Here is a 53,663-nt window from a genome sequence, read left to right on the forward strand (position 1 = left end):
ATTTTCAGATATAGGGTTACAGGTTGGCTTAATTGGATAAATGTCCAACTCTTGATCCCAGCTAAGGTATTAATCTCAGGAAGATGAGCTCAAGACCTATATTGGGCTCCATGTTGGGCACAATGCCTAGGATAAAAAAAAAAAAAAAAAGAGAGAACGAAAGAAACTAAATACCCAGATAAAACCAAGGTGGTCACATCAGGAGCAACACTTTTGCTACAATAAATTAACCGTGTGATATTGTTCCTACTGGCCTGGGGTGTGGTTGGTAGGTGAGGTCAACAGATATCCCCAGGTTGCTCCATAGGTTGAACACAGATTGGGATGTTCCTGAAATGAGGGACATGATGTTGATATGTTCACAGTAATGAATTATAATCATGAATGAGACTAAGTCTGTTTCCTCCCAAAAGCCTGATTCAACACTTTCACAGTCATCTGTCTCTTGTACGACCCTAGTCCATCTTGGTATCCCATTTCAATGAAACACATGAGTGGAGGATGTCTGACAACATCTATTCCAAATGTGAAAGCAGAATCAAAGAGGAATATAGAAGCCACAGAGTACACTGAGACTAAGAAAACATCAATAAATATACTTCCTGGATAACCAGTGCTCCTGATTTATGAAGAACTGACAAATTGCCTTATGGGAGGGAAGAGAAATAGGTTTGGCAGAAAATCACAAGATGCCATTTTACTATATACCATTAGGTCCTGGGGACAAGGAGGCCAAACAAGAATGTGATTTCCACGACCCAAACACAAGCGTGTTCAGCTGCCTCTGTTGCTCACGAGGACACCGCAGGCTCACCTGTATGTGAGGCAGAAGAGTGCTGAGGGCCTGGATGCCACGCAAGGCAACAGGAGCATCCTGGGTTCCCCAGGGCTCTAAAGGGCGGGTCCCGCTGTCCTCACATATGGCTGCTGTGGCTGAGTTGTACGACACTGATGTCTACAACTTAGTGCCAGTGATGGCCCGCCTGTCCAGGAGAATAACACTTCTGTGGTCAATGAAGGCCTCGGATGGACATCTTGCTGGTGCTGAGACTAAGGGTGTTTGCTACCACGTCTGGAGATCTGAACGTAAGTGCGCTTCAGCAAGCGCCCGAACCACAGTCTTGGATCCGAGTGTGTCCATGTCAGCTGTGGGACATTCCACTGTGAAATCTCCTCAGCTGAAAATGCGCATAATGACTTGTGGAGGACTGTGTATGGCTCCACACGGACACTGCATGTGATGTAAAACGTACGTGCATAAAACCACAAAGACAATACGGGATTCCAAATGATTAGGGTTTATTAAGAGATACAGGCGAGACTCCCCGCGTCTAGGGAGACATTGAAAGGGAACATGACAGGCAGCAAGAGGCGTACAAGCTTCATGAGTACACCGAGAAAGAAAACATACCCGTGTGGGCTTTCAGCAGTTTCCACGAGTTATAGGTCATTCCTGAGGAGGTGTTTCGCTGACGTGTTTAGAGGGACAGGATAAAGTTCTTGACTACGGAGAGCAAACAGAGATCCTAACTCTGTATCAGGTTGGGGGAAGCTGGCACATGAGCCAGAGGAAGGAAAGAAGAAGCGAATCAGGGAGAAGCGGTCCACACTTCATCAGGCTGATTCACAAGATGGTAGACAGGCGGACGAATAACCGAGATGTTGGGGGTTGCGGGCTGGCTTTCCGCAACGCGTGGCAGTGACCGATTCCCAAGTGGCAAGTCCGATGGTGGTTCTTGGCGAGGCAATCAGCAGCAGGAAGGCTGGCAGCAGGATCCAGAGCCCTGGGCTAGGCACCCAGGCAGGCAGCAGCAGGTGGGGTGGTAGCAGGTTCTCGTGCAGTACACGGGGGTTCAGCAACCTGGCTGGCAGCAGCGGGACCCACAGCAGTTTTGTCCACAGCCGCTGGACCCACAGCCGCTGGACCCACAACAGCTGGGCTGGCAGCAGGTGGTCCGGCAGCAGGTGGTGTGACAGCAAGTTGGGCAGCAGCAAGGCTGGCAGCAGCTCGACCCACAGCCGCTAGACCCACCGCCGTTGTGTCCACAGCCGCTGGACCCACAGCAGCTGGGCTGGCAGCAGGTGGTCCGGCAGCAGGTGGTGTGACAGCAAGCTGGGCAGCAGCAAGGCTGGCAGCAGCCTGAACCACAGCCGCTAGACCCACCGCCGTTGTGTCCACAGCCGCTACACCCACAGCAGCTGGGCTGGCAGCAGGTGGTCCGGCAGCAGGTGGTGTGACAGCAAGCTCGGCAGCAGCAAGGATGGCAGCAGCCTGAACCACAGCCGCTAGACCCACCGCTGTTGTGTCCACAGCCGCTACACCCACAGCAGCTGGGCTGGCAGCAGGTGGTCCGGCAGCAGGTGGTCCTGCAGCACGTAGGCTGGCAGCAAGAGGAGCAGCACGAGTGGGTCATGGTGTCAGGGGTGGAGGGTGGGCAGGTCCTGTCCGGAGGTGAGGTTGTCAGATTCTGGTGCCTCCTCCGGTTCTGGGGCTTTTATGCGCTGGACCCCCGAAGGTTAGGCCAATGGGCAGGACTTTCCTTGTTGGTGTTTACATCGTTTTCCATAGTCACTGGGGGAATCATAAACGAGGAAGCTGTTTCCTAAACGCTAGGAATCGTTACAAAATAAGTGTCTAATGGTTTCCTATTTGAGAATAACTCACAGAAACATTTTCCAACGAGAGGAAGGTGGGCACATCAGCAGCATCGTTCCTGTTTCAGTGATCATGGCATCCATCGTGTGATCACGTTCTGCTGGGGTGGCTAGGGTCACAGCAGTGTTCCCTCCCCAGTCTTTGCCCTTAGACTGAATGTGGATTGCGAGTATCTCTGAGGTGAGGGGCATGATGCTGATATGTTCACTGGGACAAATGTGGTAGATCCCTGAGGCCAGTTCCGTTTCCCCACAGAAGCCGGATTCAAGACTCCCACAGGCCTATCTGTCTCCTGTAGCACCCAACCCCACCTGCGTATCTCAGTTCAATCAAAGCCCCTTGCGAAGCCGATGTCTGGTGTTTTCTCTGCCACATGGCAAGGCAGAAGCAAAGCAGGTGGGGAGAAGCAGCAGCAGTAGTCTGGGACTAAGCAAGCATCAGTCAATAGACGTCCTTGTTGAACAGGACCCCTGATTTTCCTAGGGTCGGATGCTTTCACCGGAGGTGGGGCTTTCAGGGGCATAAAGGCGGGGGCAGGATGGGCAAAACCAGGTGAGTTGGGGACTCTAGCCCTAACCTTGTTAGCTAGCCTCGTCAGTGTCCTCACGTCGCTCATTACATCTTTATTTATGGTTGCTCTTTCTTTTTTCTGTCAGGCTGTCTTTCTTTTTCTGCCTTTCTCCCTTCCTCCCTGCATGCCTGTCCATGCAGGTCCCTTCTTCGCACCGTGCCTTCTTTCCTTCCTTCCTTCTTTCCCTTCATTCTTTAGTTTCTTTCTTTCTTTCTTCTCTTCCCTTTCTCCCTCTCTTCCTCCCTCCCCCCTTCCTTCTAGGCTTCCTTTCTTCCTCCCTCCCTTCTCCTTTTCCCCCTACTCCTCTCCTCATCCCCCCCATTCATATTGCACCCTCTTCTTCTGTTTCTTCCAATGATTTTCTCCATCCGCCCGGCTAATTAAGAACATAGTGGAATGAATGGTGACAACCATAGTCTGCCAAAGACGTCTGAAGCCACCAAACCTATCTCTTGGGTATTGGTGTGTTTGGGACAACTTCTGCCTACCAGCTCTGCACCTCAATGCCTAAGTGCCCTTTTCACACGCAGCAGAATGTCAGGCTGCCTGAGCATGCCACACGGAGAAAACACACTCAACCCTTGCTTCTGGAGAGTGGGTTTATAAAGACTCCAGCTCCCTCGTGGCTGAAATAAGAGAATCTCAACCTGTGTGTGTGTGTGCGTGTGTGTGTGTGTGTGTGTGTGTGTGCGTGTGTGTGTGTATGTGTGTATGCGCGCGCGTGTGTGTGTGTGCGCGCGCGCGAGTGTGCCTCTTTGGAGTTGTACCGTGTCTGAGATACCTTTCAGGGTAAAGCTTTGGTTGCAAACTGTGATGCTGGCCTCAAAGTGTTACTTCCCTGGGACACCTCCCTACACTCGGACCAGTGTGATATGACCTCCCCAAAGAAGCCACATTCCTGGACTCTTTACTGAAGAGGAGCTTCTGGAAAACCAAACTCTGACATTCCTTTACCACACTCAGTCTCAATTTCCTCACGTCTACAATGGGAACCTTAATACCTACTTTGCCAATCCCTCCAAGAATTAAAGGGAATGCTCATGAAGGATTTAGTCAACAGCCAGCAAATACGCGGAAACATGGGTCGTGTCAGGTTTTCATCTCATTTTGCCAACATCGCGCTCTTGAGAACCAGCAGCGGTAGGCACGTTTGGCCTTGGCAGTCTCTCCAGAGCATCCTGGGTACCTAGTCTCCAATGGTGGCATGTGTCCTGGATAGGGGCCTTCGAAGCTCATCAGAGGTCCCTCCACTGCTCCCAGGAAGGGACCCGGGGACCTGTCTCCTATTCCTCTCAGAGCTTGAATCGGCCTCACAGCCCTGAGTGCTGAGTTGGCACCAGTAGTTCAGGACCAGAAGCAGCAGACTTCGTTCCTGACTCCTAGGAATGCCCACGTGGTTGTCTCTCTTTTCTTCCTCACATTCTCCTCACCCCCACGGAGCAGGCATCATTTTTTCCCCCTCGGTTGCTCACACTTCCTCCACAATACACCAGAGCTTATTCTGTTTCCTTAGATGGTTCAGAGCTCATGGATTACTCAAAGTCCTACATGCCCATTGCACGATCTCTCTGGCCCTGACACCATGCTTCATCAACTCTCTGGGCAGCATTTTGATCACGATGACAAACTGCCTTACAGGAGGGGAGAGACACAGGTTTGGCAGAAAATCACAAGATGCCATTTTACTATATACCATTAGGTCCTGGGGACAAGGAGGCCAAACAAGAATGTGATTTCCACGACCCAAACACAAGCGTGTTCAGCTGCCTCTGTTGCTCACGAGGACACCGCAGGCTCACCTGTATGTGAGGCAGAAGAGTGCTGAGGGCCTGGATGCCACGCAAGGCAACAGGAGCATCCTGGGTTCCCCAGGGCTCTAAAGGGCGGGTCCCGCTGTCCTCACATATGGCTGCTGTGGCTGAGTTGTACGACACTGATGTCTACAACTTAGTGCCAGTGATGGCCCGCCTGTCCAGGAGAATAACACTTCTGTGGTCAATGAAGGCCTCGGATGGACATCTTGCTGGTGCTGAGACTAAGGGTGTTTGCTACCACGTCTGGAGATCTGAACGTAAGTGCGCTTCAGCAAGCGCCCGAACCACAGTCTTGGATCCGAGTGTGTCCATGTCAGCTGTGGGACATTCCACTGTGAAATCTCCTCAGCTGAAAATGCGCATAATGACTTGTGGAGGACTGTGTATGGCTCCACACGGACACTGCATGTGATGTAAAACGTACGTGCATAAAACCACAAAGACAATACGGGATTCCAAATGATTAGGGTTTATTAAGAGATACAGGCGAGACTCCCCGCGTCTAGGGAGACATTGAAAGGGAACATGACAGGCAGCAAGAGGCGTACAAGCTTCATGAGTACACCGAGAAAGAAAACATACCCGTGTGGGCTTTCAGCAGTTTCCACGAGTTATAGGTCATTCCTGAGGAGGTGTTTCGCTGACGTGTTTAGAGGGACAGGATAAAGTTCTTGACTACGGAGAGCAAACAGAGATCCTAACTCTGTATCAGGTTGGGGGAAGCTGGCACATGAGCCAGAGGAAGGAAAGAAGAAGCGAATCAGGGAGAAGCGGTCCACACTTCATCAGGCTGATTCACAAGATGGTAGACAGGCGGACGAATAACCGAGATGTTGGGGGTTGCGGGCTGGCTTTCCGCAACGCGTGGCAGTGACCGATTCCCAAGTGGCAAGTCCGATGGTGGTTCTTGGCGAGGCAATCAGCAGCAGGAAGGCTGGCAGCAGGATCCAGAGCCCTGGGCTAGGCACCCAGGCAGGCAGCAGCAGGTGGGGTGGTAGCAGGTTCTCGTGCAGTACACGGGGGTTCAGCAACCTGGCTGGCAGCAGCGGGACCCACAGCAGTTTTGTCCACAGCCGCTGGACCCACAGCCGCTGGACCCACAACAGCTGGGCTGGCAGCAGGTGGTCCGGCAGCAGGTGGTGTGACAGCAAGTTGGGCAGCAGCAAGGCTGGCAGCAGCTCGACCCACAGCCGCTAGACCCACCGCCGTTGTGTCCACAGCCGCTGGACCCACAGCAGCTGGGCTGGCAGCAGGTGGTCCGGCAGCAGGTGGTGTGACAGCAAGCTGGGCAGCAGCAAGGCTGGCAGCAGCCTGAACCACAGCCGCTAGACCCACCGCCGTTGTGTCCACAGCCGCTACACCCACAGCAGCTGGGCTGGCAGCAGGTGGTCCGGCAGCAGGTGGTGTGACAGCAAGCTCGGCAGCAGCAAGGATGGCAGCAGCCTGAACCACAGCCGCTAGACCCACCGCTGTTGTGTCCACAGCCGCTACACCCACAGCAGCTGGGCTGGCAGCAGGTGGTCCGGCAGCAGGTGGTCCTGCAGCACGTAGGCTGGCAGCAAGAGGAGCAGCACGAGTGGGTCATGGTGTCAGGGGTGGAGGGTGGGCAGGTCCTGTCCGGAGGTGAGGTTGTCAGATTCTGGTGCCTCCTCCGGTTCTGGGGCTTTTATGCGCTGGACCCCCGAAGGTTAGGCCAATGGGCAGGACTTTCCTTGTTGGTGTTTACATCGTTTTCCATAGTCACTGGGGGAATCATAAACGAGGAAGCTGTTTCCTAAACGCTAGGAATCGTTACAAAATAAGTGTCTAATGGTTTCCTATTTGAGAATAACTCACAGAAACATTTTCCAACGAGAGGAAGGTGGGCACATCAGCAGCATCGTTCCTGTTTCAGTGATCATGGCATCCATCGTGTGATCACGTTCTGCTGGGGTGGCTAGGGTCACAGCAGTGTTCCCTCCCCAGTCTTTGCCCTTAGACTGAATGTGGATTGCGAGTATCTCTGAGGTGAGGGGCATGATGCTGATATGTTCACTGGGACAAATGTGGTAGATCCCTGAGGCCAGTTCCGTTTCCCCACAGAAGCCGGATTCAAGACTCCCACAGGCCTATCTGTCTCCTGTAGCACCCAACCCCACCTGCGTATCTCAGTTCAATCAAAGCCCCTTGCGAAGCCGATGTCTGGTGTTTTCTCTGCCACATGGCAAGGCAGAAGCAAAGCAGGTGGGGAGAAGCAGCAGCAGTAGTCTGGGACTAAGCAAGCATCAGTCAATAGACGTCCTTGTTGAACAGGACCCCTGATTTTCCTAGGGTCGGATGCTTTCACCGGAGGTGGGGCTTTCAGGGGCATAAAGGCGGGGGCAGGATGGGCAAAACCAGGTGAGTTGGGGACTCTAGCCCTAACCTTGTTAGCTAGCCTCGTCAGTGTCCTCACGTCGCTCATTACATCTTTATTTATGGTTGCTCTTTCTTTTTTCTGTCAGGCTGTCTTTCTTTTTCTGCCTTTCTCCCTTCCTCCCTGCATGCCTGTCCATGCAGGTCCCTTCTTCGCACCGTGCCTTCTTTCCTTCCTTCCTTCTTTCCCTTCATTCTTTAGTTTCTTTCTTTCTTTCTTCTCTTCCCTTTCTCCCTCTCTTCCTCCCTCCCCCCTTCCTTCTAGGCTTCCTTTCTTCCTCCCTCCCTTCTCCTTTTCCCCCTACTCCTCTCCTCATCCCCCCCATTCATATTGCACCCTCTTCTTCTGTTTCTTCCAATGATTTTCTCCATCCGCCCGGCTAATTAAGAACATAGTGGAATGAATGGTGACAACCATAGTCTGCCAAAGACGTCTGAAGCCACCAAACCTATCTCTTGGGTATTGGTGTGTTTGGGACAACTTCTGCCTACCAGCTCTGCACCTCAATGCCTAAGTGCCCTTTTCACACGCAGCAGAATGTCAGGCTGCCTGAGCATGCCACACGGAGAAAACACACTCAACCCTTGCTTCTGGAGAGTGGGTTTATAAAGACTCCAGCTCCCTCGTGGCTGAAATAAGAGAATCTCAACCTGTGTGTGTGTGTGCGTGTGTGTGTGTGTGTGTGTGTGTGTGCGTGTGTGTGTGTATGTGTGTATGCGCGCGCGTGTGTGTGTGTGCGCGCGCGCGAGTGTGCCTCTTTGGAGTTGTACCGTGTCTGAGATACCTTTCAGGGTAAAGCTTTGGTTGCAAACTGTGATGCTGGCCTCAAAGTGTTACTTCCCTGGGACACCTCCCTACACTCGGACCAGTGTGATATGACCTCCCCAAAGAAGCCACATTCCTGGACTCTTTACTGAAGAGGAGCTTCTGGAAAACCAAACTCTGACATTCCTTTACCACACTCAGTCTCAATTTCCTCACGTCTACAATGGGAACCTTAATACCTACTTTGCCAATCCCTCCAAGAATTAAAGGGAATGCTCATGAAGGATTTAGTCAACAGCCAGCAAATACGCGGAAACATGGGTCGTGTCAGGTTTTCATCTCATTTTGCCAACATCGCGCTCTTGAGAACCAGCAGCGGTAGGCACGTTTGGCCTTGGCAGTCTCTCCAGAGCATCCTGGGTACCTAGTCTCCAATGGTGGCATGTGTCCTGGATAGGGGCCTTCGAAGCTCATCAGAGGTCCCTCCACTGCTCCCAGGAAGGGACCCGGGGACCTGTCTCCTATTCCTCTCAGAGCTTGAATCGGCCTCACAGCCCTGAGTGCTGAGTTGGCACCAGTAGTTCAGGACCAGAAGCAGCAGACTTCGTTCCTGACTCCTAGGAATGCCCACGTGGTTGTCTCTCTTTTCTTCCTCACATTCTCCTCACCCCCACGGAGCAGGCATCATTTTTTCCCCCTCGGTTGCTCACACTTCCTCCACAATACACCAGAGCTTATTCTGTTTCCTTAGATGGTTCAGAGCTCATGGATTACTCAAAGTCCTACATGCCCATTGCACGATCTCTCTGGCCCTGACACCATGCTTCATCAACTCTCTGGGCAGCATTTTGATCACGATGACAAACTGCCTTACAGGAGGGGAGAGACACAGGTTTGGCAGAAAATCACAAGATGCCATTTTACTATATACCATTAGGTCCTGGGGACAAGGAGGCCAAACAAGAATGTGATTTCCACGACCCAAACACAAGCGTGTTCAGCTGCCTCTGTTGCTCACGAGGACACCGCAGGCTCACCTGTATGTGAGGCAGAAGAGTGCTGAGGGCCTGGATGCCACGCAAGGCAACAGGAGCATCCTGGGTTCCCCAGGGCTCTAAAGGGCGGGTCCCGCTGTCCTCACATATGGCTGCTGTGGCTGAGTTGTACGACACTGATGTCTACAACTTAGTGCCAGTGATGGCCCGCCTGTCCAGGAGAATAACACTTCTGTGGTCAATGAAGGCCTCGGATGGACATCTTGCTGGTGCTGAGACTAAGGGTGTTTGCTACCACGTCTGGAGATCTGAACGTAAGTGCGCTTCAGCAAGCGCCCGAACCACAGTCTTGGATCCGAGTGTGTCCATGTCAGCTGTGGGACATTCCACTGTGAAATCTCCTCAGCTGAAAATGCGCATAATGACTTGTGGAGGACTGTGTATGGCTCCACACGGACACTGCATGTGATGTAAAACGTACGTGCATAAAACCACAAAGACAATACGGGATTCCAAATGATTAGGGTTTATTAAGAGATACAGGCGAGACTCCCCGCGTCTAGGGAGACATTGAAAGGGAACATGACAGGCAGCAAGAGGCGTACAAGCTTCATGAGTACACCGAGAAAGAAAACATACCCGTGTGGGCTTTCAGCAGTTTCCACGAGTTATAGGTCATTCCTGAGGAGGTGTTTCGCTGACGTGTTTAGAGGGACAGGATAAAGTTCTTGACTACGGAGAGCAAACAGAGATCCTAACTCTGTATCAGGTTGGGGGAAGCTGGCACATGAGCCAGAGGAAGGAAAGAAGAAGCGAATCAGGGAGAAGCGGTCCACACTTCATCAGGCTGATTCACAAGATGGTAGACAGGCGGACGAATAACCGAGATGTTGGGGGTTGCGGGCTGGCTTTCCGCAACGCGTGGCAGTGACCGATTCCCAAGTGGCAAGTCCGATGGTGGTTCTTGGCGAGGCAATCAGCAGCAGGAAGGCTGGCAGCAGGATCCAGAGCCCTGGGCTAGGCACCCAGGCAGGCAGCAGCAGGTGGGGTGGTAGCAGGTTCTCGTGCAGTACACGGGGGTTCAGCAACCTGGCTGGCAGCAGCGGGACCCACAGCAGTTTTGTCCACAGCCGCTGGACCCACAGCCGCTGGACCCACAACAGCTGGGCTGGCAGCAGGTGGTCCGGCAGCAGGTGGTGTGACAGCAAGTTGGGCAGCAGCAAGGCTGGCAGCAGCTCGACCCACAGCCGCTAGACCCACCGCCGTTGTGTCCACAGCCGCTGGACCCACAGCAGCTGGGCTGGCAGCAGGTGGTCCGGCAGCAGGTGGTGTGACAGCAAGCTGGGCAGCAGCAAGGCTGGCAGCAGCCTGAACCACAGCCGCTAGACCCACCGCCGTTGTGTCCACAGCCGCTACACCCACAGCAGCTGGGCTGGCAGCAGGTGGTCCGGCAGCAGGTGGTGTGACAGCAAGCTCGGCAGCAGCAAGGATGGCAGCAGCCTGAACCACAGCCGCTAGACCCACCGCTGTTGTGTCCACAGCCGCTACACCCACAGCAGCTGGGCTGGCAGCAGGTGGTCCGGCAGCAGGTGGTCCTGCAGCACGTAGGCTGGCAGCAAGAGGAGCAGCACGAGTGGGTCATGGTGTCAGGGGTGGAGGGTGGGCAGGTCCTGTCCGGAGGTGAGGTTGTCAGATTCTGGTGCCTCCTCCGGTTCTGGGGCTTTTATGCGCTGGACCCCCGAAGGTTAGGCCAATGGGCAGGACTTTCCTTGTTGGTGTTTACATCGTTTTCCATAGTCACTGGGGGAATCATAAACGAGGAAGCTGTTTCCTAAACGCTAGGAATCGTTACAAAATAAGTGTCTAATGGTTTCCTATTTGAGAATAACTCACAGAAACATTTTCCAACGAGAGGAAGGTGGGCACATCAGCAGCATCGTTCCTGTTTCAGTGATCATGGCATCCATCGTGTGATCACGTTCTGCTGGGGTGGCTAGGGTCACAGCAGTGTTCCCTCCCCAGTCTTTGCCCTTAGACTGAATGTGGATTGCGAGTATCTCTGAGGTGAGGGGCATGATGCTGATATGTTCACTGGGACAAATGTGGTAGATCCCTGAGGCCAGTTCCGTTTCCCCACAGAAGCCGGATTCAAGACTCCCACAGGCCTATCTGTCTCCTGTAGCACCCAACCCCACCTGCGTATCTCAGTTCAATCAAAGCCCCTTGCGAAGCCGATGTCTGGTGTTTTCTCTGCCACATGGCAAGGCAGAAGCAAAGCAGGTGGGGAGAAGCAGCAGCAGTAGTCTGGGACTAAGCAAGCATCAGTCAATAGACGTCCTTGTTGAACAGGACCCCTGATTTTCCTAGGGTCGGATGCTTTCACCGGAGGTGGGGCTTTCAGGGGCATAAAGGCGGGGGCAGGATGGGCAAAACCAGGTGAGTTGGGGACTCTAGCCCTAACCTTGTTAGCTAGCCTCGTCAGTGTCCTCACGTCGCTCATTACATCTTTATTTATGGTTGCTCTTTCTTTTTTCTGTCAGGCTGTCTTTCTTTTTCTGCCTTTCTCCCTTCCTCCCTGCATGCCTGTCCATGCAGGTCCCTTCTTCGCACCGTGCCTTCTTTCCTTCCTTCCTTCTTTCCCTTCATTCTTTAGTTTCTTTCTTTCTTTCTTCTCTTCCCTTTCTCCCTCTCTTCCTCCCTCCCCCCTTCCTTCTAGGCTTCCTTTCTTCCTCCCTCCCTTCTCCTTTTCCCCCTACTCCTCTCCTCATCCCCCCCATTCATATTGCACCCTCTTCTTCTGTTTCTTCCAATGATTTTCTCCATCCGCCCGGCTAATTAAGAACATAGTGGAATGAATGGTGACAACCATAGTCTGCCAAAGACGTCTGAAGCCACCAAACCTATCTCTTGGGTATTGGTGTGTTTGGGACAACTTCTGCCTACCAGCTCTGCACCTCAATGCCTAAGTGCCCTTTTCACACGCAGCAGAATGTCAGGCTGCCTGAGCATGCCACACGGAGAAAACACACTCAACCCTTGCTTCTGGAGAGTGGGTTTATAAAGACTCCAGCTCCCTCGTGGCTGAAATAAGAGAATCTCAACCTGTGTGTGTGTGTGCGTGTGTGTGTGTATGTGTGTGTGTGCGTGTGTGTGTGTATGTGTGTATGCGCGCGCGTGTGTGTGTGTGCGCGCGCGCGAGTGTGCCTCTTTGGAGTTGTACCGTGTCTGAGATACCTTTCAGGGTAAAGCTTTGGTTGCAAACTGTGATGCTGGCCTCAAAGTGTTACTTCCCTGGGACACCTCCCTACACTCGGACCAGTGTGATATGACCTCCCCAAAGAAGCCACATTCCTGGACTCTTTACTGAAGAGGAGCTTCTGGAAAACCAAACTCTGACATTCCTTTACCACACTCAGTCTCAATTTCCTCACGTCTACAATGGGAACCTTAATACCTACTTTGCCAATCCCTCCAAGAATTAAAGGGAATGCTCATGAAGGATTTAGTCAACAGCCAGCAAATACGCGGAAACATGGGTCGTGTCAGGTTTTCATCTCATTTTGCCAACATCGCGCTCTTGAGAACCAGCAGCGGTAGGCACGTTTGGCCTTGGCAGTCTCTCCAGAGCATCCTGGGTACCTAGTCTCCAATGGTGGCATGTGTCCTGGATAGGGGCCTTCGAAGCTCATCAGAGGTCCCTCCACTGCTCCCAGGAAGGGACCCGGGGACCTGTCTCCTATTCCTCTCAGAGCTTGAATCGGCCTCACAGCCCTGAGTGCTGAGTTGGCACCAGTAGTTCAGGACCAGAAGCAGCAGACTTCGTTCCTGACTCCTAGGAATGCCCACGTGGTTGTCTCTCTTTTCTTCCTCACATTCTCCTCACCCCCACGGAGCAGGCATCATTTTTTCCCCCTCGGTTGCTCACACTTCCTCCACAATACACCAGAGCTTATTCTGTTTCCTTAGATGGTTCAGAGCTCATGGATTACTCAAAGTCCTACATGCCCATTGCACGATCTCTCTGGCCCTGACACCATGCTTCATCAACTCTCTGGGCAGCATTTTGATCACGATGACAAACTGCCTTACAGGAGGGGAGAGACACAGGTTTGGCAGAAAATCACAAGATGCCATTTTACTATATACCATTAGGTCCTGGGGACAAGGAGGCCAAACAAGAATGTGATTTCCACGACCCAAACACAAGCGTGTTCAGCTGCCTCTGTTGCTCACGAGGACACCGCAGGCTCACCTGTATGTGAGGCAGAAGAGTGCTGAGGGCCTGGATGCCACGCAAGGCAACAGGAGCATCCTGGGTTCCCCAGGGCTCTAAAGGGCGGGTCCCGCTGTCCTCACATATGGCTGCTGTGGCTGAGTTGTACGACACTGATGTCTACAACTTAGTGCCAGTGATGGCCCGCCTGTCCAGGAGAATAACACTTCTGTGGTCAATGAAGGCCTCGGATGGACATCTTGCTGGTGCTGAGACTAAGGGTGTTTGCTACCACGTCTGGAGATCTGAACGTAAGTGCGCTTCAGCAAGCGCCCGAACCACAGTCTTGGATCCGAGTGTGTCCATGTCAGCTGTGGGACATTCCACTGTGAAATCTCCTCAGCTGAAAATGCGCATAATGACTTGTGGAGGACTGTGTATGGCTCCACACGGACACTGCATGTGATGTAAAACGTACGTGCATAAAACCACAAAGACAATACGGGATTCCAAATGATTAGGGTTTATTAAGAGATACAGGCGAGACTCCCCGCGTCTAGGGAGACATTGAAAGGGAACATGACAGGCAGCAAGAGGCGTACAAGCTTCATGAGTACACCGAGAAAGAAAACATACCCGTGTGGGCTTTCAGCAGTTTCCACGAGTTATAGGTCATTCCTGAGGAGGTGTTTCGCTGACGTGTTTAGAGGGACAGGATAAAGTTCTTGACTACGGAGAGCAAACAGAGATCCTAACTCTGTATCAGGTTGGGGGAAGCTGGCACATGAGCCAGAGGAAGGAAAGAAGAAGCGAATCAGGGAGAAGCGGTCCACACTTCATCAGGCTGATTCACAAGATGGTAGACAGGCGGACGAATAACCGAGATGTTGGGGGTTGCGGGCTGGCTTTCCGCAACGCGTGGCAGTGACCGATTCCCAAGTGGCAAGTCCGATGGTGGTTCTTGGCGAGGCAATCAGCAGCAGGAAGGCTGGCAGCAGGATCCAGAGCCCTGGGCTAGGCACCCAGGCAGGCAGCAGCAGGTGGGGTGGTAGCAGGTTCTCGTGCAGTACACGGGGGTTCAGCAACCTGGCTGGCAGCAGCGGGACCCACAGCAGTTTTGTCCACAGCCGCTGGACCCACAGCCGCTGGACCCACAACAGCTGGGCTGGCAGCAGGTGGTCCGGCAGCAGGTGGTGTGACAGCAAGTTGGGCAGCAGCAAGGCTGGCAGCAGCTCGACCCACAGCCGCTAGACCCACCGCCGTTGTGTCCACAGCCGCTGGACCCACAGCAGCTGGGCTGGCAGCAGGTGGTCCGGCAGCAGGTGGTGTGACAGCAAGCTGGGCAGCAGCAAGGCTGGCAGCAGCCTGAACCACAGCCGCTAGACCCACCGCCGTTGTGTCCACAGCCGCTACACCCACAGCAGCTGGGCTGGCAGCAGGTGGTCCGGCAGCAGGTGGTGTGACAGCAAGCTCGGCAGCAGCAAGGATGGCAGCAGCCTGAACCACAGCCGCTAGACCCACCGCTGTTGTGTCCACAGCCGCTACACCCACAGCAGCTGGGCTGGCAGCAGGTGGTCCGGCAGCAGGTGGTCCTGCAGCACGTAGGCTGGCAGCAAGAGGAGCAGCACGAGTGGGTCATGGTGTCAGGGGTGGAGGGTGGGCAGGTCCTGTCCGGAGGTGAGGTTGTCAGATTCTGGTGCCTCCTCCGGTTCTGGGGCTTTTATGCGCTGGACCCCCGAAGGTTAGGCCAATGGGCAGGACTTTCCTTGTTGGTGTTTACATCGTTTTCCATAGTCACTGGGGGAATCATAAACGAGGAAGCTGTTTCCTAAACGCTAGGAATCGTTACAAAATAAGTGTCTAATGGTTTCCTATTTGAGAATAACTCACAGAAACATTTTCCAACGAGAGGAAGGTGGGCACATCAGCAGCATCGTTCCTGTTTCAGTGATCATGGCATCCATCGTGTGATCACGTTCTGCTGGGGTGGCTAGGGTCACAGCAGTGTTCCCTCCCCAGTCTTTGCCCTTAGACTGAATGTGGATTGCGAGTATCTCTGAGGTGAGGGGCATGATGCTGATATGTTCACTGGGACAAATGTGGTAGATCCCTGAGGCCAGTTCCGTTTCCCCACAGAAGCCGGATTCAAGACTCCCACAGGCCTATCTGTCTCCTGTAGCACCCAACCCCACCTGCGTATCTCAGTTCAATCAAAGCCCCTTGCGAAGCCGATGTCTGGTGTTTTCTCTGCCACATGGCAAGGCAGAAGCAAAGCAGGTGGGGAGAAGCAGCAGCAGTAGTCTGGGACTAAGCAAGCATCAGTCAATAGACGTCCTTGTTGAACAGGACCCCTGATTTTCCTAGGGTCGGATGCTTTCACCGGAGGTGGGGCTTTCAGGGGCATAAAGGCGGGGGCAGGATGGGCAAAACCAGGTGAGTTGGGGACTCTAGCCCTAACCTTGTTAGCTAGCCTCGTCAGTGTCCTCACGTCGCTCATTACATCTTTATTTATGGTTGCTCTTTCTTTTTTCTGTCAGGCTGTCTTTCTTTTTCTGCCTTTCTCCCTTCCTCCCTGCATGCCTGTCCATGCAGGTCCCTTCTTCGCACCGTGCCTTCTTTCCTTCCTTCCTTCTTTCCCTTCATTCTTTAGTTTCTTTCTTTCTTTCTTCTCTTCCCTTTCTCCCTCTCTTCCTCCCTCCCCCCTTCCTTCTAGGCTTCCTTTCTTCCTCCCTCCCTTCTCCTTTTCCCCCTACTCCTCTCCTCATCCCCCCCATTCATATTGCACCCTCTTCTTCTGTTTCTTCCAATGATTTTCTCCATCCGCCCGGCTAATTAAGAACATAGTGGAATGAATGGTGACAACCATAGTCTGCCAAAGACGTCTGAAGCCACCAAACCTATCTCTTGGGTATTGGTGTGTTTGGGACAACTTCTGCCTACCAGCTCTGCACCTCAATGCCTAAGTGCCCTTTTCACACGCAGCAGAATGTCAGGCTGCCTGAGCATGCCACACGGAGAAAACACACTCAACCCTTGCTTCTGGAGAGTGGGTTTATAAAGACTCCAGCTCCCTCGTGGCTGAAATAAGAGAATCTCAACCTGTGTGTGTGTGTGCGTGTGTGTGTGTGTGTGTGTGTGTGTGCGTGTGTGTGTGTATGTGTGTATGCGCGCGCGTGTGTGTGTGTGCGCGCGCGCGAGTGTGCCTCTTTGGAGTTGTACCGTGTCTGAGATACCTTTCAGGGTAAAGCTTTGGTTGCAAACTGTGATGCTGGCCTCAAAGTGTTACTTCCCTGGGACACCTCCCTACACTCGGACCAGTGTGATATGACCTCCCCAAAGAAGCCACATTCCTGGACTCTTTACTGAAGAGGAGCTTCTGGAAAACCAAACTCTGACATTCCTTTACCACACTCAGTCTCAATTTCCTCACGTCTACAATGGGAACCTTAATACCTACTTTGCCAATCCCTCCAAGAATTAAAGGGAATGCTCATGAAGGATTTAGTCAACAGCCAGCAAATACGCGGAAACATGGGTCGTGTCAGGTTTTCATCTCATTTTGCCAACATCGCGCTCTTGAGAACCAGCAGCGGTAGGCACGTTTGGCCTTGGCAGTCTCTCCAGAGCATCCTGGGTACCTAGTCTCCAATGGTGGCATGTGTCCTGGATAGGGGCCTTCGAAGCTCATCAGAGGTCCCTCCACTGCTCCCAGGAAGGGACCCGGGGACCTGTCTCCTATTCCTCTCAGAGCTTGAATCGGCCTCACAGCCCTGAGTGCTGAGTTGGCACCAGTAGTTCAGGACCAGAAGCAGCAGACTTCGTTCCTGACTCCTAGGAATGCCCACGTGGTTGTCTCTCTTTTCTTCCTCACATTCTCCTCACCCCCACGGAGCAGGCATCATTTTTTCCCCCTCGGTTGCTCACACTTCCTCCACAATACACCAGAGCTTATTCTGTTTCCTTAGATGGTTCAGAGCTCATGGATTACTCAAAGTCCTACATGCCCATTGCACGATCTCTCTGGCCCTGACACCATGCTTCATCAACTCTCTGGGCAGCATTTTGATCACGATGACAAACTGCCTTACAGGAGGGGAGAGACACAGGTTTGGCAGAAAATCACAAGATGCCATTTTACTATATACCATTAGGTCCTGGGGACAAGGAGGCCAAACAAGAATGTGATTTCCACGACCCAAACACAAGCGTGTTCAGCTGCCTCTGTTGCTCACGAGGACACCGCAGGCTCACCTGTATGTGAGGCAGAAGAGTGCTGAGGGCCTGGATGCCACGCAAGGCAACAGGAGCATCCTGGGTTCCCCAGGGCTCTAAAGGGCGGGTCCCGCTGTCCTCACATATGGCTGCTGTGGCTGAGTTGTACGACACTGATGTCTACAACTTAGTGCCAGTGATGGCCCGCCTGTCCAGGAGAATAACACTTCTGTGGTCAATGAAGGCCTCGGATGGACATCTTGCTGGTGCTGAGACTAAGGGTGTTTGCTACCACGTCTGGAGATCTGAACGTAAGTGCGCTTCAGCAAGCGCCCGAACCACAGTCTTGGATCCGAGTGTGTCCATGTCAGCTGTGGGACATTCCACTGTGAAATCTCCTCAGCTGAAAATGCGCATAATGACTTGTGGAGGACTGTGTATGGCTCCACACGGACACTGCATGTGATGTAAAACGTACGTGCATAAAACCACAAAGACAATACGGGATTCCAAATGATTAGGGTTTATTAAGAGATACAGGCGAGACTCCCCGCGTCTAGGGAGACATTGAAAGGGAACATGACAGGCAGCAAGAGGCGTACAAGCTTCATGAGTACACCGAGAAAGAAAACATACCCGTGTGGGCTTTCAGCAGTTTCCACGAGTTATAGGTCATTCCTGAGGAGGTGTTTCGCTGACGTGTTTAGAGGGACAGGATAAAGTTCTTGACTACGGAGAGCAAACAGAGATCCTAACTCTGTATCAGGTTGGGGGAAGCTGGCACATGAGCCAGAGGAAGGAAAGAAGAAGCGAATCAGGGAGAAGCGGTCCACACTTCATCAGGCTGATTCACAAGATGGTAGACAGGCGGACGAATAACCGAGATGTTGGGGGTTGCGGGCTGGCTTTCCGCAACGCGTGGCAGTGACCGATTCCCAAGTGGCAAGTCCGATGGTGGTTCTTGGCGAGGCAATCAGCAGCAGGAAGGCTGGCAGCAGGATCCAGAGCCCTGGGCTAGGCACCCAGGCAGGCAGCAGCAGGTGGGGTGGTAGCAGGTTCTCGTGCAGTACACGGGGGTTCAGCAACCTGGCTGGCAGCAGCGGGACCCACAGCAGTTTTGTCCACAGCCGCTGGACCCACAGCAGCTGGGCTGGCAGCAGGTGGTCCGGCAGCAGGTGGTGTGACAGCAAGCTGGGCAGCAGCAAGGCTGGCAGCAGCCTGAACCACAGCCGCTAGACCCACCGCCGTTGTGTCCACAGCCGCTACACCCACAGCAGCTGGGCTGGCAGCAGGTGGTCCGGCAGCAGGTGGTGTGACAGCAAGCTCGGCAGCAGCAAGGATGGCAGCAGCCTGAACCACAGCCGCTAGACCCACCGCTGTTGTGTCCACAGCCGCTACACCCACAGCAGCTGGGCTGGCAGCAGGTGGTCCGGCAGCAGGTGGTCCTGCAGCACGTAGGCTGGCAGCAAGAGGAGCAGCACGAGTGGGTCATGGTGTCAGGGGTGGAGGGTGGGCAGGTCCTGTCCGGAGGTGAGGTTGTCAGATTCTGGTGCCTCCTCCGGTTCTGGGGCTTTTATGCGCTGGACCCCCGAAGGTTAGGCCAATGGGCAGGACTTTCCTTGTTGGTGTTTACATCGTTTTCCATAGTCACTGGGGGAATCATAAACGAGGAAGCTGTTTCCTAAACGCTAGGAATCGTTACAAAATAAGTGTCTAATGGTTTCCTATTTGAGAATAACTCACAGAAACATTTTCCAACGAGAGGAAGGTGGGCACATCAGCAGCATCGTTCCTGTTTCAGTGATCATGGCATCCATCGTGTGATCACGTTCTGCTGGGGTGGCTAGGGTCACAGCAGTGTTCCCTCCCCAGTCTTTGCCCTTAGACTGAATGTGGATTGCGAGTATCTCTGAGGTGAGGGGCATGATGCTGATATGTTCACTGGGACAAATGTGGTAGATCCCTGAGGCCAGTTCCGTTTCCCCACAGAAGCCGGATTCAAGACTCCCACAGGCCTATCTGTCTCCTGTAGCACCCAACCCCACCTGCGTATCTCAGTTCAATCAAAGCCCCTTGCGAAGCCGATGTCTGGTGTTTTCTCTGCCACATGGCAAGGCAGAAGCAAAGCAGGTGGGGAGAAGCAGCAGCAGTAGTCTGGGACTAAGCAAGCATCAGTCAATAGACGTCCTTGTTGAACAGGACCCCTGATTTTCCTAGGGTCGGATGCTTTCACCGGAGGTGGGGCTTTCAGGGGCATAAAGGCGGGGGCAGGATGGGCAAAACCAGGTGAGTTGGGGACTCTAGCCCTAACCTTGTTAGCTAGCCTCATCAGTGTCCTCACGTCGCTCATTACATCTTTATTTATGGTTGCTCTTTCTTTTTTCTGTCAGGCTGTCTTTCTTTTTCTGCCTTTCTCCCTTCCTCCCTGCATGCCTGTCCATGCAGGTCCCTTCTTCGCACCGTGCCTTCTTTCCTTCCTTCCTTCTTTCCCTTCATTCTTTAGTTTCTTTCTTTCTTTCTTCTCTTCCCTTTCTCCCTCTCTTCCTCCCTCCCCCCTTCCTTCTAGGCTTCCTTTCTTCCTCCCTCCCTTCTCCTTTTCCCCCTACTCCTCTCCTCATCCCCCCCATTCATATTGCACCCTCTTCTTCTGTTTCTTCCAATGATTTTCTCCATCCGCCCGGCTAATTAAGAACATAGTGGAATGAATGGTGACAACCATAGTCTGCCAAAGACGTCTGAAGCCACCAAACCTATCTCTTGGGTATTGGTGTGTTTGGGACAACTTCTGCCTACCAGCTCTGCACCTCAATGCCTAAGTGCCCTTTTCACACGCAGCAGAATGTCAGGCTGCCTGAGCATGCCACACGGAGAAAACACACTCAACCCTTGCTTCTGGAGAGTGGGTTTATAAAGACTCCAGCTCCCTCGTGGCTGAAATAAGAGAATCTCAACCTGTGTGTGTGTGTGCGTGTGTGTGTGTGTGTGTGTGTGTGCGTGTGTGTGTGTATGTGTGTATGCGCGCGCGTGTGTGTGTGTGCGCGCGCGCGAGTGTGCCTCTTTGGAGTTGTACCGTGTCTGAGATACCTTTCAGGGTAAAGCTTTGGTTGCAAACTGTGATGCTGGCCTCAAAGTGTTACTTCCCTGGGACACCTCCCTACACTCGGACCAGTGTGATATGACCTCCCCAAAGAAGCCACATTCCTGGACTCTTTACTGAAGAGGAGCTTCTGGAAAACCAAACTCTGACATTCCTTTACCACACTCAGTCTCAATTTCCTCACGTCTACAATGGGAACCTTAATACCTACTTTGCCAATCCCTCCAAGAATTAAAGGGAATGCTCATGAAGGATTTAGTCAACAGCCAGCAAATACGCGGAAACATGGGTCGTGTCAGGTTTTCATCTCATTTTGCCAACATCGCGCTCTTGAGAACCAGCAGCGGTAGGCACGTTTGGCCTTGGCAGTCTCTCCAGAGCATCCTGGGTACCTAGTCTCCAATGGTGGCATGTGTCCTGGATAGGGGCCTTCGAAGCTCATCAGAGGTCCCTCCACTGCTCCCAGGAAGGGACCCGGGGACCTGTCTCCTATTCCTCTCAGAGCTTGAATCGGCCTCACAGCCCTGAGTGCTGAGTTGGCACCAGTAGTTCAGGACCAGAAGCAGCAGACTTCGTTCCTGACTCCTAGGAATGCCCACGTGGTTGTCTCTCTTTTCTTCCTCACATTCTCCTCACCCCCACGGAGCAGGCATCATTTTTTCCCCCTCGGTTGCTCACACTTCCTCCACAATACACCAGAGCTTATTCTGTTTCCTTAGATGGTTCAGAGCTCATGGATTACTCAAAGTCCTACATGCCCATTGCACGATCTCTCTGGCCCTGACACCATGCTTCATCAACTCTCTGGGCAGCATTTTGATCACGATGACAAACTGCCTTACAGGAGGGGAGAGACACAGGTTTGGCAGAAAATCACAAGATGCCATTTTACTATATACCATTAGGTCCTGGGGACAAGGAGGCCAAACAAGAATGTGATTTCCACGACCCAAACACAAGCGTGTTCAGCTGCCTCTGTTGCTCACGAGGACACCGCAGGCTCACCTGTATGTGAGGCAGAAGAGTGCTGAGGGCCTGGATGCCACGCAAGGCAACAGGAGCATCCTGGGTTCCCCAGGGCTCTAAAGGGCGGGTCCCGCTGTCCTCACATATGGCTGCTGTGGCTGAGTTGTACGACACTGATGTCTACAACTTAGTGCCAGTGATGGCCCGCCTGTCCAGGAGAATAACACTTCTGTGGTCAATGAAGGCCTCGGATGGACATCTTGCTGGTGCTGAGACTAAGGGTGTTTGCTACCACGTCTGGAGATCTGAACGTAAGTGCGCTTCAGCAAGCGCCCGAACCACAGTCTTGGATCCGAGTGTGTCCATGTCAGCTGTGGGACATTCCACTGTGAAATCTCCTCAGCTGAAAATGCGCATAATGACTTGTGGAGGACTGTGTATGGCTCCACACGGACACTGCATGTGATGTAAAACGTACGTGCATAAAACCACAAAGACAATACGGGATTCCAAATGATTAGGGTTTATTAAGAGATACAGGCGAGACTCCCCGCGTCTAGGGAGACATTGAAAGGGAACATGACAGGCAGCAAGAGGCGTACAAGCTTCATGAGTACACCGAGAAAGAAAACATACCCGTGTGGGCTTTCAGCAGTTTCCACGAGTTATAGGTCATTCCTGAGGAGGTGTTTCGCTGACGTGTTTAGAGGGACAGGATAAAGTTCTTGACTACGGAGAGCAAACAGAGATCCTAACTCTGTATCAGGTTGGGGGAAGCTGGCACATGAGCCAGAGGAAGGAAAGAAGAAGCGAATCAGGGAGAAGCGGTCCACACTTCATCAGGCTGATTCACAAGATGGTAGACAGGCGGACGAATAACCGAGATGTTGGGGGTTGCGGGCTGGCTTTCCGCAACGCGTGGCAGTGACCGATTCCCAAGTGGCAAGTCCGATGGTGGTTCTTGGCGAGGCAATCAGCAGCAGGAAGGCTGGCAGCAGGATCCAGAGCCCTGGGCTAGGCACCCAGGCAGGCAGCAGCAGGTGGGGTGGTAGCAGGTTCTCGTGCAGTACACGGGGGTTCAGCAACCTGGCTGGCAGCAGCGGGACCCACAGCAGTTTTGTCCACAGCCGCTGGACCCACAGCCGCTGGACCCACAACAGCTGGGCTGGCAGCAGGTGGTCCGGCAGCAGGTGGTGTGACAGCAAGTTGGGCAGCAGCAAGGCTGGCAGCAGCTCGACCCACAGCCGCTAGACCCACCGCCGTTGTGTCCACAGCCGCTGGACCCACAGCAGCTGGGCTGGCAGCAGGTGGTCCGGCAGCAGGTGGTGTGACAGCAAGCTGGGCAGCAGCAAGGCTGGCAGCAGCCTGAACCACAGCCGCTAGACCCACCGCCGTTGTGTCCACAGCCGCTACACCCACAGCAGCTGGGCTGGCAGCAGGTGGTCCGGCAGCAGGTGGTGTGACAGCAAGCTCGGCAGCAGCAAGGATGGCAGCAGCCTGAACCACAGCCGCTAGACCCACCGCTGTTGTGTCCACAGCCGCTACACCCACAGCAGCTGGGCTGGCAGCAGGTGGTCCGGCAGCAGGTGGTCCTGCAGCACGTAGGCTGGCAGCAAGAGGAGCAGCACGAGTGGGTCATGGTGTCAGGGGTGGAGGGTGGGCAGGTCCTGTCCGGAGGTGAGGTTGTCAGATTCTGGTGCCTCCTCCGGTTCTGGGGCTTTTATGCGCTGGACCCCCGAAGGTTAGGCCAATGGGCAGGACTTTCCTTGTTGGTGTTTACATCGTTTTCCATAGTCACTGGGGGAATCATAAACGAGGAAGCTGTTTCCTAAACGCTAGGAATCGTTACAAAATAAGTGTCTAATGGTTTCCTATTTGAGAATAACTCACAGAAACATTTTCCAACGAGAGGAAGGTGGGCACATCAGCAGCATCGTTCCTGTTTCAGTGATCATGGCATCCATCGTGTGATCACGTTCTGCTGGGGTGGCTAGGGTCACAGCAGTGTTCCCTCCCCAGTCTTTGCCCTTAGACTGAATGTGGATTGCGAGTATCTCTGAGGTGAGGGGCATGATGCTGATATGTTCACTGGGACAAATGTGGTAGATCCCTGAGGCCAGTTCCGTTTCCCCACAGAAGCCGGATTCAAGACTCCCACAGGCCTATCTGTCTCCTGTAGCACCCAACCCCACCTGCGTATCTCAGTTCAATCAAAGCCCCTTGCGAAGCCGATGTCTGGTGTTTTCTCTGCCACATGGCAAGGCAGAAGCAAAGCAGGTGGGGAGAAGCAGCAGCAGTAGTCTGGGACTAAGCAAGCATCAGTCAATAGACGTCCTTGTTGAACAGGACCCCTGATTTTCCTAGGGTCGGATGCTTTCACCGGAGGTGGGGCTTTCAGGGGCATAAAGGCGGGGGCAGGATGGGCAAAACCAGGTGAGTTGGGGACTCTAGCCCTAACCTTGTTAGCTAGCCTCGTCAGTGTCCTCACGTCGCTCATTACATCTTTATTTATGGTTGCTCTTTCTTTTTTCTGTCAGGCTGTCTTTCTTTTTCTGCCTTTCTCCCTTCCTCCCTGCATGCCTGTCCATGCAGGTCCCTTCTTCGCACCGTGCCTTCTTTCCTTCCTTCCTTCTTTCCCTTCATTCTTTAGTTTCTTTCTTTCTTTCTTCTCTTCCCTTTCTCCCTCTCTTCCTCCCTCCCCCCTTCCTTCTAGGCTTCCTTTCTTCCTCCCTCCCTTCTCCTTTTCCCCCTACTCCTCTCCTCATCCCCCCCATTCATATTGCACCCTCTTCTTCTGTTTCTTCCAATGATTTTCTCCATCCGCCCGGCTAATTAAGAACATAGTGGAATGAATGGTGACAACCATAGTCTGCCAAAGACGTCTGAAGCCACCAAACCTATCTCTTGGGTATTGGTGTGTTTGGGACAACTTCTGCCTACCAGCTCTGCACCTCAATGCCTAAGTGCCCTTTTCACACGCAGCAGAATGTCAGGCTGCCTGAGCATGCCACACGGAGAAAACACACTCAACCCTTGCTTCTGGAGAGTGGGTTTATAAAGACTCCAGCTCCCTCGTGGCTGAAATAAGAGAATCTCAACCTGTGTGTGTGTGTGCGTGTGTGTGTGTGTGTGTGTGTGTGCGTGTGTGTGTGTATGTGTGTATGCGCGCGCGTGTGTGTGTGTGCGCGCGCGCGAGTGTGCCTCTTTGGAGTTGTACCGTGTCTGAGATACCTTTCAGGGTAAAGCTTTGGTTGCAAACTGTGATGCTGGCCTCAAAGTGTTACTTCCCTGGGACACCTCCCTACACTCGGACCAGTGTGATATGACCTCCCCAAAGAAGCCACATTCCTGGACTCTTTACTGAAGAGGAGCTTCTGGAAAACCAAACTCTGACATTCCTTTACCACACTCAGTCTCAATTTCCTCACGTCTACAATGGGAACCTTAATACCTACTTTGCCAATCCCTCCAAGAATTAAAGGGAATGCTCATGAAGGATTTAGTCAACAGCCAGCAAATACGCGGAAACATGGGTCGTGTCAGGTTTTCATCTCATTTTGCCAACATCGCGCTCTTGAGAACCAGCAGCGGTAGGCACGTTTGGCCTTGGCAGTCTCTCCAGAGCATCCTGGGTACCTAGTCTCCAATGGTGGCATGTGTCCTGGATAGGGGCCTTCGAAGCTCATCAGAGGTCCCTCCACTGCTCCCAGGAAGGGACCCGGGGACCTGTCTCCTATTCCTCTCAGAGCTTGAATCGGCCTCACAGCCCTGAGTGCTGAGTTGGCACCAGTAGTTCAGGACCAGAAGCAGCAGACTTCGTTCCTGACTCCTAGGAATGCCCACGTGGTTGTCTCTCTTTTCTTCCTCACATTCTCCTCACCCCCACGGAGCAGGCATCATTTTTTCCCCCTCGGTTGCTCACACTTCCTCCACAATACACCAGAGCTTATTCTGTTTCCTTAGATGGTTCAGAGCTCATGGATTACTCAAAGTCCTACATGCCCATTGCACGATCTCTCTGGCCCTGACACCATGCTTCATCAACTCTCTGGGCAGCATTTTGATCACGATGACAAACTGCCTTACAGGAGGGGAGAGACACAGGTTTGGCAGAAAATCACAAGATGCCATTTTACTATATACCATTAGGTCCTGGGGACAAGGAGGCCAAACAAGAATGTGATTTCCACGACCCAAACACAAGCGTGTTCAGCTGCCTCTGTTGCTCACGAGGACACCGCAGGCTCACCTGTATGTGAGGCAGAAGAGTGCTGAGGGCCTGGATGCCACGCAAGGCAACAGGAGCATCCTGGGTTCCCCAGGGCTCTAAAGGGCGGGTCCCGCTGTCCTCACATATGGCTGCTGTGGCTGAGTTGTACGACACTGATGTCTACAACTTAGTGCCAGTGATGGCCCGCCTGTCCAGGAGAATAACACTTCTGTGGTCAATGAAGGCCTCGGATGGACATCTTGCTGGTGCTGAGACTAAGGGTGTTTGCTACCACGTCTGGAGATCTGAACGTAAGTGCGCTTCAGCAAGCGCCCGAACCACAGTCTTGGATCCGAGTGTGTCCATGTCAGCTGTGGGACATTCCACTGTGAAATCTCCTCAGCTGAAAATGCGCATAATGACTTGTGGAGGACTGTGTATGGCTCCACACGGACACTGCATGTGATGTAAAACGTACGTGCATAAAACCACAAAGACAATACGGGATTCCAAATGATTAGGGTTTATTAAGAGATACAGGCGAGACTCCCCGCGTCTAGGGAGACATTGAAAGGGAACATGACAGGCAGCAAGAGGCGTACAAGCTTCATGAGTACACCGAGAAAGAAAACATACCCGTGTGGGCTTTCAGCAGTTTCCACGAGTTATAGGTCATTCCTGAGGAGGTGTTTCGCTGACGTGTTTAGAGGGACAGGATAAAGTTCTTGACTACGGAGAGCAAACAGAGATCCTAACTCTGTATCAGGTTGGGGGAAGCTGGCACATGAGCCAGAGGAAGGAAAGAAGAAGCGAATCAGGGAGAAGCGGTCCACACTTCATCAGGCTGATTCACAAGATGGTAGACAGGCGGACGAATAACCGAGATGTTGGGGGTTGCGGGCTGGCTTTCCGCAACGCGTGGCAGTGACCGATTCCCAAGTGGCAAGTCCGATGGTGGTTCTTGGCGAGGCAATCAGCAGCAGGAAGGCTGGCAGCAGGATCCAGAGCCCTGGGCTAGGCACCCAGGCAGGCAGCAGCAGGTGGGGTGGTAGCAGGTTCTCGTGCAGTACACGGGGGTTCAGCAACCTGGCTGGCAGCAGCGGGACCCACAGCAGTTTTGTCCACAGCCGCTGGACCCACAGCCGCTGGACCCACAACAGCTGGGCTGGCAGCAGGTGGTCCGGCAGCAGGTGGTGTGACAGCAAGTTGGGCAGCAGCAAGGCTGGCAGCAGCTCGACCCACAGCCGCTAGACCCACCGCCGTTGTGTCCACAGCCGCTGGACCCACAGCAGCTGGGCTGGCAGCAGGTGGTCCGGCAGCAGGTGGTGTGACAGCAAGCTGGGCAGCAGCAAGGCTGGCAGCAGCCTGAACCACAGCCGCTAGACCCACCGCCGTTGTGTCCACAGCCGCTACACCCACAGCAGCTGGGCTGGCAGCAGGTGGTCCGGCAGCAGGTGGTGTGACAGCAAGCTCGGCAGCAGCAAGGATGGCAGCAGCCTGAACCACAGCCGCTAGACCCACCGCTGTTGTGTCCACAGCCGCTACACCCACAGCAGCTGGGCTGGCAGCAGGTGGTCCGGCAGCAGGTGGTCCTGCAGCACGTAGGCTGGCAGCAAGAGGAGCAGCACGAGTGGGTCATGGTGTCAGGGGTGGAGGGTGGGCAGGTCCTGTCCGGAGGTGAGGTTGTCAGATTCTGGTGCCTCCTCCGGTTCTGGGGCTTTTATGCGCTGGACCCCCGAAGGTTAGGCCAATGGGCAGGACTTTCCTTGTTGGTGTTTACATCGTTTTCCATAGTCACTGGGGGAATCATAAACGAGGAAGCTGTTTCCTAAACGCTAGGAATCGTTACAAAATAAGTGTCTAATGGTTTCCTATTTGAGAATAACTCACAGAAACATTTTCCAACGAGAGGAAGGTGGGCACATCAGCAGCATCGTTCCTGTTTCAGTGATCATGGCATCCATCGTGTGATCACGTTCTGCTGGGGTGGCTAGGGTCACAGCAGTGTTCCCTCCCCAGTCTTTGCCCTTAGACTGAATGTGGATTGCGAGTATCTCTGAGGTGAGGGGCATGATGCTGATATGTTCACTGGGACAAATGTGGTAGATCCCTGAGGCCAGTTCCGTTTCCCCACAGAAGCCGGATTCAAGACTCCCACAGGCCTATCTGTCTCCTGTAGCACCCAACCCCACCTGCGTATCTCAGTTCAATCAAAGCCCCTTGCGAAGCCGATGTCTGGTGTTTTCTCTGCCACATGGCAAGGCAGAAGCAAAGCAGGTGGGGAGAAGCAGCAGCAGTAGTCTGGGACTAAGCAAGCATCAGTCAATAGACGTCCTTGTTGAACAGGACCCCTGATTTTCCTAGGGTCGGATGCTTTCACCGGAGGTGGGGCTTTCAGGGGCATAAAGGCGGGGGCAGGATGGGCAAAACCAGGTGAGTTGGGGACTCTAGCCCTAACCTTGTTAGCTAGCCTCGTCAGTGTCCTCACGTCGCTCATTACATCTTTATTTATGGTTGCTCTTTCTTTTTTCTGTCAGGCTGTCTTTCTTTTTCTGCCTTTCTCCCTTCCTCCCTGCATGCCTGTCCATGCAGGTCCCTTCTTCGCACCGTGCCTTCTTTCCTTCCTTCCTTCTTTCCCTTCATTCTTTAGTTTCTTTCTTTCTTTCTTCTCTTCCCTTTCTCCCTCTCTTCCTCCCTCCCCCCTTCCTTCTAGGCTTCCTTTCTTCCTCCCTCCCTTCTCCTTTTCCCCCTACTCCTCTCCTCATCCCCCCCATTCATATTGCACCCTCTTCTTCTGTTTCTTCCAATGATTTTCTCCATCCGCCCGGCTAATTAAGAACATAGTGGAATGAATGGTGACAACCATAGTCTGCCAAAGACGTCTGAAGCCACCAAACCTATCTCTTGGGTATTGGTGTGTTTGGGACAACTTCTGCCTACCAGCTCTGCACCTCAATGCCTAAGTGCCCTTTTCACACGCAGCAGAATGTCAGGCTGCCTGAGCATGCCACACGGAGAAAACACACTCAACCCTTGCTTCTGGAGAGTGGGTTTATAAAGACTCCAGCTCCCTCGTGGCTGAAATAAGAGAATCTCAACCTGTGTGTGTGTGTGCGTGTGTGTGTGTGTGTGTGTGTGTGCGTGTGTGTGTGTATGTGTGTATGCGCGCGCGTGTGTGTGTGTGCGCGCGCGCGAGTGTGCCTCTTTGGAGTTGTACCGTGTCTGAGATACCTTTCAGGGTAAAGCTTTGGTTGCAAACTGTGATGCTGGCCTCAAAGTGTTACTTCCCTGGGACACCTCCCTACACTCGGACCAGTGTGATATGACCTCCCCAAAGAAGCCACATTCCTGGACTCTTTACTGAAGAGGAGCTTCTGGAAAACCAAACTCTGACATTCCTTTACCACACTCAGTCTCAATTTCCTCACGTCTACAATGGGAACCTTAATACCTACTTTGCCAATCCCTCCAAGAATTAAAGGGAATGCTCATGAAGGATTTAGTCAACAGCCAGCAAATACGCGGAAACATGGGTCGTGTCAGGTTTTCATCTCATTTTGCCAACATCGCGCTCTTGAGAACCAGCAGCGGTAGGCACGTTTGGCCTTGGCAGTCTCTCCAGAGCATCCTGGGTACCTAGTCTCCAATGGTGGCATGTGTCCTGGATAGGGGCCTTCGAAGCTCATCAGAGGTCCCTCCACTGCTCCCAGGAAGGGACCCGGGGACCTGTCTCCTATTCCTCTCAGAGCTTGAATCGGCCTCACAGCCCTGAGTGCTGAGTTGGCACCAGTAGTTCAGGACCAGAAGCAGCAGACTTCGTTCCTGACTCCTAGGAATGCCCACGTGGTTGTCTCTCTTTTCTTCCTCACATTCTCCTCACCCCCACGGAGCAGGCATCATTTTTTCCCCCTCGGTTGCTCACACTTCCTCCACAATACACCAGAGCTTATTCTGTTTCCTTAGATGGTTCAGAGCTCATGGATTACTCAAAGTCCTACATGCCCATTGCACGATCTCTCTGGCCCTGACACCATGCTTCATCAACTCTCTGGGCAGCATTTTGATCACGATGACAAACTGCCTTACAGGAGGGGAGAGACACAGGTTTGGCAGAAAATCACAAGATGCCATTTTACTATATACCATTAGGTCCTGGGGACAAGGAGGCCAAACAAGAATGTGATTTCCACGACCCAAACACAAGCGTGTTCAGCTGCCTCTGTTGCTCACGAGGACACCGCAGGCTCACCTGTATGTGAGGCAGAAGAGTGCTGAGGGCCTGGATGCCACGCAAGGCAACAGGAGCATCCTGGGTTCCCCAGGGCTCTAAAGGGCGGGTCCCGCTGTCCTCACATATGGCTGCTGTGGCTGAGTTGTACGACACTGATGTCTACAACTTAGTGCCAGTGATGGCCCGCCTGTCCAGGAGAATAACACTTCTGTGGTCAATGAAGGCCTCGGATGGACATCTTGCTGGTGCTGAGACTAAGGGTGTTTGCTACCACGTCTGGAGATCTGAACGTAAGTGCGCTTCAGCAAGCGCCCGAACCACAGTCTTGGATCCGAGTGTGTCCATGTCAGCTGTGGGACATTCCACTGTGAAATCTCCTCAGCTGAAAATGCGCATAATGACTTGTGGAGGACTGTGTATGGCTCCACACGGACACTGCATGTGATGTAAAACGTACGTGCATAAAACCACAAAGACAATACGGGATTCCAAATGATTAGGGTTTATTAAGAGATACAGGCGAGACTCCCCGCGTCTAGGGAGACATTGAAAGGGAACATGACAGGCAGCAAGAGGCGTACAAGCTTCATGAGTACACCGAGAAAGAAAACATACCCGTGTGGGCTTTCAGCAGTTTCCACGAGTTATAGGTCATTCCTGAGGAGGTGTTTCGCTGACGTGTTTAGAGGGACAGGATAAAGTTCTTGACTACGGAGAGCAAACAGAGATCCTAACTCTGTATCAGGTTGGGGGAAGCTGGCACATGAGCCAGAGGAAGGAAAGAAGAAGCGAATCAGGGAGAAGCGGTCCACACTTCATCAGGCTGATTCACAAGATGGTAGACAGGCGGACGAATAACCGAGATGTTGGGGGTTGCGGGCTGGCTTTCCGCAACGCGTGGCAGTGACCGATTCCCAAGTGGCAAGTCCGATGGTGGTTCTTGGCGAGGCAATCAGCAGCAGGAAGGCTGGCAGCAGGATCCAGAGCCCTGGGCTAGGCACCCAGGCAGGCAGCAGCAGGTGGGGTGGTAGCAGGTTCTCGTGCAGTACACGGGGGTTCAGCAACCTGGCTGGCAGCAGCGGGACCCACAGCAGTTTTGTCCACAGCCGCTGGACCCACAGCCGCTGGACCCACAACAGCTGGGCTGGCAGCAGGTGGTCCGGCAGCAGGTGGTGTGACAGCAAGTTGGGCAGCAGCAAGGCTGGCAGCAGCTCGACCCACAGCCGCTAGACCCACCGCCGTTGTGTCCACAGCCGCTGGACCCACAGCAGCTGGGCTGGCAGCAGGTGGTCCGGCAGCAGGTGGTGTGACAGCAAGCTGGGCAGCAGCAAGGCTGGCAGCAGCCTGAACCACAGCCGCTAGACCCACCGCCGTTGTGTCCACAGCCGCTACACCCACAGCAGCTGGGCTGGCAGCAGGTGGTCCGGCAGCAGGTGGTGTGACAGCAAGCTCGGCAGCAGCAAGGATGGCAGCAGCCTGAACCACAGCCGCTAGACCCACCGCTGTTGTGTCCACAGCCGCTACACCCACAGCAGCTGGGCTGGCAGCAGGTGGTCCGGCAGCAGGTGGTCCTGCAGCACGTAGGCTGGCAGCAAGAGGAGCAGCACGAGTGGGTCATGGTGTCAGGGGTGGAGGGTGGGCAGGTCCTGTCCGGAGGTGAGGTTGTCAGATTCTGGTGCCTCCTCCGGTTCTGGGGCTTTTATGCGCTGGACCCCCGAAGGTTAGGCCAATGGGCAGGACTTTCCTTGTTGGTGTTTACATCGTTTTCCATAGTCACTGGGGGAATCATAAACGAGGAAGCTGTTTCCTAAACGCTAGGAATCGTTACAAAATAAGTGTCTAATGGTTTCCTATTTGAGAATAACTCACAGAAACATTTTCCAACGAGAGGAAGGTGGGCACATCAGCAGCATCGTTCCTGTTTCAGTGATCATGGCATCCATCGTGTGATCACGTTCTGCTGGGGTGGCTAGGGTCACAGCAGTGTTCCCTCCCCAGTCTTTGCCCTTAGACTGAATGTGGATTGCGAGTATCTCTGAGGTGAGGGGCATGATGCTGATATGTTCACTGGGACAAATGTGGTAGATCCCTGAGGCCAGTTCCGTTTCCCCACAGAAGCCGGATTCAAGACTCCCACAGGCCTATCTGTCTCCTGTAGCACCCAACCCCACCTGCGTATCTCAGTTCAATCAAAGCCCCTTGCGAAGCCGATGTCTGGTGTTTTCTCTGCCACATGGCAAGGCAGAAGCAAAGCAGGTGGGGAGAAGCAGCAGCAGTAGTCTGGGACTAAGCAAGCATCAGTCAATAGACGTCCTTGTTGAACAGGACCCCTGATTTTCCTAGGGTCGGATGCTTTCACCGGAGGTGGGGCTTTCAGGGGCATAAAGGCGGGGGCAGGATGGGCAAAACCAGGTGAGTTGGGGACTCTAGCCCTAACCTTGTTAGCTAGCCTCGTCAGTGTCCTCACGTCGCTCATTACATCTTTATTTATGGTTGCTCTTTCTTTTTTCTGTCAGGCTGTCTTTCTTTTTCTGCCTTTCTCCCTTCCTCCCTGCATGCCTGTCCATGCAGGTCCCTTCTTCGCACCGTGCCTTCTTTCCTTCCTTCCTTCTTTCCCTTCATTCTTTAGTTTCTTTCTTTCTTTCTTCTCTTCCCTTTCTCCCTCTCTTCCTCCCTCCCCCCTTCCTTCTAGGCTTCCTTTCTTCCTCCCTCCCTTCTCCTTTTCCCCCTACTCCTCTCCTCATCCCCCCCATTCATATTGCACCCTCTTCTTCTGTTTCTTCCAATGATTTTCTCCATCCGCCCGGCTAATTAAGAACATAGTGGAATGAATGGTGACAACCATAGTCTGCCAAAGACGTCTGAAGCCACCAAACCTATCTCTTGGGTATTGGTGTGTTTGGGACAACTTCTGCCTACCAGCTCTGCACCTCAATGCCTAAGTGCCCTTTTCACACGCAGCAGAATGTCAGGCTGCCTGAGCATGCCACACGGAGAAAACACACTCAACCCTTGCTTCTGGAGAGTGGGTTTATAAAGACTCCAGCTCCCTCGTGGCTGAAATAAGAGAATCTCAACCTGTGTGTGTGTGTGCGTGTGTGTGTGTGTGTGTGTGTGTGCGTGTGTGTGTGTATGTGTGTATGCGCGCGCGTGTGTGTGTGTGCGCGCGCGCGAGTGTGCCTCTTTGGAGTTGTACCGTGTCTGAGATACCTTTCAGGGTAAAGCTTTGGTTGCAAACTGTGATGCTGGCCTCAAAGTGTTACTTCCCTGGGACACCTCCCTACACTCGGACCAGTGTGATATGACCTCCCCAAAGAAGCCACATTCCTGGACTCTTTACTGAAGAGGAGCTTCTGGAAAACCAAACTCTGACATTCCTTTACCACACTCAGTCTCAATTTCCTCACGTCTACAATGGGAACCTTAATACCTACTTTGCCAATCCCTCCAAGAATTAAAGGGAATGCTCATGAAGGATTTAGTCAACAGCCAGCAAATACGCGGAAACATGGGTCGTGTCAGGTTTTCATCTCATTTTGCCAACATCGCGCTCTTGAGAACCAGCAGCGGTAGGCACGTTTGGCCTTGGCAGTCTCTCCAGAGCATCCTGGGTACCTAGTCTCCAATGGTGGCATGTGTCCTGGATAGGGGCCTTCGAAGCTCATCAGAGGTCCCTCCACTGCTCCCAGGAAGGGACCCGGGGACCTGTCTCCTATTCCTCTCAGAGCTTGAATCGGCCTCACAGCCCTGAGTGCTGAGTTGGCACCAGTAGTTCAGGACCAGAAGCAGCAGACTTCGTTCCTGACTCCTAGGAATGCCCACGTGGTTGTCTCTCTTTTCTTCCTCACATTCTCCTCACCCCCACGGAGCAGGCATCATTTTTTCCCCCTCGGTTGCTCACACTTCCTCCACAATACACCAGAGCTTATTCTGTTTCCTTAGATGGTTCAGAGCTCATGGATTACTCAAAGTCCTACATGCCCATTGCACGATCTCTCTGGCCCTGACACCATGCTTCATCAACTCTCTGGGCAGCATTTTGATCACGATGACAAACTGCCTTACAGGAGGGGAGAGACACAGGTTTGGCAGAAAATCACAAGATGCCATTTTACTATATACCATTAGGTCCTGGGGACAAGGAGGCCAAACAAGAATGTGATTTCCACGACCCAAACACAAGCGTGTTCAGCTGCCTCTGTTGCTCACGAGGACACCGCAGGCTCACCTGTATGTGAGGCAGAAGAGTGCTGAGGGCCTGGATGCCACGCAAGGCAACAGGAGCATCCTGGGTTCCCCAGGGCTCTAAAGGGCGGGTCCCGCTGTCCTCACATATGGCTGCTGTGGCTGAGTTGTACGACACTGATGTCTACAACTTAGTGCCAGTGATGGCCCGCCTGTCCAGGAGAATAACACTTCTGTGGTCAATGAAGGCCTCGGATGGACATCTTGCTGGTGCTGAGACTAAGGGTGTTTGCTACCACGTCTGGAGATCTGAACGTAAGTGCGCTTCAGCAAGCGCCCGAACCACAGTCTTGGATCCGAGTGTGTCCATGTCAGCTGTGGGACATTCCACTGTGAAATCTCCTCAGCTGAAAATGCGCATAATGACTTGTGGAGGACTGTGTATGGCTCCACACGGACACTGCATGTGATGTAAAACGTACGTGCATAAAACCACAAAGACAATACGGGATTCCAAATGATTAGGGTTTATTAAGAGATACAGGCGAGACTCCCCGCGTCTAGGGAGACATTGAAAGGGAACATGACAGGCAGCAAGAGGCGTACAAGCTTCATGAGTACACCGAGAAAGAAAACATACCCGTGTGGGCTTTCAGCAGTTTCCACGAGTTATAGGTCATTCCTGAGGAGGTGTTTCGCTGACGTGTTTAGAGGGACAGGATAAAGTTCTTGACTACGGAGAGCAAACAGAGATCCTAACTCTGTATCAGGTTGGGGGAAGCTGGCACATGAGCCAGAGGAAGGAAAGAAGAAGCGAATCAGGGAGAAGCGGTCCACACTTCATCAGGCTGATTCACAAGATGGTAGACAGGCGGACGAATAACCGAGATGTTGGGGGTTGCGGGCTGGCTTTCCGCAACGCGTGGCAGTGACCGATTCCCAAGTGGCAAGTCCGATGGTGGTTCTTGGCGAGGCAATCAGCAGCAGGAAGGCTGGCAGCAGGATCCAGAGCCCTGGGCTAGGCACCCAGGCAGGCAGCAGCAGGTGGGGTGGTAGCAGGTTCTCGTGCAGTACACGGGGGTTCAGCAACCTGGCTGGCAGCAGCGGGACCCACAGCAGTTTTGTCCACAGCCGCTGGACCCACAGCCGCTGGACCCACAACAGCTGGGCTGGCAGCAGGTGGTCCGGCAGCAGGTGGTGTGACAGCAAGTTGGGCAGCAGCAAGGCTGGCAGCAGCTCGACCCACAGCCGCTAGACCCACCGCCGTTGTGTCCACAGCCGCTGGACCCACAGCAGCTGGGCTGGCAGCAGGTGGTCCGGCAGCAGGTGGTGTGACAGCAAGCTGGGCAGCAGCAAGGCTGGCAGCAGCCTGAACCACAGCCGCTAGACCCACCGCCGTTGTGTCCACAGCCGCTACACCCACAGCAGCTGGGCTGGCAGCAGGTGGTCCGGCAGCAGGTGGTGTGACAGCAAGCTCGGCAGCAGCAAGGATGGCAGCAGCCTGAACCACAGCCGCTAGACCCACCGCTGTTGTGTCCACAGCCGCTACACCCACAGCAGCTGGGCTGGCAGCAGGTGGTCCGGCAGCAGGTGGTCCTGCAGCACGTAGGCTGGCAGCAAGAGGAGCAGCACGAGTGGGTCATGGTGTCAGGGGTGGAGGGTGGGCAGGTCCTGTCCGGAGGTGAGGTTGTCAGATTCTGGTGCCTCCTCCGGTTCTGGGGCTTTTATGCGCTGGACCCCCGAAGGTTAGGCCAATGGGCAGGACTTTCCTTGTTGGTGTTTACATCGTTTTCCATAGTCACTGGGGGAATCATAAACGAGGAAGCTGTTTCCTAAACGCTAGGAATCGTTACAAAATAAGTGTCTAATGGTTTCCTATTTGAGAATAACTCACAGAAACATTTTCCAACGAGAGGAAGGTGGGCACATCAGCAGCATCGTTCCTGTTTCAGTGATCATGGCATCCATCGTGTGATCACGTTCTGCTGGGGTGGCTAGGGTCACAGCAGTGTTCCCTCCCCAGTCTTTGCCCTTAGACTGAATGTGGATTGCGAGTATCTCTGAGGTGAGGGGCATGATGCTGATATGTTCACTGGGACAAATGTGGTAGATCCCTGAGGCCAGTTCCGTTTCCCCACAGAAGCCGGATTCAAGACTCCCACAGGCCTATCTGTCTCCTGTAGCACCCAACCCCACCTGCGTATCTCAGTTCAATCAAAGCCCCTTGCGAAGCCGATGTCTGGTGTTTTCTCTGCCACATGGCAAGGCAGAAGCAAAGCAGGTGGGGAGAAGCAGCAGCAGTAGTCTGGGACTAAGCAAGCATCAGTCAATAGACGTCCTTGTTGAACAGGACCCCTGATTTTCCTAGGGTCGGATGCTTTCACCGGAGGTGGGGCTTTCAGGGGCATAAAGGCGGGGGCAGGATGGGCAAAACCAGGTGAGTTGGGGACTCTAGCCCTAACCTTGTTAGCTAGCCTCGTCAGTGTCCTCACGTCGCTCATTACATCTTTATTTATGGTTGCTCTTTCTTTTTTCTGTCAGGCTGTCTTTCTTTTTCTGCCTTTCTCCCTTCCTCCCTGCATGCCTGTCCATGCAGGTCCCTTCTTCGCACCGTGCCTTCTTTCCTTCCTTCCTTCTTTCCCTTCATTCTTTAGTTTCTTTCTTTCTTTCTTCTCTTCCCTTTCTCCCTCTCTTCCTCCCTCCCCCCTTCCTTCTAGGCTTCCTTTCTTCCTCCCTCCCTTCTCCTTTTCCCCCTACTCCTCTCCTCATCCCCCCCATTCATATTGCACCCTCTTCTTCTGTTTCTTCCAATGATTTTCTCCATCCGCCCGGCTAATTAAGAACATAGTGGAATGAATGGTGACAACCATAGTCTGCCAAAGACGTCTGAAGCCACCAAACCTATCTCTTGGGTATTGGTGTGTTTGGGACAACTTCTGCCTACCAGCTCTGCACCTCAATGCCTAAGTGCCCTTTTCACACGCAGCAGAATGTCAGGCTGCCTGAGCATGCCACACGGAGAAAACACACTCAACCCTTGCTTCTGGAGAGTGGGTTTATAAAGACTCCAGCTCCCTCGTGGCTGAAATAAGAGAATCTCAACCTGTGTGTGTGTGTGCGTGTGTGTGTGTATGTGTGTGTGTGCGTGTGTGTGTGTATGTGTGTATGCGCGCGCGTGTGTGTGTGTGCGCGCGCGCGAGTGTGCCTCTTTGGAGTTGTACCGTGTCTGAGATACCTTTCAGGGTAAAGCTTTGGTTGCAAACTGTGATGCTGGCCTCAAAGTGTTACTTCCCTGGGACACCTCCCTACACTCGGACCAGTGTGATATGACCTCCCCAAAGAAGCCACATTCCTGGACTCTTTACTGAAGAGGAGCTTCTGGAAAACCAAACTCTGACATTCCTTTACCACACTCAGTCTCAATTTCCTCACGTCTACAATGGGAACCTTAATACCTACTTTGCCAATCCCTCCAAGAATTAAAGGGAATGCTCATGAAGGATTTAGTCAACAGCCAGCAAATACGCGGAAACATGGGTCGTGTCAGGTTTTCATCTCATTTTGCCAACATCGCGCTCTTGAGAACCAGCAGCGGTAGGCACGTTTGGCCTTGGCAGTCTCTCCAGAGCATCCTGGGTACCTAGTCTCCAATGGTGGCATGTGTCCTGGATAGGGGCCTTCGAAGCTCATCAGAGGTCCCTCCACTGCTCCCAGGAAGGGACCCGGGGACCTGTCTCCTATTCCTCTCAGAGCTTGAATCGGCCTCACAGCCCTGAGTGCTGAGTTGGCACCAGTAGTTCAGGACCAGAAGCAGCAGACTTCGTTCCTGACTCCTAGGAATGCCCACGTGGTTGTCTCTCTTTTCTTCCTCACATTCTCCTCACCCCCACGGAGCAGGCATCATTTTTTCCCCCTCGGTTGCTCACACTTCCTCCACAATACACCAGAGCTTATTCTGTTTCCTTAGATGGTTCAGAGCTCATGGATTACTCAAAGTCCTACATGCCCATTGCACGATCTCTCTGGCCCTGACACCATGCTTCATCAACTCTCTGGGCAGCATTTTGATCACGATGACAAACTGCCTTACAGGAGGGGAGAGACACAGGTTTGGCAGAAAATCACAAGATGCCATTTTACTATATACCATTAGGTCCTGGGGACAAGGAGGCCAAACAAGAATGTGATTTCCACGACCCAAACACAAGCGTGTTCAGCTGCCTCTGTTGCTCACGAGGACACCGCAGGCTCACCTGTATGTGAGGCAGAAGAGTGCTGAGGGCCTGGATGCCACGCAAGGCAACAGGAGCATCCTGGGTTCCCCAGGGCTCTAAAGGGCGGGTCCCGCTGTCCTCACATATGGCTGCTGTGGCTGAGTTGTACGACACTGATGTCTACAACTTAGTGCCAGTGATGGCCCGCCTGTCCAGGAGAATAACACTTCTGTGGTCAATGAAGGCCTCGGATGGACATCTTGCTGGTGCTGAGACTAAGGGTGTTTGCTACCACGTCTGGAGATCTGAACGTAAGTGCGCTTCAGCAAGCGCCCGAACCACAGTCTTGGATCCGAGTGTGTCCATGTCAGCTGTGGGACATTCCACTGTGAAATCTCCTCAGCTGAAAATGCGCATAATGACTTGTGGAGGACTGTGTATGGCTCCACACGGACACTGCATGTGATGTAAAACGTACGTGCATAAAACCACAAAGACAATACGGGATTCCAAATGATTAGGGTTTATTAAGAGATACAGGCGAGACTCCCCGCGTCTAGGGAGACATTGAAAGGGAACATGACAGGCAGCAAGAGGCGTACAAGCTTCATGAGTACACCGAGAAAGAAAACATACCCGTGTGGGCTTTCAGCAGTTTCCACGAGTTATAGGTCATTCCTGAGGAGGTGTTTCGCTGACGTGTTTAGAGGGACAGGATAAAGTTCTTGACTACGGAGAGCAAACAGAGATCCTAACTCTGTATCAGGTTGGGGGAAGCTGGCACATGAGCCAGAGGAAGGAAAGAAGAAGCGAATCAGGGAGAAGCGGTCCACACTTCATCAGGCTGATTCACAAGATGGTAGACAGGCGGACGAATAACCGAGATGTTGGGGGTTGCGGGCTGGCTTTCCGCAACGCGTGGCAGTGACCGATTCCCAAGTGGCAAGTCCGATGGTGGTTCTTGGCGAGGCAATCAGCAGCAGGAAGGCTGGCAGCAGGATCCAGAGCCCTGGGCTAGGCACCCAGGCAGGCAGCAGCAGGTGGGGTGGTAGCAGGTTCTCGTGCAGTACACGGGGGTTCAGCAACCTGGCTGGCAGCAGCGGGACCCACAGCAGTTTTGTCCACAGCCGCTGGACCCACAGCCGCTGGACCCACAACAGCTGGGCTGGCAGCAGGTGGTCCGGCAGCAGGTGGTGTGACAGCAAGTTGGGCAGCAGCAAGGCTGGCAGCAGCTCGACCCACAGCCGCTAGACCCACCGCCGTTGTGTCCACAGCCGCTGGACCCACAGCAGCTGGGCTGGCAGCAGGTGGTCCGGCAGCAGGTGGTGTGACAGCAAGCTGGGCAGCAGCAAGGCTGGCAGCAGCCTGAACCACAGCCGCTAGACCCACCGCCGTTGTGTCCACAGCCGCTACACCCACAGCAGCTGGGCTGGCAGCAGGTGGTCCGGCAGCAGGTGGTGTGACAGCAAGCTCGGCAGCAGCAAGGATGGCAGCAGCCTGAACCACAGCCGCTAGACCCACCGCTGTTGTGTCCACAGCCGCTACACCCACAGCAGCTGGGCTGGCAGCAGGTGGTCCGGCAGCAGGTGGTCCTGCAGCACGTAGGCTGGCAGCAAGAGGAGCAGCACGAGTGGGTCATGGTGTCAGGGGTGGAGGGTGGGCAGGTCCTGTCCGGAGGTGAGGTTGTCAGATTCTGGTGCCTCCTCCGGTTCTGGGGCTTTTATGCGCTGGACCCCCGAAGGTTAGGCCAATGGGCAGGACTTTCCTTGTTGGTGTTTACATCGTTTTCCATAGTCACTGGGGGAATCATAAACGAGGAAGCTGTTTCCTAAACGCTAGGAATCGTTACAAAATAAGTGTCTAATGGTTTCCTATTTGAGAATAACTCACAGAAACATTTTCCAACGAGAGGAAGGTGGGCACATCAGCAGCATCGTTCCTGTTTCAGTGATCATGGCATCCATCGTGTGATCACGTTCTGCTGGGGTGGCTAGGGTCACAGCAGTGTTCCCTCCCCAGTCTTTGCCCTTAGACTGAATGTGGATTGCGAGTATCTCTGAGGTGAGGGGCATGATGCTGATATGTTCACTGGGACAAATGTGGTAGATCCCTGAGGCCAGTTCCGTTTCCCCACAGAAGCCGGATTCAAGACTCCCACAGGCCTATCTGTCTCCTGTAGCACCCAACCCCACCTGCGTATCTCAGTTCAATCAAAGCCCCTTGCGAAGCCGATGTCTGGTGTTTTCTCTGCCACATGGCAAGGCAGAAGCAAAGCAGGTGGGGAGAAGCAGCAGCAGTAGTCTGGGACTAAGCAAGCATCAGTCAATAGACGTCCTTGTTGAACAGGACCCCTGATTTTCCTAGGGTCGGATGCTTTCACCGGAGGTGGGGCTTTCAGGGGCATAAAGGCGGGGGCAGGATGGGCAAAACCAGGTGAGTTGGGGACTCTAGCCCTAACCTTGTTAGCTAGCCTCGTCAGTGTCCTCACGTCGCTCATTACATCTTTATTTATGGTTGCTCTTTCTTTTTTCTGTCAGGCTGTCTTTCTTTTTCTGCCTTTCTCCCTTCCTCCCTGCATGCCTGTCCATGCAGGTCCCTTCTTCGCACCGTGCCTTCTTTCCTTCCTTCCTTCTTTCCCTTCATTCTTTAGTTTCTTTCTTTCTTTCTTCTCTTCCCTTTCTCCCTCTCTTCCTCCCTCCCCCCTTCCTTCTAGGCTTCCTTTCTTCCTCCCTCCCTTCTCCTTTTCCCCCTACTCCTCTCCTCATCCCCCCCATTCATATTGCACCCTCTTCTTCTGTTTCTTCCAATGATTTTCTCCATCCGCCCGGCTAATTAAGAACATAGTGGAATGAATGGTGACAACCATAGTCTGCCAAAGACGTCTGAAGCCACCAAACCTATCTCTTGGGTATTGGTGTGTTTGGGACAACTTCTGCCTACCAGCTCTGCACCTCAATGCCTAAGTGCCCTTTTCACACGCAGCAGAATGTCAGGCTGCCTGAGCATGCCACACGGAGAAAACACACTCAACCCTTGCTTCTGGAGAGTGGGTTTATAAAGACTCCAGCTCCCTCGTGGCTGAAATAAGAGAATCTCAACCTGTGTGTGTGTGTGCGTGTGTGTGTGTGTGTGCGTGTGTGTGTGTATGTGTGTATGCGCGCGCGTGTGTGTGTGTGCGCGCACGCGAGTGTGCCTCTTTGGAGTTGTACCGTGTCTGAGATACCTTTCAGGGTAAAGCTTTGGTTGCAAACTGTGATGCTGGCCTCAAAGTGTTACTTCCCTGGGACACCTCCCTACACTCGGACCAGTGTGATATGACCTCCCCAAAGAAGCCACATTCCTGGACTCTTTACTGAAGAGGAGCTTCTGGAAAACCAAACTCTGACATTCCTTTACCACACTCAGTCTCAATTTCCTCACGTCTACAATGGGAACCTTAATACCTACTTTGCCAATCCCTCCAAGAATTAAAGGGAATGCTCATGAAGGATTTAGTCAACAGCCAGCAAATACGCGGAAACATGGGTCGTGTCAGGTTTTCATCTCATTTTGCCAACATCGCGCTCTTGAGAACCAGCAGCGGTAGGCACGTTTGGCCTTGGCAGTCTCTCCAGAGCATCCTGGGTACCTAGTCTCCAATGGTGGCATGTGTCCTGGATAGGGGCCTTCGAAGCTCATCAGAGGTCCCTCCACTGCTCCCAGGAAGGGACCCGGGGACCTGTCTCCTATTCCTCTCAGAGCTTGAATCGGCCTCACAGCCCTGAGTGCTGAGTTGGCACCAGTAGTTCAGGACCAGAAGCAGCAGACTTCGTTCCTGACTCCTAGGAATGCCCACGTGGTTGTCTCTCTTTTCTTCCTCACATTCTCCTCACCCCCACGGAGCAGGCATCATTTTTTCCCCCTCGGTTGCTCACACTTCCTCCACAATACACCAGAGCTTATTCTGTTTCCTTAGATGGTTCAGAGCTCATGGATTACTCAAAGTCCTACATGCCCATTGCACGATCTCTCTGGCCCTGACACCATGCTTCATCAACTCTCTGGGCAGCATTTTGATCACGATGACAAACTGCCTTACAGGAGGGGAGAGACACAGGTTTGGCAGAAAATCACAAGATGCCATTTTACTATATACCATTAGGTCCTGGGGACAAGGAGGCCAAACAAGAATGTGATTTCCACGACCCAAACACAAGCGTGTTCAGCTGCCTCTGTTGCTCACGAGGACACCGCAGGCTCACCTGTATGTGAGGCAGAAGAGTGCTGAGGGCCTGGATGCCACGCAAGGCAACAGGAGCATCCTGGGTTCCCCAGGGCTCTAAAGGGCGGGTCCCGCTGTCCTCACATATGGCTGCTGTGGCTGAGTTGTACGACACTGATGTCTACAACTTAGTGCCAGTGATGGCCCGCCTGTCCAGGAGAATAACACTTCTGTGGTCAATGAAGGCCTCGGATGGACATCTTGCTGGTGCTGAGACTAAGGGTGTTTGCTACCACGTCTGGAGATCTGAACGTAAGTGCGCTTCAGCAAGCGCCCGAACCACAGTCTTGGATCCGAGTGTGTCCATGTCAGCTGTGGGACATTCCACTGTGAAATCTCCTCAGCTGAAAATGCGCATAATGACTTGTGGAGGACTGTGTATGGCTCCACACGGACACTGCATGTGATGTAAAACGTACGTGCATAAAACCACAAAGACAATACGGGATTCCAAATGATTAGGGTTTATTAAGAGATACAGGCGAGACTCCCCGCGTCTAGGGAGACATTGAAAGGGAACATGACAGGCAGCAAGAGGCGTACAAGCTTCATGAGTACACCGAGAAAGAAAACATACCCGTGTGGGCTTTCAGCAGTTTCCACGAGTTATAGGTCATTCCTGAGGAGGTGTTTCGCTGACGTGTTTAGAGGGACAGGATAAAGTTCTTGACTACGGAGAGCAAACAGAGATCCTAACTCTGTATCAGGTTGGGGGAAGCTGGCACATGAGCCAGAGGAAGGAAAGAAGAAGCGAATCAGGGAGAAGCGGTCCACACTTCATCAGGCTGATTCACAAGATGGTAGACAGGCGGACGAATAACCGAGATGTTGGGGGTTGCGGGCTGGCTTTCCGCAACGCGTGGCAGTGACCGATTCCCAAGTGGCAAGTCCGATGGTGGTTCTTGGCGAGGCAATCAGCAGCAGGAAGGCTGGCAGCAGGATCCAGAGCCCTGGGCTAGGCACCCAGGCAGGCAGCAGCAGGTGGGGTGGTAGCAGGTTCTCGTGCAGTACACGGGGGTTCAGCAACCTGGCTGGCAGCAGCGGGACCCACAGCAGTTTTGTCCACAGCCGCTGGACCCACAGCCGCTGGACCCACAACAGCTGGGCTGGCAGCAGGTGGTCCGGCAGCAGGTGGTGTGACAGCAAGTTGGGCAGCAGCAAGGCTGGCAGCAGCTCGACCCACAGCCGCTAGACCCACCGCCGTTGTGTCCACAGCCGCTGGACCCACAGCAGCTGGGCTGGCAGCAGGTGGTCCGGCAGCAGGTGGTGTGACAGCAAGCTGGGCAGCAGCAAGGCTGGCAGCAGCCTGAACCACAGCCGCTAGACCCACCGCCGTTGTGTCCACAGCCGCTACACCCACAGCAGCTGGGCTGGCAGCAGGTGGTCCGGCAGCAGGTGGTGTGACAGCAAGCTCGGCAGCAGCAAGGATGGCAGCAGCCTGAACCACAGCCGCTAGACCCACCGCTGTTGTGTCCACAGCCGCTACACCCACAGCAGCTGGGCTGGCAGCAGGTGGTCCGGCAGCAGGTGGTCCTGCAGCACGTAGGCTGGCAGCAAGAGGAGCAGCACGAGTGGGTCATGGTGTCAGGGGTGGAGGGTGGGCAGGTCCTGTCCGGAGGTGAGGTTGTCAGATTCTGGTGCCTCCTCCGGTTCTGGGGCTTTTATGCGCTGGACCCCCGAAGGTTAGGCCAATGGGCAGGACTTTCCTTGTTGGTGTTTACATCGTTTTCCATAGTCACTGGGGGAATCATAAACGAGGAAGCTGTTTCCTAAACGCTAGGAATCGTTACAAAATAAGTGTCTAATGGTTTCCTATTTGAGAATAACTCACAGAAACATTTTCCAACGAGAGGAAGGTGGGCACATCAGCAGCATCGTTCCTGTTTCAGTGATCATGGCATCCATCGTGTGATCACGTTCTGCTGGGGTGGCTAGGGTCACAGCAGTGTTCCCTCCCCAGTCTTTGCCCTTAGACTGAATGTGGATTGCGAGTATCTCTGAGGTGAGGGGCATGATGCTGATATGTTCACTGGGACAAATGTGGTAGATCCCTGAGGCCAGTTCCGTTTCCCCACAGAAGCCGGATTCAAGACTCCCACAGGCCTATCTGTCTCCTGTAGCACCCAACCCCACCTGCGTATCTCAGTTCAATCAAAGCCCCTTGCGAAGCCGATGTCTGGTGTTTTCTCTGCCACATGGCAAGGCAGAAGCAAAGCAGGTGGGGAGAAGCAGCAGCAGTAGTCTGGGACTAAGCAAGCATCAGTCAATAGACGTCCTTGTTGAACAGGACCCCTGATTTTCCTAGGGTCGGATGCTTTCACCGGAGGTGGGGCTTTCAGGGGCATAAAGGCGGGGGCAGGATGGGCAAAACCAGGTGAGTTGGGGACTCTAGCCCTAACCTTGTTAGCTAGCCTCGTCAGTGTCCTCACGTCGCTCATTACATCTTTATTTATGGTTGCTCTTTCTTTTTTCTGTCAGGCTGTCTTTCTTTTTCTGCCTTTCTCCCTTCCTCCCTGCATGCCTGTCCATGCAGGTCCCTTCTTCGCACCGTGCCTTCTTTCCTTCCTTCCTTCTTTCCCTTCATTCTTTAGTTTCTTTCTTTCTTTCTTCTCTTCCCTTTCTCCCTCTCTTCCTCCCTCCCCCCTTCCTTCTAGGCTTCCTTTCTTCCTCCCTCCCTTCTCCTTTTCCCCCTACTCCTCTCCTCATCCCCCCCATTCATATTGCACCCTCTTCTTCTGTTTCTTCCAATGATTTTCTCCATCCGCCCGGCTAATTAAGAACATAGTGGAATGAATGGTGACAACCATAGTCTGCCAAAGACGTCTGAAGCCACCAAACCTATCTCTTGGGTATTGGTGTGTTTGGGACAACTTCTGCCTACCAGCTCTGCACCTCAATGCCTAAGTGCCCTTTTCACACGCAGCAGAATGTCAGGCTGCCTGAGCATGCCACACGGAGAAAACACACTCAACCCTTGCTTCTGGAGAGTGGGTTTATAAAGACTCCAGCTCCCTCGTGGCTGAAATAAGAGAATCTCAACCTGTGTGTGTGTGTGCGTGTGTGTGTGTGTGTGTGTGTGTGCGTGTGTGTGTGTATGTGTGTATGCGCGCGCGTGTGTGTGTGTGCGCGCGCGCGAGTGTGCCTCTTTGGAGTTGTACCGTGTCTGAGATACCTTTCAGGGTAAAGCTTTGGTTGCAAACTGTGATGCTGGCCTCAAAGTGTTACTTCCCTGGGACACCTCCCTACACTCGGACCAGTGTGATATGACCTCCCCAAAGAAGCCACATTCCTGGACTCTTTACTGAAGAGGAGCTTCTGGAAAACCAAACTCTGACATTCCTTTACCACACTCAGTCTCAATTTCCTCACGTCTACAATGGGAACCTTAATACCTACTTTGCCAATCCCTCCAAGAATTAAAGGGAATGCTCATGAAGGATTTAGTCAACAGCCAGCAAATACGCGGAAACATGGGTCGTGTCAGGTTTTCATCTCATTTTGCCAACATCGCGCTCTTGAGAACCAGCAGCGGTAGGCACGTTTGGCCTTGGCAGTCTCTCCAGAGCATCCTGGGTACCTAGTCTCCAATGGTGGCATGTGTCCTGGATAGGGGCCTTCGAAGCTCATCAGAGGTCCCTCCACTGCTCCCAGGAAGGGACCCGGGGACCTGTCTCCTATTCCTCTCAGAGCTTGAATCGGCCTCACAGCCCTGAGTGCTGAGTTGGCACCAGTAGTTCAGGACCAGAAGCAGCAGACTTCGTTCCTGACTCCTAGGAATGCCCACGTGGTTGTCTCTCTTTTCTTCCTCACATTCTCCTCACCCCCACGGAGCAGGCATCATTTTTTCCCCCTCGGTTGCTCACACTTCCTCCACAATACACCAGAGCTTATTCTGTTTCCTTAGATGGTTCAGAGCTCATGGATTACTCAAAGTCCTACATGCCCATTGCACGATCTCTCTGGCCCTGACACCATGCTTCATCAACTCTCTGGGCAGCATTTTGATCACGATGACAAACTGCCTTACAGGAGGGGAGAGACACAGGTTTGGCAGAAAATCACAAGATGCCATTTTACTATATACCATTAGGTCCTGGGGACAAGGAGGCCAAACAAGAATGTGATTTCCACGACCCAAACACAAGCGTGTTCAGCTGCCTCTGTTGCTCACGAGGACACCGCAGGCTCACCTGTATGTGAGGCAGAAGAGTGCTGAGGGCCTGGATGCCACGCAAGGCAACAGGAGCATCCTGGGTTCCCCAGGGCTCTAAAGGGCGGGTCCCGCTGTCCTCACATATGGCTGCTGTGGCTGAGTTGTACGACACTGATGTCTACAACTTAGTGCCAGTGATGGCCCGCCTGTCCAGGAGAATAACACTTCTGTGGTCAATGAAGGCCTCGGATGGACATCTTGCTGGTGCTGAGACTAAGGGTGTTTGCTACCACGTCTGGAGATCTGAACGTAAGTGCGCTTCAGCAAGCGCCCGAACCACAGTCTTGGATCCGAGTGTGTCCATGTCAGCTGTGGGACATTCCACTGTGAAATCTCCTCAGCTGAAAATGCGCATAATGACTTGTGGAGGACTGTGTATGGCTCCACACGGACACTGCATGTGATGTAAAACGTACGTGCATAAAACCACAAAGACAATACGGGATTCCAAATGATTAGGGTTTATTAAGAGATACAGGCGAGACTCCCCGCGTCTAGGGAGACATTGAAAGGGAACATGACAGGCAGCAAGAGGCGTACAAGCTTCATGAGTACACCGAGAAAGAAAACATACCCGTGTGGGCTTTCAGCAGTTTCCACGAGTTATAGGTCATTCCTGAGGAGGTGTTTCGCTGACGTGTTTAGAGGGACAGGATAAAGTTCTTGACTACGGAGAGCAAACAGAGATCCTAACTCTGTATCAGGTTGGGGGAAGCTGGCACATGAGCCAGAGGAAGGAAAGAAGAAGCGAATCAGGGAGAAGCGGTCCACACTTCATCAGGCTGATTCACAAGATGGTAGACAGGCGGACGAATAACCGAGATGTTGGGGGTTGCGGGCTGGCTTTCCGCAACGCGTGGCAGTGACCGATTCCCAAGTGGCAAGTCCGATGGTGGTTCTTGGCGAGGCAATCAGCAGCAGGAAGGCTGGCAGCAGGATCCAGAGCCCTGGGCTAGGCACCCAGGCAGGCAGCAGCAGGTGGGGTGGTAGCAGGTTCTCGTGCAGTACACGGGGGTTCAGCAACCTGGCTGGCAGCAGCGGGACCCACAGCAGTTTTGTCCACAGCCGCTGGACCCACAGCCGCTGGACCCACAACAGCTGGGCTGGCAGCAGGTGGTCCGGCAGCAGGTGGTGTGACAGCAAGTTGGGCAGCAGCAAGGCTGGCAGCAGCTCGACCCACAGCCGCTAGACCCACCGCCGTTGTGTCCACAGCCGCTGGACCCACAGCAGCTGGGCTGGCAGCAGGTGGTCCGGCAGCAGGTGGTGTGACAGCAAGCTGGGCAGCAGCAAGGCTGGCAGCAGCCTGAACCACAGCCGCTAGACCCACCGCCGTTGTGTCCACAGCCGCTACACCCACAGCAGCTGGGCTGGCAGCAGGTGGTCCGGCAGCAGGTGGTGTGACAGCAAGCTCGGCAGCAGCAAGGATGGCAGCAGCCTGAACCACAGCCGCTAGACCCACCGCTGTTGTGTCCACAGCCGCTACACCCACAGCAGCTGGGCTGGCAGCAGGTGGTCCGGCAGCAGGTGGTCCTGCAGCACGTAGGCTGGCAGCAAGAGGAGCAGCACGAGTGGGTCATGGTGTCAGGGGTGGAGGGTGGGCAGGTCCTGTCCGGAGGTGAGGTTGTCAGATTCTGGTGCCTCCTCCGGTTCTGGGGCTTTTATGCGCTGGACCCCCGAAGGTTAGGCCAATGGGCAGGACTTTCCTTGTTGGTGTTTACATCGTTTTCCATAGTCACTGGGGGAATCATAAACGAGGAAGCTGTTTCCTAAACGCTAGGAATCGTTACAAAATAAGTGTCTAATGGTTTCCTATTTGAGAATAACTCACAGAAACATTTTCCAACGAGAGGAAGGTGGGCACATCAGCAGCATCGTTCCTGTTTCAGTGATCATGGCATCCATCGTGTGATCACGTTCTGCTGGGGTGGCTAGGGTCACAGCAGTGTTCCCTCCCCAGTCTTTGCCCTTAGACTGAATGTGGATTGCGAGTATCTCTGAGGTGAGGGGCATGATGCTGATATGTTCACTGGGACAAATGTGGTAGATCCCTGAGGCCAGTTCCGTTTCCCCACAGAAGCCGGATTCAAGACTCCCACAGGCCTATCTGTCTCCTGTAGCACCCAACCCCACCTGCGTATCTCAGTTCAATCAAAGCCCCTTGCGAAGCCGATGTCTGGTGTTTTCTCTGCCACATGGCAAGGCAGAAGCAAAGCAGGTGGGGAGAAGCAGCAGCAGTAGTCTGGGACTAAGCAAGCATCAGTCAATAGACGTCCTTGTTGAACAGGACCCCTGATTTTCCTAGGGTCGGATGCTTTCACCGGAGGTGGGGCTTTCAGGGGCATAAAGGCGGGGGCAGGATGGGCAAAACCAGGTGAGTTGGGGACTCTAGCCCTAACCTTGTTAGCTAGCCTCGTCAGTGTCCTCACGTCGCTCATTACATCTTTATTTATGGTTGCTCTTTCTTTTTTCTGTCAGGCTGTCTTTCTTTTTCTGCCTTTCTCCCTTCCTCCCTGCATGCCTGTCCATGCAGGTCCCTTCTTCGCACCGTGCCTTCTTTCCTTCCTTCCTTCTTTCCCTTCATTCTTTAGTTTCTTTCTTTCTTTCTTCTCTTCCCTTTCTCCCTCTCTTCCTCCCTCCCCCCTTCCTTCTAGGCTTCCTTTCTTCCTCCCTCCCTTCTCCTTTTCCCCCTACTCCTCTCCTCATCCCCCCCATTCATATTGCACCCTCTTCTTCTGTTTCTTCCAATGATTTTCTCCATCCGCCCGGCTAATTAAGAACATAGTGGAATGAATGGTGACAACCATAGTCTGCCAAAGACGTCTGAAGCCACCAAACCTATCTCTTGGGTATTGGTGTGTTTGGGACAACTTCTGCCTACCAGCTCTGCACCTCAATGCCTAAGTGCCCTTTTCACACGCAGCAGAATGTCAGGCTGCCTGAGCATGCCACACGGAGAAAACACACTCAACCCTTGCTTCTGGAGAGTGGGTTTATAAAGACTCCAGCTCCCTCGTGGCTGAAATAAGAGAATCTCAACCTGTGTGTGTGTGTGCGTGTGTGTGTGTATGTGTGTGTGTGCGTGTGTGTGTGTATGTGTGTATGCGCGCGCGTGTGTGTGTGTGCGCGCGCGCGAGTGTGCCTCTTTGGAGTTGTACCGTGTCTGAGATACCTTTCAGGGTAAAGCTTTGGTTGCAAACTGTGATGCTGGCCTCAAAGTGTTACTTCCCTGGGACACCTCCCTACACTCGGACCAGTGTGATATGACCTCCCCAAAGAAGCCACATTCCTGGACTCTTTACTGAAGAGGAGCTTCTGGAAAACCAAACTCTGACATTCCTTTACCACACTCAGTCTCAATTTCCTCACGTCTACAATGGGAACCTTAATACCTACTTTGCCAATCCCTCCAAGAATTAAAGGGAATGCTCATGAAGGATTTAGTCAACAGCCAGCAAATACGCGGAAACATGGGTCGTGTCAGGTTTTCATCTCATTTTGCCAACATCGCGCTCTTGAGAACCAGCAGCGGTAGGCACGTTTGGCCTTGGCAGTCTCTCCAGAGCATCCTGGGTACCTAGTCTCCAATGGTGGCATGTGTCCTGGATAGGGGCCTTCGAAGCTCATCAGAGGTCCCTCCACTGCTCCCAGGAAGGGACCCGGGGACCTGTCTCCTATTCCTCTCAGAGCTTGAATCGGCCTCACAGCCCTGAGTGCTGAGTTGGCACCAGTAGTTCAGGACCAGAAGCAGCAGACTTCGTTCCTGACTCCTAGGAATGCCCACGTGGTTGTCTCTCTTTTCTTCCTCACATTCTCCTCACCCCCACGGAGCAGGCATCATTTTTTCCCCCTCGGTTGCTCACACTTCCTCCACAATACACCAGAGCTTATTCTGTTTCCTTAGATGGTTCAGAGCTCATGGATTACTCAAAGTCCTACATGCCCATTGCACGATCTCTCTGGCCCTGACACCATGCTTCATCAACTCTCTGGGCAGCATTTTGATCACGATGACAAACTGCCTTACAGGAGGGGAGAGACACAGGTTTGGCAGAAAATCACAAGATGCCATTTTACTATATACCATTAGGTCCTGGGGACAAGGAGGCCAAACAAGAATGTGATTTCCACGACCCAAACACAAGCGTGTTCAGCTGCCTCTGTTGCTCACGAGGACACCGCAGGCTCACCTGTATGTGAGGCAGAAGAGTGCTGAGGGCCTGGATGCCACGCAAGGCAACAGGAGCATCCTGGGTTCCCCAGGGCTCTAAAGGGCGGGTCCCGCTGTCCTCACATATGGCTGCTGTGGCTGAGTTGTACGACACTGATGTCTACAACTTAGTGCCAGTGATGGCCCGCCTGTCCAGGAGAATAACACTTCTGTGGTCAATGAAGGCCTCGGATGGACATCTTGCTGGTGCTGAGACTAAGGGTGTTTGCTACCACGTCTGGAGATCTGAACGTAAGTGCGCTTCAGCAAGCGCCCGAACCACAGTCTTGGATCCGAGTGTGTCCATGTCAGCTGTGGGACATTCCACTGTGAAATCTCCTCAGCTGAAAATGCGCATAATGACTTGTGGAGGACTGTGTATGGCTCCACACGGACACTGCATGTGATGTAAAACGTACGTGCATAAAACCACAAAGACAATACGGGATTCCAAATGATTAGGGTTTATTAAGAGATACAGGCGAGACTCCCCGCGTCTAGGGAGACATTGAAAGGGAACATGACAGGCAGCAAGAGGCGTACAAGCTTCATGAGTACACCGAGAAAGAAAACATACCCGTGTGGGCTTTCAGCAGTTTCCACGAGTTATAGGTCATTCCTGAGGAGGTGTTTCGCTGACGTGTTTAGAGGGACAGGATAAAGTTCTTGACTACGGAGAGCAAACAGAGATCCTAACTCTGTATCAGGTTGGGGGAAGCTGGCACATGAGCCAGAGGAAGGAAAGAAGAAGCGAATCAGGGAGAAGCGGTCCACACTTCATCAGGCTGATTCACAAGATGGTAGACAGGCGGACGAATAACCGAGATGTTGGGGGTTGCGGGCTGGCTTTCCGCAACGCGTGGCAGTGACCGATTCCCAAGTGGCAAGTCCGATGGTGGTTCTTGGCGAGGCAATCAGCAGCAGGAAGGCTGGCAGCAGGATCCAGAGCCCTGGGCTAGGCACCCAGGCAGGCAGCAGCAGGTGGGGTGGTAGCAGGTTCTCGTGCAGTACACGGGGGTTCAGCAACCTGGCTGGCAGCAGCGGGACCCACAGCAGTTTTGTCCACAGCCGCTGGACCCACAGCCGCTGGACCCACAACAGCTGGGCTGGCAGCAGGTGGTCCGGCAGCAGGTGGTGTGACAGCAAGTTGGGCAGCAGCAAGGCTGGCAGCAGCTCGACCCACAGCCGCTAGACCCACCGCCGTTGTGTCCACAGCCGCTGGACCCACAGCAGCTGGGCTGGCAGCAGGTGGTCCGGCAGCAGGTGGTGTGACAGCAAGCTGGGCAGCAGCAAGGCTGGCAGCAGCCTGAACCACAGCCGCTAGACCCACCGCCGTTGTGTCCACAGCCGCTACACCCACAGCAGCTGGGCTGGCAGCAGGTGGTCCGGCAGCAGGTGGTGTGACAGCAAGCTCGGCAGCAGCAAGGATGGCAGCAGCCTGAACCACAGCCGCTAGACCCACCGCTGTTGTGTCCACAGCCGCTACACCCACAGCAGCTGGGCTGGCAGCAGGTGGTCCGGCAGCAGGTGGTCCTGCAGCACGTAGGCTGGCAGCAAGAGGAGCAGCACGAGTGGGTCATGGTGTCAGGGGTGGAGGGTGGGCAGGTCCTGTCCGGAGGTGAGGTTGTCAGATTCTGGTGCCTCCTCCGGTTCTGGGGCTTTTATGCGCTGGACCCCCGAAGGTTAGGCCAATGGGCAGGACTTTCCTTGTTGGTGTTTACATCGTTTTCCATAGTCACTGGGGGAATCATAAACGAGGAAGCTGTTTCCTAAACGCTAGGAATCGTTACAAAATAAGTGTCTAATGGTTTCCTATTTGAGAATAACTCACAGAAACATTTTCCAACGAGAGGAAGGTGGGCACATCAGCAGCATCGTTCCTGTTTCAGTGATCATGGCATCCATCGTGTGATCACGTTCTGCTGGGGTGGCTAGGGTCACAGCAGTGTTCCCTCCCCAGTCTTTGCCCTTAGACTGAATGTGGATTGCGAGTATCTCTGAGGTGAGGGGCATGATGCTGATATGTTCACTGGGACAAATGTGGTAGATCCCTGAGGCCAGTTCCGTTTCCCCACAGAAGCCGGATTCAAGACTCCCACAGGCCTATCTGTCTCCTGTAGCACCCAACCCCACCTGCGTATCTCAGTTCAATCAAAGCCCCTTGCGAAGCCGATGTCTGGTGTTTTCTCTGCCACATGGCAAGGCAGAAGCAAAGCAGGTGGGGAGAAGCAGCAGCAGTAGTCTGGGACTAAGCAAGCATCAGTCAATAGACGTCCTTGTTGAACAGGACCCCTGATTTTCCTAGGGTCGGATGCTTTCACCGGAGGTGGGGCTTTCAGGGGCATAAAGGCGGGGGCAGGATGGGCAAAACCAGGTGAGTTGGGGACTCTAGCCCTAACCTTGTTAGCTAGCCTCGTCAGTGTCCTCACGTCGCTCATTACATCTTTATTTATGGTTG

General features: G+C 53.5%; 8 protein-coding genes and 1 pseudogene across 8 annotated transcripts; all 9 read right to left on the reverse strand.

The window, feature by feature from the left end:
- Positions 1-1,681: 1,681 nt before the first annotated feature.
- LOC131498481 (keratin-associated protein 9-1-like) lies at positions 1,682-2,446 on the reverse strand. The gene has a single exon (XM_058705790.1). It carries the CDS (start codon positions 2,412-2,414, stop codon positions 1,854-1,856), a length of 561 nt encoding a protein of 186 aa, XP_058561773.1. The 5' UTR covers positions 2,415-2,446; the 3' UTR covers positions 1,682-1,853.
- Positions 2,447-5,893: 3,447 nt separating this feature from the next.
- Positions 5,894-23,355, reverse strand: LOC131496961 (keratin-associated protein 10-4-like; annotated as a pseudogene).
- A 3,445-nt stretch (positions 23,356-26,800) lies between these two features.
- LOC131498478 (keratin-associated protein 9-1-like) lies at positions 26,801-27,565 on the reverse strand. Its single transcript, XM_058705786.1, has one exon. It carries the CDS (start codon positions 27,531-27,533, stop codon positions 26,973-26,975), a length of 561 nt encoding a protein of 186 aa, XP_058561769.1. The 5' UTR covers positions 27,534-27,565; the 3' UTR covers positions 26,801-26,972.
- A 3,445-nt stretch (positions 27,566-31,010) lies between these two features.
- Positions 31,011-31,775, reverse strand: LOC131498477 (keratin-associated protein 9-1-like). Its single transcript, XM_058705785.1, has one exon. It carries the CDS (start codon positions 31,741-31,743, stop codon positions 31,183-31,185), a length of 561 nt encoding a protein of 186 aa, XP_058561768.1. The 5' UTR covers positions 31,744-31,775; the 3' UTR covers positions 31,011-31,182.
- A 3,445-nt stretch (positions 31,776-35,220) lies between these two features.
- LOC131498479 (keratin-associated protein 9-1-like) lies at positions 35,221-35,985 on the reverse strand. The gene has a single exon (XM_058705788.1). The coding sequence runs from the start codon at positions 35,951-35,953 to the stop codon at positions 35,393-35,395; it is 561 nt and encodes a 186-aa protein (XP_058561771.1). The 5' UTR covers positions 35,954-35,985; the 3' UTR covers positions 35,221-35,392.
- A 3,445-nt stretch (positions 35,986-39,430) lies between these two features.
- On the reverse strand, positions 39,431-40,195 carry LOC131498480 (keratin-associated protein 9-1-like). The gene has a single exon (XM_058705789.1). It carries the CDS (start codon positions 40,161-40,163, stop codon positions 39,603-39,605), a length of 561 nt encoding a protein of 186 aa, XP_058561772.1. The 5' UTR covers positions 40,164-40,195; the 3' UTR covers positions 39,431-39,602.
- A 3,437-nt stretch (positions 40,196-43,632) lies between these two features.
- On the reverse strand, positions 43,633-44,397 carry LOC131498482 (keratin-associated protein 9-1-like). Its single transcript, XM_058705791.1, has one exon. The coding sequence runs from the start codon at positions 44,363-44,365 to the stop codon at positions 43,805-43,807; it is 561 nt and encodes a 186-aa protein (XP_058561774.1). The 5' UTR covers positions 44,366-44,397; the 3' UTR covers positions 43,633-43,804.
- Positions 44,398-47,842: 3,445 nt separating this feature from the next.
- Positions 47,843-48,607, reverse strand: LOC131498483 (keratin-associated protein 9-1-like). The gene has a single exon (XM_058705792.1). The coding sequence runs from the start codon at positions 48,573-48,575 to the stop codon at positions 48,015-48,017; it is 561 nt and encodes a 186-aa protein (XP_058561775.1). The 5' UTR covers positions 48,576-48,607; the 3' UTR covers positions 47,843-48,014.
- A 3,445-nt stretch (positions 48,608-52,052) lies between these two features.
- On the reverse strand, positions 52,053-52,817 carry LOC131498484 (keratin-associated protein 9-1-like). The gene has a single exon (XM_058705793.1). It carries the CDS (start codon positions 52,783-52,785, stop codon positions 52,225-52,227), a length of 561 nt encoding a protein of 186 aa, XP_058561776.1. The 5' UTR covers positions 52,786-52,817; the 3' UTR covers positions 52,053-52,224.
- Between the last annotated feature and the right edge of the window lie 846 nt (positions 52,818-53,663).

This window comes from Neofelis nebulosa, chromosome 16 (genome assembly GCF_028018385.1).
Source record: "Neofelis nebulosa isolate mNeoNeb1 chromosome 16, mNeoNeb1.pri, whole genome shotgun sequence".
Classification (NCBI taxonomy): domain Eukaryota; kingdom Metazoa; phylum Chordata; class Mammalia; order Carnivora; family Felidae; genus Neofelis; species Neofelis nebulosa.

Excerpts from the sequence above, each read along its gene's own strand:
- LOC131498481 (XM_058705790.1), bottom strand. The coding sequence starts at position 2,414 with ATGACCCACTCGTGCTGCTCCTCTTGCTGCCAGCCTACGTGCTGCAGG.
- LOC131498478 (XM_058705786.1), bottom strand. The coding sequence starts at position 27,533 with ATGACCCACTCGTGCTGCTCCTCTTGCTGCCAGCCTACGTGCTGCAGG.
- LOC131498477 (XM_058705785.1), bottom strand. The coding sequence starts at position 31,743 with ATGACCCACTCGTGCTGCTCCTCTTGCTGCCAGCCTACGTGCTGCAGG.
- LOC131498479 (XM_058705788.1), bottom strand. The coding sequence starts at position 35,953 with ATGACCCACTCGTGCTGCTCCTCTTGCTGCCAGCCTACGTGCTGCAGG.
- LOC131498480 (XM_058705789.1), bottom strand. The coding sequence starts at position 40,163 with ATGACCCACTCGTGCTGCTCCTCTTGCTGCCAGCCTACGTGCTGCAGG.
- LOC131498482 (XM_058705791.1), bottom strand. The coding sequence starts at position 44,365 with ATGACCCACTCGTGCTGCTCCTCTTGCTGCCAGCCTACGTGCTGCAGG.
- LOC131498483 (XM_058705792.1), bottom strand. The coding sequence starts at position 48,575 with ATGACCCACTCGTGCTGCTCCTCTTGCTGCCAGCCTACGTGCTGCAGG.
- LOC131498484 (XM_058705793.1), bottom strand. The coding sequence starts at position 52,785 with ATGACCCACTCGTGCTGCTCCTCTTGCTGCCAGCCTACGTGCTGCAGG.